The sequence below is a fragment of the Aplidium turbinatum genome, chromosome 7 (genome assembly GCF_918807975.1).
Source record: "Aplidium turbinatum chromosome 7, kaAplTurb1.1, whole genome shotgun sequence".
NCBI classification, from domain to species: Eukaryota; Metazoa; Chordata; class Ascidiacea; order Aplousobranchia; family Polyclinidae; genus Aplidium; species Aplidium turbinatum.
Genome location: NC_137478.1, coordinates 6,978,714 through 7,039,661, shown reverse-complemented (window position 1 = coordinate 7,039,661; position 60,948 = coordinate 6,978,714). Strand labels below are relative to the sequence as shown.

General features: G+C 37.2%; 3 protein-coding genes across 5 annotated transcripts; 2 read left to right on the top strand and 1 right to left on the bottom strand.

Moving 5' to 3' along the window:
• The first annotated feature begins 2,487 nt into the window (after positions 1 to 2,487).
• LOC145774724 (protein Niban 2-like) lies at positions 2,488 to 29,036 on the top strand. 2 transcript variants are annotated; one of them, XM_082586021.1, is made up of 16 exons: positions 2,488 to 2,661; positions 3,326 to 3,459; positions 3,895 to 4,026; positions 4,264 to 4,378; positions 4,686 to 4,862; positions 5,530 to 5,645; positions 6,648 to 6,782; positions 13,021 to 13,153; positions 14,669 to 14,754; positions 17,562 to 17,698; positions 18,580 to 18,712; positions 19,037 to 19,150; positions 24,081 to 24,188; positions 24,911 to 25,022; positions 25,504 to 25,615; positions 26,510 to 29,036. In XM_082586021.1, the coding sequence occupies exons 1-16, from the start codon at positions 2,598 to 2,600 to the stop codon at positions 27,060 to 27,062; spliced, it is 2,361 nt and encodes a 786-aa protein (XP_082442147.1). In that variant the 5' UTR covers positions 2,488 to 2,597; the 3' UTR covers positions 27,063 to 29,036. The 2 variants fall into 2 exon arrangements, with proteins under 2 accessions (XP_082442147.1, XP_082442146.1); XM_082586020.1 differs by having other exon boundaries at positions 4,671 to 4,862.
• Positions 29,037 to 32,714: 3,678 nt separating this feature from the next.
• LOC145774651 (FIGNL1-interacting regulator of recombination and mitosis-like) lies at positions 32,715 to 54,007 on the bottom strand. 2 transcript variants are annotated; one of them, XM_082585944.1, is made up of 18 exons: positions 53,870 to 54,007; positions 53,342 to 53,514; positions 47,293 to 47,344; positions 46,593 to 46,745; positions 46,057 to 46,225; positions 45,883 to 45,976; positions 45,466 to 45,605; positions 45,076 to 45,248; positions 43,523 to 43,658; positions 43,027 to 43,191; positions 42,376 to 42,586; positions 41,679 to 41,890; positions 41,284 to 41,405; positions 34,974 to 35,048; positions 34,215 to 34,382; positions 33,963 to 34,082; positions 33,362 to 33,568; positions 32,715 to 32,980 (listed from the first exon to the last, which is right to left on the bottom strand). In XM_082585944.1, exons 1-18 carry the CDS (start codon positions 53,939 to 53,941, stop codon positions 32,726 to 32,728), a joined length of 2,697 nt encoding a protein of 898 aa, XP_082442070.1. In that variant the 5' UTR covers positions 53,942 to 54,007; the 3' UTR covers positions 32,715 to 32,725. The 2 variants fall into 2 exon arrangements, with proteins under 2 accessions (XP_082442070.1, XP_082442071.1); XM_082585945.1 differs by having other exon boundaries at positions 53,342 to 53,510; positions 53,870 to 53,977.
• Positions 37,125 to 39,858, top strand: LOC145774410 (uncharacterized). The gene is made up of 5 exons (XM_082585663.1): positions 37,125 to 37,310; positions 37,689 to 37,842; positions 38,167 to 38,383; positions 39,314 to 39,547; positions 39,699 to 39,858. Exons 1-5 carry the CDS (start codon positions 37,173 to 37,175, stop codon positions 39,856 to 39,858), a joined length of 903 nt encoding a protein of 300 aa, XP_082441789.1. The 5' UTR covers positions 37,125 to 37,172.
• Positions 54,008 to 60,948: the final 6,941 nt, after the last annotated feature.

Below are 60,948 nucleotides of genomic sequence, written 5' to 3'. Positions count from 1 at the left end.
TTGTTTTGTTTTTTTGTTCTTCCTTTTTCTTCTTTATTGTGTCAATTTGTTATTTAAAAATGCAATACTTGCTTTCGTATAACTATTTGAATGAGAGAGTGCAGACTAGACGACCTCCTACGCACTGTGATCCCATAACCACTGTGATCAGGCCCAATATAATAGCGTTTCTTGTTTATTGTCAGCTTTCTTTACTTAAGATATGTTCAATAGAATTATCTTCCACAGTGTAACACCAACTTACATGGGCATCAAATTGTATTAGTATGGTATAGTACATTATGTGTAAATAAAGTAGGCTATATAATATATACTGTATGTATTAAATTTGAATAAGTATGCGCCTGATGATTGTACCTTGCAGTACATGAAACCAATGGTAGCGCAAACTTTTTATAGTTGATTAAATAATGGTTTACATTAGCTCTGTCTTTTAAACATTGAGCACTTTTATTTGCAACTGCTGCAATCAATTTCTGGGTACTGTATGTATTATATATACTTGATTAATTGCAATAACTCCATAAAACTATTGGATATATGTTGGACTGTTGCCAGAATAAACAACAACAAATAACTTGGTACAATATCGCAATATATTAACAAATGCAACACTGTAGACAAAAACATAATTAAGGCTATAGGCTCCTGCAGTGTTGCCAGATTTTTTGAAAAAAAAGAGCCCAAAAATAAGCCAAAGCGATTTAAAAGTAGCCCAATTTGTCGTCGCGACTTCGACGATCGAGCGACGAAGGCGCAAGCTTTCTAGGGGGGTTTTGGGGCATGCCCCCAAGAGTCATGGACAAAGCAACATCTTTGTCCATCATGCTGATTGTGTAGATACAAAATGCATACACTGTTACAACATATAAGAAGTAGAATGTTCAATATTGAATCAAGCATTGTTCAATAGAAAAAAACTTAGACGGGACAATGCTATATATACAGACTTCCTACAAATTCCTATTTTCAAATTCAAGATACAAATGGTTCTATAGTAGATGCTAACGCATAGCATAAGCCCTTCAACTCAGATGAACTACTAAGAACCAAGACCCGACAACATTCTATCATCAACTGCTGAAGCTTCATTTTCATAAATAGAGCTGTCATACTTCAGCTCTGATGACCGAGGATCAAACGGCATTTTTCCAATTGTTGCAGCAGAGTTCTGATCCTCAAAATCACTGACAAAAGTTGAAGTCCCATACGATTTCGCAGTTTGGTTTTGATTGCAGAAACTCTCGAAAAGGCTCGCTCAACCAATGCATTGCTGATTGGTAGCCTATACATTGTCAGTGCCAATTGAGTGACTTCTCTAAATTTATACTCCCCTGCACTGCAGCATTTCTAAACTCGTACACCTTGGTACAAAAAGTAGCCTACAACAATTTATCATTGTTTTTTCATCATACAAGGAAGACGAGTTTACATACAGTAAATTTCTCCACTGACATTCAATTTTTCCAACTTTAATTTATAGCTTAGACACCAATAAAAGCTTCAAACATTATGGCACTAAACCAAGATCATAACTATAATTTCCGATATTCGATACAAGTGCAATTTCGCTTTCGCCACTCGCCAGTCAGTCCTTCCATTTTCCCGGATGAAAATGAATACAGCATTAATGTAACAACAGTCAAAGCTGCTCATGGTCAGCGGTAAAATCAATCCTCATGCCAAATCATAAAAATAACGTCATTTTTTTCGTAATAAACCGAAAATTTACCAACATTTTCAAAGGCTCGTCGGATTCTACCAATTATTCAATTTTGCCAACTCAAAATTCATTGCCAAACAACTTAAAATTCTGCCAAATTTAAGCGCCGTATCGCGCCAAATAAGAGACTGAAAGTAGCCCAAAAAAGCGCAAGTCGCAAACCAACATTTTTTGGCGCCAAGCCCAACTAAAAGTAGCCCAATTGCAGATAAATCGCCCAATCTGACAACACTGGGCTCCTGGTGTTGATTTAGCGACTTCCATGTTGGTGTACTTTTAAGTAGCCTATCTTGCTGAGACACAAACTTTGTGTGTTGACAATGGGAATTAAATTAACCACTTTCTAAGCATTGATCGGATTTCTTCAGTACAATATACTCGTCAGAACAATTTGTTGCTGGTCTATTTTGTAAATGCTCTGTCTGTTCTTTTTCTGTCTTTTGTCTATTTGAAAACAATGATGATATGAAGTTTAGACATTTTCAGATTGTCGATATGCCAGTGAAATGGTAAATACATTTTGATTTATTTTAATGTTTTTTCGGGTTATTATTTTAAAACAAAAATACTTTCCCAGTATTTTTTTGAAGCTATGAATGGCTAAAAGAATGTATATATGTATATATTGATTTTTTCACATGGAGGTAGTATAGTCACATGGCTGTGGTTAATCATTTATGCAGTAGTGAGTACTCTAGTTTACTTGGACACTTGACGTAATTGTGTATGTTTTTCTTAATAACAACAACAGGTGATTAGGAAAAATAGGTATTGTGGTAGTTTTGTTGTAAAAAAAGATGTTTTCTTAACATTTATATACTTGTGAAGAACAGTACTTTTACCTTTTCTGTTTTGCAAACATTGACTTGGCAAAATGGGCATGATAACTTCTTTACCACTGAAGCCCATCAGGGGACATTCATACTCTCATGTGATGGGTGAGAATCACTTTGAATTTTGCATGTATTGTATAATGTTTTATTTTTACCTTAGTTAGGCTTTTGTGCATAGAAATAATTTAACATCGATACCTTGCAATCATTGCTTGGAGTGCTGTAAAAGCAACCAATTCCTCAATATATTTTAATGGCATTTCACTAGCAAGGTAACTAAACGTCCGAGTATGTTTGTATAATTGTCTAACAAAACCTTTCTGTTCTGTGAACCAACCCAGTAAACTGTCTTCTTGAAGCGGTTGACTGTCTTGTATACCATTAGTATAATCTTTGATTATATTAATCACTTAAAAAACAGTTTACCAGCCTCATTTTTAATCATAAATTGATTTTGCCATCACAGCATCCTCAGTTTGATCATGTTAAGAATTTCACAGAAAAGGTCTTGACATGATCAAACTGAGGCTGCTGTGATAACGAAATCGATTTATGATTAAAGAATGAGGCTGGTAAAATGTTTTTTAAGTGACATATAAGCCTAACAAGGCTTAAATGTTTGTGTTTTAGTGTCACATTAGTAATTTTAGTGTCACATTTTATTTTTATTGTGATTTTAAGCTTTTGTTGAAGGAAACATTACCTTGTATTATGTCACTATAGAAAATTGATCAAGGTTTCAACATAAGTACTAACATATATGTTACAGGAAACATCAGAACATACGAGAAACAGTTTTCAGCCCGGTATGAAGCTTCGTATATGTGGTACTTTGTACAAAATATTAAAAAGGAGGTTGATGGGGAAGTAATGCCAAATAAATGGCGTCTTAATCAAAGAAATGTGAGTGAGCTCCACTGAAGCATTCAAGATAGTTAGATACTGGGTTAATCCATTTATATCATACAAAGCTATTTTATTTTGAACTCAAGGTTTAAAAGAAATGTTAACACAACATTCGTTTTTTAAACACAGTTACCAGTAATGAATCTTTGCTGCTTTTAAGCAGCCAATGTATCTCAACATATTTATAGTCAAGATGTGGCATAAGATATTGAAATGCTGGTAGATGGGTATTCAAATTTATTTCAACTTTTTTTTAGTAGGATTCAGTTCATAAACTTGTTTTTGGCAAGTATTTATTCACTGTTGTCTATCTTTCGAATATGACTTTGAAGTGAGATGTAAGACTATTACTATTAACAAATATATATATAGTCAGTGTTTGTTATAGGTCTATTCAATTAAATTTTTGACAATGTTTTCTTCTTGTACTAGTGGGAATGTTTCAACAAACCACTGAAGCAAGGGGAACTCTATGTTTTGTCCAAGCGTGGAGGCAAGAAGTGGAAAAAAAGATTCTGCATTCTCTTATCAGATTATACCTTTCAGATTTATAAAACCAAAGAGGTATTCAAATTTTTTCACTCTGTTTTTAGATTAACTGATGGCAATTGTTGCTTTTGTCTTGTAGAGTGCAGATGATTCAACCAGTGTGAAGAGTAACTTAGTATTCATTAAGTAGATAAACCGCCAACATTTTTGCATTGATTCAATGTCTGCAGACAATTTTGCTGTGTAGGTTACTGTGATTAGCCCACTTGCATGCACTTGAGCCAATAGAGTTTTTTTTGCTATTTGCTTAAGGATTATGAGAATGGTGTGAAGCCAAAAGCGTCAACAAAGTACAGTGGCTATATGGTCACGGGAGATGTTGATGGACATTTGCAGGAGAAACTCACGATTGCTGGCCGTGACTTCGGTATGTTAACACTTCTACGTATTTATGACATTTCCATAAACTAGATTTACTTTAAGTGTTGTCTGAGTAGTTTCATTCAAAAGAGCAATTACCTTTACATGTTGTAAATATTTATGTTTTTAAATGAGTTGTAAAATTTCAGGAAGGATTATCAGACTAACACAAATTGTAGCTACAGTAAATGAGATATGCAATTATGCATGCAATACTGTGATCTCATCATTTTTAATTTTTGTCATTGCTGCAGTGCTTCATCATTTCATCAATCAGGTGACAATTTAAATATTTACAGGTTATGTGAACCCAGATATCAATTCGCTTGGTAAGAAAGTCACGTTGATTGGATTGGCTGGTCCTCGCCCTACCCAGCATGTGTTTCTTGTTGACCACCCCTGGCGAGGAATGGTATATTTTGCCGCAGAAACTGCCATCGAAAAAGATCAGTGGTTAAAATTTCTTCGAGACAGCGTGCTTCGTTTAGAAGGTAAAGTAATCAAGTAAAACACGGCCTGTGGAAATGCTTCAAAAATATAATAAAACTTGCCCCCTCGTATAGGCAGTAGGCACTCGATGTATTTGAGCAAGAGAACTCATAATTGCTTTGATGCTGATCATTTAAACTTTTCTTCACTTAACGATTCTTTGTCTTTCCTGCAATGGGTGCTTCTCACATCTATTACTTTTCTATTTTAGCAAGTGCATTTCAATAATGGATGTTGCGTTGTTTCAATACTAATTTTAGCACTAATGTTGGTTTTGGACAAAGAATATTCAGTTTCTGTTTTTTTGTTTATATTGTGTTGTGCTGTCAGGAGTTGGCAATGTTGTTCGCTTTAGGGCCCCAGTTTATCATAGACGTAAATTTTACCGAACGGCCATCAAAGTGTTCAGATAATAACGCAAAAAATGAAACAACAAACGTTATTATTACCCATAATTTCAATGCAGTACTTTCCATAATATTTGTAAAAGAATAATTCATAGTTTTATATCTCCAAAGTTGCAATTTATGCGTAATGGTGATGGTTGTCGAACGCCGACCCCTGTGTGGAGTGATATAGACAGACATTACATTTGTTTATATCAAAAACTAACAAATTGTGATCAATGAAAGAGATCTAAATGCTTTCAATGAACCATACATTCCCTAGGTTGCCAGTGTGCGGACAAAGTTGGGAAAGAAGCGTTTTCCTTCGCAGTAGAGCAATCGGTCCGTTTGCAAGAATTTTTTGTTGATCGCTCCATGCTATCTGGCACTCAACAAGAGGTTGGTTACTTTGCTAACATTGAGTGCATTTTTTTTAAGCTAAGGATTTTTCTTAAACTGAGGTGTAAAAACAGCGTCACGTCTGAATTACAGACGTTGTAACTATAGAGGTAGGCAGAGTCATTGTATTAACAGGGTGAAGTTCGTACTTGTGCTTTAATGATAATACTCCACAGGACTACACCTTATGTTATAGTATGCAGTGTTTTTGAGCGTCTTTTTTTCCTTTAAATGAAATTAAAGTGACTGCTGTTTTCGTGTACTGGTGTGCCTTTTTGAGTCGCTCTATTTTACCGGATCATTTTCTTGCAACAATTTGACAACGAAGAAGGCTCATTAAACATGCCATTAAATGTGGAACCGGTGCTCTTTTGAGCGTTGTACCAAGGCTATCACTACATCGCTATGCAGCCGAGTTTGCAATACAACGCCATGCCGGTCTGTTACTATTCGGAGAATCCGATTCGGAGACAGCCTTTTCCGAAGATTTGTAAAATCTAACTGTGGCATCTGTTTATTCAAATTAATTAGCTTATAATAGAGGTTAATCAAATAAAGTCTCAGCGAAAAAGGAAAAGTTGTCAAACGTGGTTTCGTGATTAACAATAGTCAGTGGTTAATCAAATGAAGTCCCAGCGAAAATGTCTCAACAAAAGTTGCTAGATATCGCTATTGCCAATATCTGCAAGATATCAGCTAATTTACATCTACCTCACTGAAACAATATGATATCTGTCTCGTTTGCATGGGTATGGGAAGGTAAACACAAAAACCGCTTACCTGAATGATCCCTGCAAATTCTCTAATAGAAGCCGTCGCTGGATTTAAGAAATCACCGAATCGGTTTTCTCCGTAAAAGGTTGTCTCCGATTTGGGATTTATTTGAATCTGTCTCTCCGAATTGGATTCTCCGAAACGGGCCATTCCGACACTATGCAAAGCCACGCATCATTATCATTATGTTGCTGGGTATCCGAAACAGTTTCTATTTTCATCTTCTAGATTCTCACTGATCTCATATCCGCATTTCAATCCGTGGACTGCAGAGAGGTTCTTGTTCCTCGGATGACAGGAGGAATAGCCAACAAGTATAAAGCCTGGTGCTTTGTCCTCTCATCCATCCATAATCTTATTCACGTAAGTCATGATGCTTTGCTGCTAATTTTAGTTTGCTAGTACCAGCAGATAGTGCGTTCGAGTACTCGTCCACCCAGAGGAGAAATGGTCTTAATTATATACAAAATAAAGAGCCCAAAACGTAGATCCATCTTCAGCAAACGCTTTGTAAAGTGAACTATTTTCATCTTCAGTGCCATTGTATAATATTTGATAAAACTACCATTAAACGTTTTATAGGCAGAGAAAACTTTTTCTCGAACCGTTAAAAATTTGGGTCTGCTACTATTCGGTGAGTCCGATTCGGTGAGTCCGATTCGGTGAGTTCCTAACCTCTAACCCCTAACCCTAAAACAGCAATGATAATTAGGCTACGGTACCCAATAATTTAAAAAAAAAAATTAAAAAAATCCCCCATTAAGAGATCGGACTCATTGAAACGGGCCATTCCGTAAAAATTTCATGATCAGATCACCGCTTCAATGCGTGATGGAAATCTACAAGTAGATTTGCAAAACAGATTTAAACTGAAATCATATTGAATTGATATTAATAACAATACCGTCTATTAATTTTTATTGCTTATCTAAGTACTGTAAATTAGTAAACTTCGGTAGTTGTTCATTGTGATGGCTGTTTTTGCTTTAAGTCTGTTCTAACAATTAAGTCTGTTTAGTCTGTTTTAGTCTGCTATTAAGTCTGTTTTAACAATCACGCATTGAAGCGGTGATCTGATCATGAAATTTTCAACGGTTTGAGAAAAAGTTTTCTCTGCCTATAAAACGTTGAATGGTAGTTTTATCAAATATTTCTGGAAACTTCCTTGGTTTCGTATTATTGTATAATGTATATACACTGTAGGGTGGGCTGAAAAACACTTATTTTTGAATTTCAAAAAAAAGGTGTTCTAAAAAGCTGCCAAATCGACCTAGAAATCATTTCCCAAAATTTTGGGGGGTGGCCCCCTCAATCGGCCGTGCCACCAGGCCCCAAAGGTCAATTAAGGGTCAAATCGCCATATCTCGAAAACTACTTGGGCTGGAAGGGTCAAACCAAGCTCAAAAAAAGCAGAAACATAAAGTTTCTATCTATTCCAAGAGAACTTTTTAGTATAGTTCCACTACAAATTGAGATATTTAGAAAAAACACATATTTTACTAAACCGAGTGGTTTAAGTCTTGGAAAAATTGTAGAAATTTTCACTTTGGTGACGCATTCGGTCTGAAATGTAGCAAAAACATGTATATAACGTTCAAATTAAATCACTAGTAATTGTATCCAAAAGACCTTAAGAGCCTGTTTCATCCTATGATGGGATTCAGAAGGTTCTTATTCAAGAACTATATGAATATCCCATCACAGGGTGAAACTGGCTGTTACGGTTTTTGGTACCGGTACTAGTAATTGTATTTGATTATATTACTCTGCTTGGCCATGTGTTTGGTATTGAGCAGTTGAGCACTCCTTTTGTAGAGTTAATAGTTCAGTTTTTGTATATATAATAACATTCAATGGTTTTACTTGATGTAATGTATATAATATTTTGCAAAGCATGCGAAAACAACATAGAATTTAAAGCAGTTATTTTCTCCTCTGATGTGTTACAAGTACAAAGTCATCAAATATACAATTAATCTAGCATTGCCTTTTCAGTTACATACTTGCAAAGTCGACTGATTTGACATGATTATTGATCCATAATCAATGCTATCATCAAATTATGAGTAATGGGCAACAACTATATCAACTATATATACTTTCTACAACCAGTGAGCAAATTGGACATAAATTAGCAAGAAAACATAGCATAATATACATTTCCGTTTTTCTCTGAAATTGGAAGGTTCATTTATGATAGCTGTCAATAATTTATGGGGCACATTGACTACTTAATTGCATGCATCCCAACCCATAGGCCTATGTATGTTGTATGAACCACATTTAACTGCACCTTGCATCAGCACATTTCAATCCTGCATCACACATCTATTATATATAATAGATAAATATTATTCAATCTGTTGTTAATTTACATGGTGAATTGTTTTTTTGTCAAACATTTTCATCAGTTTTCGTGAACAGATTCTTTGTCGTATCATCCCATCCCTTCTTTCAAATGTTGCAACTGAACTGGATGCTTCAGATACAAGTTTGACATGTCTTTCCACAGTTTGGTTATGGCAAGGATGTTCAAGTTGCAATGAACTTTGCCTGATCTGTTCAATTTCACTATCATTGAGGTGTCTTGTTAGAGGAGGTTCTTGCTGGCCAGGAAAATCCAGGTTCACCATTTTGTGAAATGCCTTTGCTTTCACATTGATTTTCGGAATTAAAAACTTACGAACTGAACTTGTTGCCCTCTGGCTCTGCCTGTCTTGATCTTCTAGTTCCAGAAACCATCCTTCAAAGTTGTGGTTGCCTAATTTGAATTCAGGGATCCTTCCACGCAGGGACAACACTTTGTTTACAGCTTGCCTGTGGATACTTTCATCCACGTGTCCAAGCATCCCCAAAATAACTTGTTCAGGATGTGCATAAAAGCCATTTCTTTCCACAACTTCAAAGGGAATATCGGCAATTTGTTTGTTTGGAAATTTTATGATCCTTTGTAGCATATTATAGAAGTTTTCTGATCCATGTGTAATTTTGTGATTTTGCTTTATTTCAAACCATGATGGCAAATATATCAGCATGCAAAATTTTGCTAGCAACACCTAATTGGTTGAGGGATTTTCTGTTGCAGTATAAAAACGTAGGATGCGACAAGCCAGAGTTAGCCACCTTGAGTGCATAATTGGACCAACCTCGATCAGCTTCAAGTCTATGTCAACAGATCCAACCATCACTGCCAAACAAACATTGTAAGCGTAATTTTGATCTGCACTGGGATTATAAATAACATTGTTAGGCAAAAAAGAAAAAGTTTGGTTGAGAATAGAAGAAAAAGTGACCACAGGCCAATCAGAAACACAAGAGTCAATGGCTTTTCCAATAGGCCCAGTAAAACTATCTGGACTATTGGTAATGCCATCGAGAGTTGTAAAGACATGGCACGGATGGAGTTCATTTGCATGTAAAAGGCACACCGACCACTGCAAAGGTCTCTTAAGAAGTACTTCCAGGCATTTTATGTATCCAGAATGGGGTCCAGCCATTGCAGGAGTCCCATCCGTTCCTACCATTGCAAGTTTTGTTTTCAATGCAGTGCCTTCCATAGCTTCATGTACACAATTTGCAATAGTTTTTGCTTTTCCATTTTCAGGTGAGAAATGTGTTAACTAAACCAAGCCTGGTTCACCAACAACTACATAATGTTCTTCCAAGACAGTGGCTTGATAGTGCCTGCCATTATCTGCTTCAAGAAGTGAGAGTACTGACCTCATTATTTCGTATTTCTGCTCTGCTCTGAATCAGCACAGGAATTAATCTCGCAGTACTGATATACTTAATAATTTACAGTTTGTGTGATTTTGCCCCTCAAGTTTAGCATAAAAAGCGTTTTTTTGAAATAACATAATTTGTAGTGCAACTACGATAAAAACATCTTTTAGGACAGATAGAAACTTTGTGTTTCTGCTTCATTTGAGCTTTGTTTGACCCTTCCAGCCCAAGTAGTTTTCGAGATATGGCGATTTGACCTTTATTTGACCTTTTGGGCTGGGTGGCACGGCCGATTGAGGGGACCACCCCCCAAAATTTTGGGAAATGATTTCTAGGTCGATTTGGCAGCTTTTTAGAACACCTTTTTTTTGAAATTCAAAAATAAGTGTTTTTCAGCCCACCCTAATATACAGTAATACAGTATGTGTAGTAACAGTTTAGTTTTCCAAACGTTTTCTGAACGTGAGTTTAGCATCTACATTCTAAGTTTTTATTTTGTGATTAAATTGATCCAGCATTCCAGCCATTTTGCTCCAAAGAAAAGATTGTGAACTACAGTTTAAAGCTCAATCACCAGCTGGTGTTCGTTTGAAGTGAATGCATTTGAGTTTATATATAGCCGGCGATACAGTTGTAAGCACAGCTTTAAAAAATCACAAAAAGTTTCTGTAACAGCTGATGGACTTCACGGTGTGGTCGCTTTGCTTGAAGAATTTTTGTCATTACAAGACACACTAAACATTTTTTTTCTTTTATGTTGGTTTAACGTTGCCACACGTTTTAAATGTGTCAAATGAACTGCATAAAAAAGTAAATGACTCTAGTTGGTTTTCAGGCGGTCTAAAGAATTTTCCATTGATTTTTTAATTACGTTATGAAGAGATAAAAGTTGTTTCTTTCTAATTTTCAATGATAAGTTGTATTGCTATAATGCTATAGTTACTACTATCATATGATGTTCCCATTCTTAAGACCCACTTTTTATGTGTGGAGTAGAGTCCTCGATTAGTTCAACATGGGTTAACAATCAAAATCGTGAGTTGTTAAACCTACATGAAAACGGTTGATTCTTGTCAATTCTTTGAAATAAAAACGCAATCCTCTTTTCTCCTCACAAGCAAACAATTCAAAATGGCGAAGTATTTATTTAGCTTTCCAACTGAACAGGCTCCAGGCTCTGACCACAATGAGGTTAGACAAAAACTCTAGCACTCGTCATATATTCTATAATCTATTTTAAATGCTTTGTGTTTTGCTATTAAGGGGACACTCCTGATGGAATATTAATTTCAGCCCTTAATAAATTGGTCGAAAAATGTGTTTAACTTGTAGAGCGACCTACAGTCCTACATATTATATGTCTTTGGAAAGAGTATTAAAATTGCAATCAAAATGTGGCACTTAAATAGAAGAAAAACGTTTCCAGAAAAAAAGTCAAAAAAATGCAAAAGTTCTTCCATTTTTTTAAATTTTTTTATCACTGGTAAAAAATTTAGTAAGTTACAAGGAAGAAGTTATATCATTCCTAACTTTTTGCTGGCATTGTCGCCTTCTCTTACCCATATATAGTGATGAAAGATTTTCTTCCACAGGTGTATATTTCAAAAATAAATGAATTTTGAATTTATGTACCAGAATAACTTGATATATTTGCAACTGTTTTTTTAAATTTAAGTGAAATACACAGAGACAGAAATAGCAAAAATCATTTCATAGATCACTTTTCCAGTATATATTGGTTATGCCTTCAAAATTTCATGCTATTCTGACAAGAAATAAATGAGTAGTTAGTTGAAAACATCAAAAAATGACTTTCGAAGAAAACTTATTTATTCGAAGAAAACTATTAGAAAAATTATTTCTATCAGGAGTGTTCCCTTAACATCAAGTTGAGCGTGCAATGAAAGATATTGCTGCAATGTGGTGGACCAATAGCAATAAGATGCATAAAATTTGTTGAAATGAAATACACTACAGCATATTCAATCAATTTTAAGTTTTTTTTGTAATTATATCGGTTGAAGAACATGCTGTAAATAGCGTGAGTTTGTTATATATTATTTCAAAAGATGATTAATTTGGTGTCAACTGTGCTTATTGCTGCAGTATGCACATCAGTGTGATATAACGGTACAATACATGTGTCTCTCAATTGGTATTATGCAAATGACACACGAGAATAGCCTGTATTTATTGAATTGCCATTTTATCATGACAGAATATGCGCACTTTAATGAATGTCATGTGCAGAAATGCATCACTCATTGTATTTTTGTTTGAGATGAACTATACTTCTCTTGACAATATTCTATTGAACAATCGAGTGTATTTCTTGCACTATACACTGATGAACTATACTTCTATGTATAGTGCAAGAAATGTGTTCTATATGTCTTGCACTATACATGAAAAGCGGACAACGCTATGATGTTTTCTTCATGCTTGAATATGTGCAAGTGCGGCGTGGTTGACAATTTTCAACTCAAACGAGACTTTAAGTCTACAAATTAAATGATATCAGTTGTTTTGTTATCAGGGTTATCTGACAACCCGTCTTCAAAAATGTCAGAATAAAGTTCTTGTAGCCTCAATATATATTTTTTTTAATTTTGTGCTTGTTTCTGAGACCATGGCTTACTTAGGGCACTGAAGTCAGAATGAGTTTGGCGACTGTTTTTAGACATCTCAAATTTCAAAATGTAGGTCGGACTCTCAGTCCTTCCAACTCTTTTTCCCTTCGTTTTAAGTAGAGATGAATAAAACGAGGCCGAATGTTGAAAACCACCTTCAGCATCATTGGCTGTCAAACTGAAGTTGAGCAGTTAATAGCAGCCACTCTATCACTCGTGTATTAATGTAAGAAATTGTTTACTCGCAGGGTGTTGTGGCAAAGCAATACATCACTTGGAGGAAGGTTTGCGAAGAGAGATGCCACGAAAAGCGGGAACATATTGTTTCTAATCTTCCAGAAATAAACTCCGCTTATAACAAAGCTGCCAAGTCTATCAGAGGTGTGTGTGGTGTTGTGTGTTGCTAGTTTCTCCGTCGTGCCCAGGTTTATCTCTGAAACATCAGATTAAGTACACGGGAATGTGGTGACCTACACCCACTTATTTACATCTGTCGCTTTGGCTATGAATGCTGCTATTTGCATGACACTGTAATGTCTTTACATAACTTATTACGTAAGAATCAATACCACTATAGCAATAGCCTCTTCAGCAAGCTCACGTAAAAGTATAAATTAAGCTAATTTTCTTGTCCACTTTCAGGCATTTAATTAGATATCTCGCTTAGGTATAGTTTTTTGTGGGCGACAAACCGACAAGTTTTTACTATTTCGTCGTAAAGACATTTCTTGGTAAAGACATCGATTCTTAGTAATTCAACGGTATTTCAATGATTTAACATTTTATTTATTTTTAACGTTTCGGAGAAAAAGCATTGTAGTATTAGTTGCAGATGGGATATGAGGTATCTGTAAAACTCATAATCAGCAAAACCTCCAACACAAAAAACACTTTCCTTTCAGATTCACTTTCACCCGATAGTGCATTGTACAAAACTTGCCGGATTTTACCATTAATTTCTATTTACTGATAATTTTAAACATTTAACTTTGAGTTTCGTTCATTGGGGGCCTTCTGAGCTTCGGCTCGAAACGACCATAAAACGGCTCCCCAGGCCTTTTTTTTACAGAAATACCTACACTGTGAAATGTGAATCAGCCATTTTGTTTGGTTCACTACAATGGTTTGTGCAAACACACTTGAGACAAAAACATGTCAGTTCGGTAGTATAGCAAAAAATGAAAACTGTTGTATTTTGCTTGGTATTTCATTTTTTTGTAGTCAACGTTCAGATGAATTTTGTAATTGCGCTCGGTGTAGGTAAGAGCGCAGCTATGACGAACTAATAGATATAACCGGCTTTTCAGCGTACGAATTGTATATATAGACTATCCCCTCTTTTGCTAACATGTAGCGGCAAACATGTATTTTCAGATAGTTTGCTTTTGGCACAAACGTGAAGTTGTTCCACCGTCTGCAGAAAATTATAACTTTTATTCCCAGAGCAACTGTTTGCCGATCAGCAAATCAGTCTATCTTTATAGTGATTCAACGTCAAAAGACGGGGAATCAATGTAAAAAAGGACTAAAATGCTGACTGAGTGATGCCCATTTTTGACTGAGCAACCCCTGACAGCAAAATCTGACATTTTTGCATTGGCCGTCTGCATTGATTGCAGTCTGTAGACGTTGAATCAAAGTAAAAAAAATGACAGATTTTGCTGTCTACGACGTTTTGCCGTCTTCTGTTATTTGTGTGCTGGAATATCGCATGTAACTATTAAGTGAAGTTTCCTTTCTCTCCCGGACATCACGTTATTGGCGACAAGTGTAGTGAAATCAGCAACTTACTAAAAATATCGCTATCCGGCTTCATTGGTGCCGATTAGCCTGCAAAGTACTAGTCACGATCTTTCACTGAAACTTCCATTGCGTCAACTCTCATTACAATTCCAGCGACGCTTGCACAGTGCTTCGACCCCGTTCTCCGGGAGAAGGTCCTGCCATTGCTTCCTAAAGTGGTCAACACAATGTCAGATTCTGTAAGTTAATATCTTTATATAGTTAGGACATGTAAATTATTGTGTTCATAACATGCCAAGAATAAATGGTTGTTAAGAAATAATAAGCTTAAGTCAAAATCTACAAGCACTTGCGTCTCTAACTATTTTAGGAATGAAGTAAGTGATGTGAATAGTGCGACAGAAAACGTGCTCAGTGTATTACATCAATATAATAATACAGTTGTCTTCATAGCACCACTTTTTCACAGGTGTGCCTGACCATGAGTGCATCAGCAAACGATTGTCACATGTTCTGCTTTTGAATCATTTTGCTTGCTAGTGGTAACAATAACATTTTTTGATTTGTTTGTGTCGTTTCTGGAGCTTCCTTTATGCCAACTCTTCCAGCCCACTTCCCTTGCTCCCCGCATTAGTGCATCACACTCTTTATGAATCCGCTGCTTTTGTGGCATGGCCAAAGTGTGTCTTCGCTTTTTCAAAAACCTCGTCTATTCCCGCCAGCAAAATTGTTCTTTTTTATATTGCCTTGTAGGGTTGCAAAATGTATTGCTTAGAAGAATTTACCAACTTTATTTTAACTTTTGTTTTACATTCTTCCACCAGACATACGATTCTCATCATGCATGGTTTGCAACCATGGATTGCATTTTTGTGACATGTATTTTTGTTCTAATAGGTCTAAAGCAGTCTAGATTTTGAAGCGATTTAAATCTCAACTTCTGAAGTTGAATTGGTTGAACCGTAGAATCTACTTTTGCGTATTAATAGCCATTGTTTTGTAGTAGCATTCCAAAATGTTTCTTGGGTGATTAAAATATCCATTTTGGAACTGTGATATTTTTGTATAGCTTTGGTAGAGAGATACTTTTTGAAAACCATAGACAGATAATCGAGAACAGCTTAATAAGATTGAATTGCATAATACAAAAAATAATACATAAAATAAAATAGAATAGAATATTTGTTTTGTTCAGATGAATTAAGGTATTTTCCTGACGAGGGCATGAAGTTTTGCCGAAAACGTTTGAAGTTATGTAGCTATTTTATTTTATGTATTATTTTTTGAATTATGCAATTCAATCTTATTGAGCTGTTATCGATTATTATCTGTCTGATATTTTTGTGTCTATCACATGTAGAACTATAGAAGACATGCAGCGGTAGACAGCACTGTTTCAGCTTATTGTGCTCATCAGTACTGAACTTGTTCTGAGACATAGAACGCGATGTTCACCGAGGACACAAAGGTTACTGTAGTTCTGATGAGGTCCAGAAGCCGATGAGGTTGCTGCAGCTCTGATGAGGTCTGGAAGACGATGCAGCGCGTTTATTAATTCATTCTTTTGTCGTTCGACTTCCAATTTGCGTTATTAATTTGTTGTGTAGTGTTTGTACAATGGTTCATTTTTATAGGTGGGTCTCACGCCATGCACTTAGTTTTGTGCTTATGGCTAGAAAGAGTCATATGGAACAGAAAGTGCCCCTTGTTGACTCAATTTCATAGTTTGGCGTTTCTCTACCGGTGGAACTGGTATTCATGTCAGGGGTGCCGTAAAGTGCTAAATACGTGGAAGTGGTCGATGAATTGATTGGTGTATTTTGTAGTAAAGGATATTGGCCAAAATCTCCACCATTATATAACAAGATACACTGTCGGATGTTAATAATAGCAAAGGGGTGATAGCTGGGTCTGCTACTATTCGGCGAATCCCATTCGGCGAGTTCCCTATTCGGCGACAGCCTTTTTCGGCGAGTTTCCTATTCGGCGATTTTTTGAAAATCCAACGACGCCTTCTGTAAATCCAACGATTGAATATTATTCAATATTCAGACATTGAATCAATGTAAATACGAACTGTTAAGCTAATTGGGTTCTTTGAACAAATCGAATGGTTTTTGAAACTTTTTGTAAATGTTTCTCAGGTACAACCTATAAAGTTCCCTTTTTTACACGATTTCAACGTCTGGCGACGTTAAAACGATGTAATTACCTGTATATTACAAAAGTTTTGTTGACATCAAAAGTTCTATGACTGGTATGAGTTACAGCACTGGTGTCAGAGGCGGAAAAGGTTATGAAACGCTGATATATTGCAACTTTTTAGGCACTCTATCAGCTTAACTGCTCTCTTTCCACACCACTTACACTCATCCAGCGCATGCTGAGAAGTGTTTTTGGCTTGGCGCCAATTTTCTAAAACTTCCTGTTGACTTACGTTGTGCTCTTTCAATAGAAGACAAAAGGAAAGTTGTTATCATCATGAAAATGACTGCTTTTGTTAATTGTGAAGTTATTGGCTTTTTGACTGTTTGTTTTTTGCAACCTCTTTTCAAACTCATTTAACGTGGTGTGAACAAAATACATATCCCAATCAGAAAATCAGTCCTTTTTTATATTGATTGAACGTCTGTAGACGGTACATCAACGTATCAGCTGATACTGGCTGACTGGTTGTCTGCTACAAAATTGGTCAAAACAACTTTGTCACGTGGTCAGGCCTAGCTTGTTAATAATTAAACAACCCCAGACGCGGCTGCTACTAGTTTGCTTAATGACACAATCGTTCGTGCTGTTCGTAGTCTTTAATAATTTCTCCTTTGATTTTACGCAGGGTGAAAAATGGTTGTTCATCCAGCGTGTAAGTTCGTTAATAAAAAGCATGGATAATGTTTAGGCAATTTTCCAGACAGCAAAATCCGTCATTTTCACAATGATTCAACGTCTGATGTGAATTTGATGCATATGCTTGTTCAGTCAATGAAACGTCTACATTTTTGCGTTATAATAACGTTTGGCCACGTTAAAATAAATCTTTACATTGCAGCTTGTGTCTCCCATCCGCGCCACTCGCGAGATGTTCAAAGCTCTCGTTGGGGGGGTGGTCAAGCAAGTATCAGAATCCAGTCAATTTGCCAACAACCTAGACCAGCATTTTGTGAACGAGCTTGATTTCGCCCCAAGGTTTGTAGTTGATTGAAATCTATTTTTAAACGCGTGTACTTTATTTTAAGATTGCATGCTGTCACGAGCTAAACCGCGTCACACTAGCTTACAAAATAGGACAAGCACAGAAGCAGAAGGATCACATCGAGACAAACAAGTTAACTCTGTCATTTGCACATCTCTCTACAGTCCTTTCCGCATATGGCCTTCCTGGGAGACTTGTTTGTCGGTTGCGTCAGGACTGTGGAGTCGGGCGAAAAATACACGACTCTGGCTCATCGATTTATAACTGGTCGACTCCGATGCCGTTTCAGCATTGCCAGATTTTTTTTAAACTTTTGGATTATTTAAAAAGAGTTATCATTAGTTTTATGAAATGTTGTGCATTGAAGTTGTGTTGTTAGTAGTAGAGTTTTGGTGTTATTTATCACATTGTAAGCCGTTTAAAATTCAAGTAATGTTTTAGGCAAGCAGGTTTGTGTTTATTGTTCATCGTTTTGTATCGAATCAGAGTCGGCCATGTTTTAACGACTTCGGACATGCCAAAATCCTTCCAACTCCACATCCCTGGGTGCGTCGTCGATGAGTGAGATTGTCTTCTTGACGATCGAAAGGAGGTTGGTTAGACACCCATTGGGAGCACTTGGCTGTGTCTTAGCAGGACCCTTAATGATGTGCTCCTAGGTGGACACGAAGATTGGCTTCCTTGGTTACCCGTCCTTTTAATCGAAATCTACAACCATTAAGCCTCGTCACTTTTTGCATAGCTCTTAGTGGTTGGGATTGAAACGCATCAATTTCAACCCAGTGACGGGAGTCATCTGTTTTGAACCACCGGAAGCGAAAACTTGACTTCAAGATTGACAACATTGCCAGAAATCCGTTGTTTTTAATTTTAGAAATCCCGAGTTTACTCGTCCTAGTGGGGATATGTTGAACCATACGAGTGCCCAAGTTGACTTTTTGAAGTCGATTTTTCCACGTACCAACTTCGAGATCCACTTGAGAAAGGTTTACACCTATCAGCAGCAGGTGAGGCGGCTTGGTCACGTATGCTTGTGGTTTGACCCCCACGTCGATCAAGATAAGAGTACAATGTGCTATAAATAGCCAAGTAATTCAAAAATTCTTGCGAGTGGTCATTAGCTGTTGACCCGATAACTATCTGCAAAGTAAAGCGATTGTATGATTATGGTTTGCTTTTTGATAAAATCTGCTTAGCACCAGTAACTTTTTTGCTAATTTGAAGTACACGGGCCTATGAAATGTATAACAGCCTGGTGTGTTTACGCTTGCAACTGTATAGCGTAAAAATGTTATTTTTTTAATTTGAAGTGTTTTTTTCTTGATTACCAGTTGCTCGATTCCGCGGTGTGCGCTTTTGAGACTTTATGTGGCGACACAGTGCTTGAAAATGATGGAAAGCTCACTGAAGAAATTGTGATCACTATGCAAAACCAAGTCCTGAAGGTATTGTTATCTTAACCTGGTTAAAGTTAATTTGTATTTGTTTTTTAGAAATGCGCGTAAAGTGTGTAGTTTGTGGCGTACCTCCTGGTGTGATGATATCACCCAAGCAATAACACAATAACTATTTTTTACATTGGTTCAACATCAGCAAGCATTCAATCAATGTAGAACAGACTGTTTTTCTAGCTGGTTTATAACACACAACACAATACAGATTTGCATATTTTCTCTTTCACTTTTGAATAAAGTTAATTTAGTTTGATAAGTGGTTTTCGTTTGTAATTTTCTCCATTCATATTTCAAAAGAAGCGTCCCAACTAAAAAGTTTGACTATTTTTTGCATTGATTCAACGTTTACCGACGTTGCATCAACGTGAAAATGAGCTAATTGACTAGTTGACGTTTTTTCGTAATTCGTCGAAGTAGTTGGCACTCGCGTCTTGGTTAGTATTTATTTTCTTTTTATAATATTATGTATTTTGCATTGCTATAACATTTTTAACGGGCGTGTGATGACAGCGAATTCTCCCAAGTCCAATTGCTTAACAACAAACTCCGTCATTGACTGACATGCCCCTCTTGACCTCGTTGGTGAATGAGCGAGTGAACTTTTGACTGGTGTGATTTTTTTCACTGAAAGCTTCGTTGCGCAAACAACTTGTCGCAAACCCAATACAACTCAAGTTGGAGCTCATCGCAAATAAGCAAAAGTCACAGATTCGTAGAAAAGTGGCTTCCACAAATCGCATTGTTTGCATACCTATGTTTCTGAAGACAGATTTTATGAAAGATTAGCTTTTTACCAAAATTACGGTGTGCCAGATTTAAGGAAGTTTTACCCAAGACGAAACACCGGAAATTGACAGAGCTTGTAGAAATATTACGTCACAATTACTGTACTTAGTTTGACTGTTAAGATTGTTTATTTTTTTAACGATAAATGTAGTGATTTTTTGGTGAAGTAGAAAGTAAAACCAGAAACAATTACTTTAGGTTGTTTTAACATTTCGTTAATTTTCGCTTGTAGTGTAGGCCTATGCCTTCCGAATTGTGTTTTGTTTATTATTTACTTGGAGGATGCAGGCTACCAAGTTGTGTGAAACGTCAGTGAGGCATATTGACACACTTGATTTTTTGTGCCGTTTACTTTCAATTTCACCTGTAAACACAGCATCTACTGCTCGAAAAGCATTCCGCTGATAAAATTGTCGAAATTTGCATACTTGTGATGCAGTACGCGAGTTCCTCTCTATATCTATTGGTTTGTACAAAACCAGCCTGGCAAACTCGGTAGAAGAACAACGTAGCCTTAACTGCTCAGTGCAGTTTTGATTTCTTCTTCCTGTGACGTCACGCGCCACCTATAGCTTCCCAGACAGCAAAAACCGTCATTTTTACATTGATTTAACGTCTGCAAACGTTGATGTTGTCTCGGTTACTTGACACTTGTGCATAACATTTCAATTGAAGCGGACTCAGTTGCGCCTCCGCATACGCACATTGTGTACACTGTACAGCCGGTAAATTGTCATTTTTTACGTTGATTCAACGTCTGAAGACGTAACTGATGGCGCATGTCTCGACTTGCATAGACCCAGACAGCAAAATTCGATCACAAGTAAAAATGATGGATCTTCCTGTCTGCGTACTTCTTTATATTTACAACAGCTTGGCCTTCGTTTCCTTTATTTTCCAACCAAGAGAAAGCGCAAATTTTGCAATGAATTGATTGAAAAGTTTGTCTTGTCATAGAGGTCCCCCGCTCTGTTTGTTTTGTCATAAGGGTCCCCTGCTTTGTTTGTTTTGATATTTGCGTTGAAATCTGTCTTTTGTGATGCTACGCATTGAAACTTATCCTCGTTTATCCACCTGCTTGCAACGACTTTGCCGTTTTATCAACATAAAATAGTGCAGTAAAAATAAAAATCTTTTGTTGTTTTGCTTGAAATTTGGAGATTTTGCGTTCTTAAAACGCTGCGAAATATGTCGATAGAACGCCTAAAAATGAAACGGCAACCCTGTGGCTTTTTCGTCACTGAAAACTTAGATTTTGTCTACAGGTTCAGTGCAGTGAGAATGCAAATGTTTATTTACGCTTGTGATTATCAGCACATTGTACGTCATCGGGTGTCATGTAGCTTTCATTACGAGCGAGACAAAATAGATTTGACGCAACATGATTTATCACTCTAATTGCTCACACTGTCAAAAGCTAATGGCATCTCAAAATCACTGGCAGCACTATTTTACATTCGCGGTGCGGTCGCACTAGTTCTGTATTTTTTCTGTACGTTTCCACTAATCCTGCAAAAATCAAAAGTGTGGCCGCTGATAATTGAGATGATATTCATTGACTGTGTATTCTCTATGACTTTTGATTAGTTCAGTTTTTTTAAGCATGAAAAAGTAATTAGATCTTTCTATTGCTGGATGAGACTGCCTTTATTTTGTTCACTGATATTACAACATGAAATGACGAACAATCTCATATTGGTCAAAGTAGTTTTGACAGTGCATTTATTAGGAGCAGTGCAGTTATAATCAACTCACGTTTGAAAAAAAAAATCTTCTGTAAGTCAGAGACTGTAAACAGCTTTGACAAGCATATCTCTAACAAAACACGAAAAAGTTAAGTCTGCTGTTATTTCCTTTTATCCAATTAATCTGAGAGGCTTAAAAAATCACAAAACAAATTTAAGTCAAGGAAGCCAAGTTTTGCGCCTATCTTGCTGACAGTCTACCCGCCTAGCAGTATCTATCTTTTACCGGTGTAACTTGCCACATGTTACTTGTACCTACAAGTGTTATTTATCTTTTGAGTTGGGTAAAAAATCTCAATAAGAGTAAATTCCACGAATCGATTCTGTTGTTAAATTACTTTTTGCTACATAGCCTAGCTATGACCCAGCCTGCAAAAGTTTCAGCTATTTACATGATAATGTTTCTATTAAATAGCGGCAGAGCATGGTGTTTGTTCAAACATAATCACAGCTGTGAAAACGTTTTTGTTTTCTTGCAATACTTAAAATTCCAAGAGAAAGCCTGTTATTTTGTTTAAAATTTTTATGATTTTGGAGCACTGCAATAGTGTATCTTGTAATGGTCCATCAACCCAGGCTGTAAAATCCGTCATTTTTACATTGATTCAACATCTGCAGACGTTGAATCAAGGTAAAAATGGTGGATTTTGCTGTCTGGGTTGTGGAAGGAATCAGTTTTGTGTAAAACATTTGGATGTTCACTGTTCAGTCCAATCAATCAAGTGAAGCTTTGACGTGTTGGATTGTAATGCACTGCAGTTCCGGTATCGTGCGTTCTGAAACCGTCAAAGTTCTTCGTTGTATCAACACTAAAGCGATGTAATTGAGTTTCCAGAATAGTTTTTTCAATACGCGTTTTTATCCGATGTGTCTCATCCTAACCACAAAATCAATTCGTTTCACATTAATTCAACGTTTACAAACGTTGGATCAGTGCAAAAAAGTTTTGGTTTAGTGGTTGGGCTCGTTCCATAGTATAAGACTCGAAGGTCCTTTGTTCGCCACCCGCTCATAGCACGCAGTATGTCTTGGAAGACACTTAATGTTGTTCTTGAAGACGGAAACCAAGACTGGCTTTTTTGTCCTCAATCCATTTATAACTTTACTGAAAAGCTATTAAGTATGCATCAGATTGGAAAAAGCACTCGACAATTTTGGTATAAGCCGCGTTTTTGTGAAGTTCAAAACCAAATTAACTTTAGCACTTGCAATATCTGGGTTCCACCGGCAATTAAACAAACATTTCGTTTTGGAGGAAAAATGATAATCAGTTATTACTTGCCACCCAGACAGCAATCAACGTCATTTTTTCATCGATGCAACGTCTGCAGACGTTGAATCAATAAATCAATACAAAAATGATGGTTTTGTTTTAGACAGCAACTCTGTCTTATTTACATTTTGCAGTGCGTTTTAATACAACATATCCCGACGTTCAACCGCCGTAAAAAAGGCTGATTCCTCAGTTAGGTTTTTATTGTTGTTTTGACTGCCATGGTTAGACCAATCTCATTTCATATGATTTGAACCAAGCATCACTTAGTAAAAGCGCTTACAGCCGAAAATTTGACAATTCTGAGGCTTAACGACGATGAAATTACAACTGTAAAAAGAACCATAATCTTACATGTCCATACCATTGAAAACCGAATTCCAGCACCATTTTGAAATCTTTATTTGGAACCACAATAGCCCTGGAGCTACCTCGCCCACTTGTGGAAAAATTTTCACATTGTCAGCTCTGATGACGACAGCCACGATATATGACGTCAATTTCTATAAAACCCAAACCGTCGCTTCGGGCCAGTGAATGCTGAAATACGGCCGCAGGCCATCAGCTTAAATTAATGACCAAATCGTAGTCCCGTCTAAGGCATTCACCTTTTGCTCTGCATGATTATACCTTGTATAGCAGTGTTGCCAACACGGGTATTTCGTGGTCAGGTTTTTCTTTTTGGTCATTTGTTGGGCTAGTTTTATGTCTTTATTTGGCCAGTTGATTTATGTTGTTTTTAATCGTTTTTGAATTGTTAAAAAACATCTGTTAAGAATAATTTCAAGTTTATCTTTCAATTGATTCTTGAACAGGAATATTTAAAATAAAAACGCTTCAAAAGTATTTAAAAATCTTGAAAGCGTTGTTGTGTATTTGCATTAGGTCTAGCAATGTTTCAACGTTTCTAGCATTTTTTTTCGCGACGATCTGGCAACCCTGTTATATAACACTTGATGTAAATCAATACCACCTTCTCCAGGCTGGTATATGGGACATAAAATTTTACCTACACCTTGTAATTACATTAATGTCATAAATCAAGTTGACATCAAAAGACGTTTATAAACCTCCACCAAGACATAAATTAACGGTAAATCGAAATACATGTTTACAGAAATTGGACCATGACATTGTGTTGGCACAGAAAAGATTTTTCCGAGACATTCTACTATGTGCAACTATGGAGTGTGCGAGAAAGTCAATTGAACAGCATTGTAAACCGGTATGTTGGCCCATTGGTTTCAGCTGAAACAATTAAGACAGGAAATCAGTCATTTTTAACATTGATTCAGCGTCTGCTGACGTTGAATCAATGTAAAAGATGACTGATTTGCTGCCTTGCGGTTACGTTTAACGAAGTTTCCGCGACGTTAAAATGACAATTGTCAACTGGGTTTATTTATGCTTCACTAATACTTTATAAAATACTGATAATAATTAATGATACTACTTTAAAGAATAACTAATTCGTCATGAAATACCGATGGTTTAAGTTAGTTGAATTTGTTCTGCTAGGTGTTACTCTTAGCATTGAACACTCTTTGGTGGTATTAACATCATTTATCGTATTTTCCAGCAAAAATTGCCGTTTTTACATCGTTTCAACGTCGTCAGACGATGTAAAACAGTAAACTTGTTAGCTGGGCTGTGTACTCGATATTCAGCGTTTGTTAGATTTATTACTTTTGGTTCTGTGGCAACCCTTTGATGTTTGTTGAATCAAACAATAAATCTCAACGTCATAATGGTTTATTTGGAAAGTAGAAAATTGCTGTCCTTACGATCAGTCATATGCAAATTGTTCTTTGTTATTTTTATATTGGAACGACGTTTCAAGTGTTTTGCGTGGATCTTTTACCAAAGCTCAAACAAATAGAATTCGGTTATGCTTTGCATAGCGCTTCCTTGTAGGTCTCATTGCAATCGGTTTAATATTCTTTTCAGAAAATGCTCGGTTTTGAGGCCACCATCCCTGAGGACCTGCGATGTTACCTCCCCATAAACAACCTCTTCACCGAAGTTCTGACAAACCGATTTATCGAGCTAGTTGATCCAGGTACGTAGCCAGATATTAGAATATAGGCTAGTATGGTTAGGATTGTTTTACTGTACTATACTGATTAGAATAAGATGAGAAAAACATATGATGACAGTTTGCGGATAAGTTCCAATTTGGTGTCAGATGTAGACAGTGGAATAGCCTCTAGATTTTTTGTAGCAAAAAAACAAAACATGACACATGGTTTATCATTTTTATTGCGGTGTTATGTTTTATTCTTTTAACAAAGTCTCTGTTCTAATAAACTGCTTTTGAGAGTTGCTCAAACAAAAAACATTGCTCTGAAAAGTTTTCTTGCAGAACGTTTTTGTCAGCAACAAATTGAGAAAACTCATGTTTCATGTAGGGCATTCTTCCATCTACATTCTACATGCCAAGAATGTAAAACTCTCAAAGTAATTTTTTTAACAGTCGCTTTTGTTTTTTGATTCAAATGGCAGCAGCAATAAGTCTTTGTCATTTTTATACTTTTTGCCAGTGCTTACTTCTTGCATGAGACAAATACATGACGACGCTACGTTCCTTTCATCTGACATCTTCGGGTCTGAAGCTTCTTTGGCAACAATTGGAAGCTTTACAAACAAATGCGGGTATGTTTCATATAGTTTTGCTCTTCACTTTGAACCAGACAGTAAACTCTGTCGTTTTTACATTAATTCAACGTCTGCAGACGTTGAATTAATGTAAAAATGACAGATTTTGCTGTCTGGTTGGCTAATCCCAGCTAGCCAACGGAGGAGTTCGACGTTGAATCAATGTAAAAAGGACTGATTTGCTGGCTGGGTTACCTTTGAAACCTCTGCTGTTTGGCATGTGTTGTTTTTGTTGTGATGATTAAAAATAAAAACTGAATCTAGCTGAAAGGTGATTCCCCGACACTTTTTCAAATGTAAATCTACTTGAATCACTGGCTAAGGTCTCTTATCCCTTTCTCATCATTCTGTTGGTTCAAGCACAGCGAGTGGTATATGCTGCCCTGGCTATATCGCGTCAATGCCGAGTGAATTTGAAACTGCACAATACGTGACTTTGCTTGCTAAGAATATTGAACTCATATCGCTTAAATTGTTCTACAAATGTCATTAAGATTAATATCAATTATCAAGGTCTGCTGTTGAAAAAATGTCATGAGTTATGAACGATGGCTCAACTGTTGACGTGAACTGCTGTCATAGTACTCTAGTTTATTTTAACGACACTTAGTGGATGAAATAGGCCTAGTTTTCAGGAAACACCACAAAAACTTCAGAAGAAGTTTTCTCACTCCAAAGGTTTAAGTCCTCTCAATCATTGAGGTTAATGCATTGCTTTGACTCACCAAGCCAGTAGTCACAGCTGAATGTCATATTGATGCTTAGGGAAATTGTGCGTTTTTTGATTTTAGCTCAACTGAATGTGTTTTTTTATATCGAGTACAGTATAAAATTCTTTTTTTAAAAAGGAGTGTTTTTCTTAAAGATTGACTTTTTCGATCTTATTTTTAGCAACGTGGAAGAATCCCCGTTCATTGGTAAACGCAACTCACTGGGCGAGCCCGAATATGACACCAGTGAGATCACGCTGCTTACTCTCACAGCGGTTGATCCCAGCGACGTTGCATCATCGTCAACTGACGCACGGATGCGTGTTGACGCTGAGGATGGAGTTCCTAGAATGTGCAGAGACTCTGAGAGTGGCGAGTGCGGAGACATGGACGGAGAAACCGGGGAGTGGTTTCCTCAAAACTGTGAGATAATAGAAGAAAGAAAAGAAGAGGAGGAAAGAGAAGAGAAATCAGCAGACCGTGACACCTACTCGAAAGAAAACGGGGAAGAGCCAATCTTGAACACGTTTCCCGGACCAGCGGGGGTGAACGGCGAAGCTTCTTTTTATCACAACACACCGACTACGAATTTTACAGTCGCTTCACAAAACTCATCATCTGGAAATCTGCATCCTAACTTTGTGTCGACAACAGGTGGTAGTTGCCGGGCGAACTTTTCATCAGAGAGCGGAGAACCGGAAGATACTATGAACAGATGCATCATGTCTTCATAGGGGCTGGACCCGGCGAGCAAAAGGTGTCATTTTTACATCGTTTTAACGTTTGGAGACGTTTATCTGCGTTTGGAGACGTTAAAACGATGTCAAAAGAGAACTTTTTGCGAGCTGGGAAGTCACTTCGGTTGCCATCAAAACCAAACCCCATCATTAAAGAAAGCATTGCTTTTCCAAGGGAAAAGGGTCATTTCAGAGTTGAAGGTGCAGAAATGTAGTGGAAGAGAAAGGAAAAGTTTGTGATGAGATTAAAACTTGCTTGATAATTCGTCCTCACTCGAGTAATTCACTTTCCATGCATTGCATTCCAAATCACAAAGTTTCTTGTCACAATGTTGAATTGTTTGGCATCTGTCTGTCACTGCCCTTTGAGAGTCGCTGGAGAAACTCTTTGCTTTTATCAAGACAAAATGGAAGTCTTTTTATTTTGCAAGTTTTGTATTATCAGATGTCTTTTAACAAACTGCATTTTATCTTTTCCAATTTTTGTCCAATGATGTGATGTGCAGTCTTTTTACTTCGTATATTACGTTGATTCAATGTCAAGTCAGAGGCTGCTGAAGCTTTATATGACGTTTTTGGGCGGGGCATCAAAACTGTCCTTTATATAGTTTGGTGGTAGGATGACGCAGCGGGTAAGGCGCTTGCTTTCTAATCACGCAATCCTGGTTCGACTCCCGGCTTAAACTGGTTGTTGAAAAACACCGCTCACCTCTACCCAGGGTGTAATAAATTGGGTGAGCGTAGTTGCTGCAGGAAAGGCGGCTGAGAAAGGAATTGGCCGCTCTACTCTTCTTAATGCCGAAGGCTTAGTGTAATGAGAACCTGATCTTCTCATACCCGACACTTGAATCAAGTGTGGGACTCACCTTTACTTAGTTTGGAGAAGTTAAAGAAATTATGGTGATACATCTGAACAGCCCCTAAGTTTTAAGATGTTTAATTTTCCTTTATCTTCTACTGCATGCTTAGTGCTTACTGGTATGAACTAGTTAAAACCGCCATTGCATCAATTCAAAGCACGTGTGCTAATTCGATTCACAAGCGCAAGCAAAGTGATGTTTTCTGTGATATAAAACCGATCATAAATATCTAATTGTGATAGCACCAAAAAGCAGTTCATTCGGCCTTCAGTGGATGCAGAGCCGTTAAAACAATCTCATATCTATCAGCACCGTGATACAATGAGCTGAATGGCACCTTCGCGTTGTTTTTCTGTTTGTCTACGACTTGAACGTTCTTCATTTTGAGCTTTCAAGAGGGGAAACCTTTGAGACAATGTTGTATATAAACCGAGAGCTGCATGTTGCTATATTTTAGATTTTGGCAAGGACATTCATATTTTGTTCACTTTAAATTTCTCGCCTTAGGGCCAATCTAATGACGTGGATTATGACGAATCGTGACAGTTCAAAGTACGGATGGATTTTTTTTGCTGTTTGTCACATGAAACAACCAATTTAACGTCAGTAGATGTCGATGTGCTGCAATGACTTCTGCCACAACTTTTAACTTACCAGCGTTTCTTTTGTTTTTCTGTCGGAGTTTTTGTGGTTACCACAAGCAAAAACTTACCGGTGAAATACTCATTGATGAAACATTCCCTGAACAGGTTCGGTGAAACAAACTGAGCAATATATAGAACATGTTTGTGCAATATTGAAACCAAATAGTTCACAAAGAATTGCAGGAAAGGTTTTCATTGGTCTGCCTTTCTGTATGAGATTATCTTTTTATTTGTTCCTTGTTTTCGTTTCTGCACTAAACAATCAGTAGCAATTATGTCTCCATGGATTGTAAATCTGCTATTGCTTGTTGTTTTTATATATATGTTTTAACGCTTGTTAAACGCAAATGTAAATGTGCAGTCTTGGAATTGAGAATAGAATAATGCATTAAAGTACCTACCGTCAAAAAGATATCGTTTTAAAAATGAAAATACAATAGTTTGTTAGTTAAATTAAAGGGAGGAAATCTGAAGCGAAAAGACAAAGCTATACTAAACCGTTTTGCCATTCCATGCACTTCGGGGCTAAAATCATTCGATCGCAAGGTTTAAACTGTAAAAAATAAGTTTTTTTTAACTTGACGGAGTGAGAAATTTAGTGCTGTGACTGAGAAAGGGTGTGCTGAACATTGTGAACAAGTACTCAGCTAAACAATTTGTTTGGAAAAGAAATGTCTGTTCGCTCTTTGATGCTACATCAAAAAGAACCAAAAGATGCCACAACAGGTTTCAGTGTAGCTAATGATGTGCTGTTGAGCTTGCACACCGTATTTATAGAGTACAATTTTGGTAAAGAGGTTACTTTCTTCAGCCACAGACACATACAACCAAGCAACCACACGGCATTTAACATAATGGATTAAAATTGAACATAAACTATAAGCTACAAACGTTTTCGGCCATACACACGTTAGCCCTTATCAAGTAACAAAAAATAACTGCTTATCATATCTACAATGAAAATGAATGACTGATCTAAACACTGAATTGAAAAACGAAATGCAAAATGAAACGGCAGAACAGAAAAAAGGCACATCACGTGGCGTTTAAATTACACCAGGCAAAGACGCAACATATGACGTATCAAGAAAAGACGTTGAGTAGATAAGAAGCACCTGAGGCAAACAACTGTGTATTGAGGCGAGGATTGTATGATTTTATTAGCAAAGCCTCGTGGATTTTAGTGTCGAATTCGGTGAAACATTTACGCATAATTCTAAAGGACTCCAAGGATGGTTTGTTATTTGAACATGTTTGACAATCGAATATGTGATCTTTAATGGCACTTTGCTTGTTCAAATTAGTTAAATCCAAGTGCTCCCTCACTCTCGTGGCCAAATGCCGCGTAGACATACCGATGTATGTACTATTCGCGTCATGCGAACATGTGAACTTGTACACGACATTTGAACACAAGTAGGAGGGAGTCCTAGATTTAAGCTGAAAATAATAGCCAACTTTGAACGTTTTATACACAGGAACAATATCCACGTTGAACTTCATTTTGATAAAACTTGACATATTACTGACAAAGCGTCTCGATGCTTTACCCACAAAGGGAACTGTAAGGCAGTTTTTCCATTCACGTTCGTCCGCTTGAGAGTGCGTAGAACGTGAATCCAAAAACCCCCTCAGCACCTTATTGAAAAACCATGTGGGGTAGTTGTTCGCAATAAAACAAGACCGTAAACGATTGACTTCAACATTAAAATTATCAAAATTAGAGCAAATATCTTGTGCTCGCTTGAGCAGGCATTTAATTAATCCAGATTTGTAAGTTGAAGGACATACAGCATTAAAATTGAGAAGGAGGTTGGTATTGGTTGGTTTTCGCCAAACCCAAGTGTCAAATTTGTTTTTATTAATTTTAATTTCGACATCGAGAAAGGGAATGGTCTGGTTGGCTTTTTCTACCGTGAAAGTTATATTAGGATGTTGCGAGTTGAGAAACTGCATACAAGATTTATCATCATTAAATATAGCAAAAACGTCGTCAACATAACGTAGGTACAATTTAGGATGGCAGTTCACATCAGTTTCAGAAAAAATCTTTTGTTCAATATGTGCCAAAAAGAAATTAGCAAGCGTTGGACCCAGAGGCGAGCCCATTGCCACACCATCAATTTGTTTATATAATTTGTCTTTGTATAAAAACATACCTTCGGTGGCTATGTGCAACAGTTTTATAAAAATTTCTTTTTTGATAGGTGGTTGGTTGGGTTGATCTTGCGAAAAAATACAATTGGCGATAATGTTTATAGTTTATTTTAAAGGAACATTGATGTGTTGACGACGTTTTTGCTATATTTAATGATGATAAATCTTGTATGCAGTTTCTCAACATTCTCAACTCGCAACATCCTAATATAACTTTCACGGTAAAAAAAGCCAACCAGACCATTCCCTTTCTCGATGTCGAAATTAAAATTAATAAAAACAAATTTGACACTTGGGTTTGGCGAAAACCAACCAATACCAACCTCCTTCTCAATTTTAATGCTGTATGTCCTTCAACCTACAAATCTGGATTAATTAAATGCCTGCTCAAGCGAGCACAAGATATTTGCTCTAATTTTGATAATTTTAATGTTGAAGTCAATCGTTTACGGTCTTGTTTTATTGCGAACAACTACCCTACATGGTTTTTCAATAAGGTGCTGAGGGGGTTTTTGGATTCACGTTCTACGCACTCTCAAGCGGACGAACGTGAATGGAAAAACTGCCTTACAGTTCCCTTTGTGGGTAAAGCATCGAGACGCTTTGTCAGTAATATGTCAAGTTTTATCAAAATGAAGTTCAACGTGGATATTGTTCCTGTGTATAAAACGTTCAAAGTTGGCTATTATTTTCAGCTTAAATCTAGGACTCCCTCCTACTTGTGTTCAAATGTCGTGTACAAGTTCACATGTTCGCATGACGCGAATAGTACATACATCGGTATGTCTACGCGGCATTTGGCCACGAGAGTGAGGGAGCACTTGGATTTAACTAATTTGAACAAGCAAAGTGCCATTAAAGATCACATATTCGATTGTCAAACATGTTCAAATAACAAACCATCCTTGGAGTCCTTTAGAATTATGCGTAAATGTTTCACAGAATTCGACACTAAAATCCACGAGGCTTTGCTAATAAAATCATACAATCCTCGCCTCAATACACAGTTGTTTGCCTCAGGTGCTTCTTATCTACTCAACGTCTTTTCTTGATACGTCATATGTTGCGTCTTTGCCTGGTGTAATTTAAACGCCACGTGATGTGCCTTTCTTCTGTTCTGCCGTTTCATTTTGCATTTCGTTTTTCAATTCAGTGTTTAGATCAGTCATTCATTTTCATTGTAGATATGATAAGCAGTTATTTTTTGTTACTTGATAAGGGCTAACGTGTGTATGGCCGAAAACGTTTGTAGCTTATAGTTTATGTTCAATTTTAATCCATTATGTTAAATGCCGTGTGGTTGCTTGGTTGTATATGTCTGTATTTATACAGAGCAGCAAAAAAGAAATGAGTTTCGAAATTTCCATAGGTGTTATAGCTTTGCGAACTCAACTATTATTCGAGATCTCAAAATATTTGTCAGCCCTGCCATGTTTAATTTTACAAGTCAGACTTGTTTTACTTTGAGTTAGTTTTTTTAGTTTCTTGATTGTCCATGATTTCAACTTCGTGCAGCAATATATGAAGTTTTCCTGAACAGCCTTGGAAACTTACGGCAATTAGGCTGCCAACACCAAAGTTTTAATACATATCCGTCATAGCACATGACTAGGGAACTGTATTCCGAAAGCTAGTGCAATTCGCTATTACCACAGCAAACTCGCTGCATCAGGGTAAAACAGGTCGTTAACATCCACTATTTTAATACATTGTTTTAAGTAAATTGTATGGGCAATACGTATTCACCCTTGAATATATACTATAGTCAAAAATGCTGCATTATCGTTTGTATAACGAGTATGCGCGACTATTTGTTGAACAAATTTTGTGTTATCTGTAGCTTAGTCTGGGTACAGCTCATGGAATGTACTTAGGTTCTCCGCCGTGCTTTAAGAGCTGCTACATCACCTTTTAACTCGATTACACGCTTCCTCAGCTACCTAGAGATCGTCAACAGCAATGGGACAGGTTGTGTACAAAAACGAAGTTAACAATGCATTTATTCATCACATAATATACTTTGTAATTTGTTCAAAGCGTCTTTCAAGGTTGTCGTCTGGTCCTGAGTGAAACTTATCGAAGGGATCTTTTGAAGAGTATCAACAGATTTATGAATATCGTCGATGATGCAATTTAGTTTTGACTTGCTATGATGGATCTCGAAGGAAGCATCAAGCGGTTTAGCAGATAAGTCCTTCTGTTGAGCAGCCAAGACATCGGAAATTGTCATGCCCTTTTCCAATGCCACAATATCCTAAAATATCATTGATCGTGTAAAGATATGTAATGTACGGTATTAAATTACGTATATGAATCTATACAAATAAAAGTAGTCTAAAACCAACCACAAAGTTAAAAGTCGTATCAACATGTAGGCAGCAGGAATGACATAGAATGTGACTTGGTCCATAATTCAAATTGTCGTGGAAAAAGATGAGATGGAGAAACGTCGCTGACAGTCAGTCGCTAAGACAGTCGCTGTAAGGAAGGAATATGCCACCCTCGCTGGTGGAAACAAAACCTAATTTGGATGATGAAGATAACGGGATGGTCCAAATAGTCAAATCTAACATTCTCCCAAGAATATGAAATTAACAGCACCAAAGGATGAAAAAATCTAGACAAAAATACTCACGCGTTTCAGATGCGCTTTGATCATGCTTCCCAAATTGTACGAAGCATTGCCCCGGCCTGGTGAGGGAGCACAGATGCGTGGCAATGCTTGAGGTTGTTTGGTTGCGCGAGAAAACCTTTCGAATTCGTCCAACGATTTATGACGCAGAAGCCAGTCAGAATCGCTGCAGCGAGATAAGACTTTTTGCCACAGCGCTATCACTTCTGTCTGAACAAAGTGACAGTTTGATGAAGAGTAAACAAAATAATCTATTTAACCCCAAATGCATCATAATGAAATAACATTAATGTGAATGCGCACGACGTGACGACGACAAACATTAATTATGAAAAGGGCTTTGGTAAGGCATCGAACCCAAAAGGACACGTGACTGTCTAGTGTTTGCAAAGCATAGCAAAACATTCAAAACACCTCTTCATAAAACAAGTTGCTCATATTGTCAAAATTTCTTAACTTCCATACAATATTCTGTCGTGTTTAGAAAAAGAAATAAAATAAACTGGAGACATGCAATTTAACAAATATTTGAACGCATGTGCATCAGCTAAAATCGTCTCAGGAATTTTTTAAGTCTTCTAGTTAAACATAAAAGACCACTTACCAGAGTGTCTTGAGGTAAAACGGAATGTCGCAAAGCAGCCAGCAACTTTGACAAACTAAAGAGTAATTTTTGTGGGACAGTCTTCTGACTTGTCAACAACTTGTTCGCACTGATGAGTACCTGCAACACAGAACGTCAAAAAATAATTAACTATTACTGAAAACCTTTGCTCGATGACATGGTGGAAATATGTTTACTTTAGCTTTTTTAATCACTCAAAAAGAGGTTGGAAGCAGCAAAAATGAGACTTACACTTAAAACCCCGGTTTCTGTGATGTGAGACTCAATTAAGAAAGACGTGACCAATGCAAGGTTAGCATACAAAGTTAGAAGGGCGCTGGAAGCAGCAGAACTGTGCGATAGATTCCCCCACAGAGAAACCAAAAGGGACCCAACAGATGATAAAACTTGCACATCTTCCTGGGAAAAATGAAGTTTATGTTAATTCATGATAAGTACGATCAGCTTGGTATAATCCACATAAAAATACAAACTAAGATTATGTGGCACCAAGAACGAAGCACCATCTGCTGGTGTGGTTGTTAATCGCAAGCGATTGTAAAATAAGCTATTTTGTTGAACACCTAACCGATAGCGCTATGCGAAAAACCTCTATGGTGAGATGTGAAGGATTCAATTTCTTTAAACAAACCTCATGGTAGGAGTTTCAAAGCGAGTTATCTCGCGTGTCGCAGACACCATAATGCTTCAGAAAAGTATCAGAGAAAAAAAAAAGGAAAACAATATCGATCTTTACAAAATGCAATCAATATCTCCAACTCAGTGACTATTTTTTCCTTAGTTTATCCGTTAAAATAAAGTTTTTGCTTATACTTGCAACGTTTGTGCAGAAGCAATAGTCGTGATATGACTGTAGGTAACACTTCAACTATTCAATCCTCTTCCATCAACGTTTCGCGGGTCCATTATAGGAATAGTCTTTTAACTACGATGTTACGAAAATATAAAACTGAAAACAAAACATGGCTGTCTGTAAAATGATGACGTCACCTTTGAGATGCCGGTAGTGTTGTGTTCATCGAAGACGCCTTTCAATGCACGAGCAGCCATTCGTAAGCGAGCCACCTGAACAACGCATTGAATGAACAAAGAGTTTCACAAATTAACTAAAAGTAAAAACAAAATGAAAAGCTTTCTAAAGAGATCAGGATCTTAGCTCACTCCACTTGACTGCATTATTTGAAAGGCGACAGAATCCGAGTAAAAATATATTTCCTCCTTTTTAAAGCAAAGTTCTCAATCGGGTAAGTTCACACTATGGGGTCTAATTTTTATCCCTCAAAGAGTTAAATTGACTAAATTAAAGGGATAGTAAAGGAAAAACCTGACTTGACGATTTTCCACGTTCTTTGTGTTTAACATACCTACCATAAAACGATTTTCAATAAAATTTTGCCCCATTGCGGTCTGACCACCATTGTGCGCGTGCTTTTGTCAGAGCTTTCAAAGCGAGATTGGACCTGAGCAACGAAGCGTGCGACTGTACAGTCTACGTCATAAAGGCTAGCAATCAACCGATCACGCAATAATTGTTACTGCGGGCGATTTGACTGTAGGCTATGTATGTATGTACATCAAAACATCAGATTTCAACATCAAAACAGCAGACAGTTTGCTCAAAACATCAGATGCGGTAACGTGGCTTTTGTTATTGCTGCCTTCTATTACGTATTCTCGAGCAGTGTTTGCACGTTTTGGTCATTTTGAAAAAAATGAAACACTGGACTTTGGGCCTTGCCAGCGCCAATGAAAACAATTTTTTTTCGTAATTGTTTTTGAAATGTATTCTTGAATGTTAAGTTTATTCATTTTAAAGGCATACTAAAGGAAAATTTCAAACCGGAATTAAGCATTAAAATATGTAAACTGAACATTCAAGAATACATTTTTAAAAAAATTACAGAAAAAAAAAATGTTTTCAAGGGCGCTGGCAAGGCCCAAAGTCCAATGTTTCATTTATTTTTTTCAAAATGACCAAAAAGTGGAAACACTGCTCGAGGACACGTCATAAAAGACGAGAGCTCCAGCAATATCAAAAGTCTTTTCGCGCGGTGGGTTGCAAAGTTCGGACGTGTTGCGTTCAAAGGAGTTTTGCAGGATAGTTTTACACGTTTTTAAAGTTTCTAGGATATTTCGTTGAGTAATAGTAGCAATGTTACGAGAAAGGTGAGGTACGGTAGTATAAATGTAGTAGCATTGCTAAAACTTAAATGTCCATGATATCAATATTGCAGCATAGGCTGACTATTGTAGAAACAATATTGCATCATAGCAAATACTATGCCTAACTTTTGTGTTGTGTTTGGCTGTGACACGACAGCATTGCATAGCCCTAAAGTTGGTATGTTTGAGTTTCCCCAAGACAGTACGCAAAAAAGGAAATGGAATAAATTTGTCAACACCACAAGTCAGTGGAGTGGACCAAAATCACACCACAGAATTTGTGGTCTGCATTTTCAAGAAGCAGACTTCAAAAATCTTCTTCAATTCGAAATGGGATATGCCAAAAGACTTTACTTGAAACCTGGTGCATGTCCATCAATCTTTCCTTCACCAGGAACTAGTGCAACAGCTGAAAGACCACACTTGACTTCTTCCTGGCGACCAGCTTATAAAAGACGTCAAGTTAATGAAGTAATGTTGATTTTATAGTTTATTGTATTTAGTTAGAATTGCAGTATTAGGTTTTGATAACCTGTACCCCAGGGCCTAATTTACAACAAGGCCATTAACCTAGTGCTAGTTGTCTTTGGGGTAAAAGGGGTGCAACCTAATTCGTACCCTGAAAAGATTGAGAGAAAAAATTTAAAAAAGCCGATGTCGCTGATCGGAGTTTCTGCAAACAAACTGATAAGCAATTGATTGAGTTTGATAAGTGATACTGATAAGATCGAGAGAAAAAATAGAACATAGCCGAAATCACGGTTTCCATTTTTCCACAGTTTCCGCAAACATTTAAAAATTTCCGGTAATGATCCTGAGAGTTTTTGTTTGTTTGCGCAAACTCCGATCAGCGTCTTCAGCTTTTTTTAATTTTTTCTTTCGATCTTTTCAGGGTACGAGTTAAGGTCATGAATTGTTCAGGGTACGAATTTGGGTGCATCCGGGTAAGCAAGCATGTTGAGAATCACTGGCCTTGGGCCTACCAATACCTAGCACACTACCATGTAGCAACTATTTTCCTATTACATGATATTTTTGCTTCAGTGGATAGCTGAAGACACTGCTGCTCACAAGAATAGTGATACTGCTGTGAGTACAGATGGTGACAGTGAAGCACATGATTCTGTGAGAATGGACGATGACCTAGATACACATGAAACATTGGTACGTTGTTGATGGATGACGTAATGCTGATTTCTTATGAACATAGACATAGCATAATCTACACCAGGGATAACGAACCTTTTTGCGGTCGCGGGCCACTTTGTCACACAACTTTTTAACCTACTATGAAATAGTAGCTCTTAACCTACTCGTAACCTACTATGAAATTTTTTAGAAGCGCCTCAAGATATTATTCATGAATACTGTAGTAACAAACGGCAGATGAAAGTAATAAAACCCACACAGTTGAAATTTGTCAAAATGCTTGAAGCTCAGCATTTCATTATGGCTTACTAATTGGTGGAAGAGAAATGCAGTTTTTGGCATTCTACACATTCTTGCAGAATGTTAACTGTTGCACTATTACTACTGTATTAGGTTTTCCTTCATTCTGACGTATCCTGTCAAACTGAGAAGTGTGCTGCAACCAAAGTGACTTGTGATGTAGCAACACAATATGACACATCGGATTTTGGTGTTCCACTGTCAAAAGGATGCGAAGCTAGAATTAAGCCCAAAAAAGCTTCAAAAAGTAAGGAATGTTTAATACTAATTTGTTGTACAAAAAGTTTATAAAGTGCACATTTGTTGGTTTGTAAAATAGAATTGTTGTGAAACAGCGTATTACTGCCAAACGGTAGTCCAAAATCTACAACACTGCAATCTGTTGAGACATGCTTATTAGAATTTTAAGCTCTGCAGACTAAATCTGAGGAGTTAAAACCTTAAAGGGAACACTGAAACCTTGTGAAAATGAAAAATTATATGTACACTTTGCACGTCATGGTAATCACACGTATATTTATAGCAACTTTATTATAGAAGAGGTTATTATTTAACAAAAAAATTTTCACAGAAATTCAGTGTACCATGTCAATAAATAGTGTCGGGGTGACTTGCAACCTACAAGAAAAAAAGCGAAGGCCATTGGTTTTTATGGCTTCCACTCCGAAAAAAGCACGACTGGGTACCCAAAACATTTCGTTTGAAGACAACGAAAAAGCGGACCCAGATTTTTCCTTAAACCATCTCACTGAGATATCTGTCGATGAAAGTATGGAAAAACAACCGAGGTCTGTATAAAACATATTGTTATATAAAACAAAAACAATATTCATATTTTTTTGGTGTAGCTCTTGATAAAACTAAACCATGCTTATCTTTCTGACAAAGTGTTTTATTTTAATACAGCCCTAATAAAGCAGGGATAAGCAATATTTTCAGTGCAAAGGCCGCATTACATAACTAAACTGTATGCTGCATGTGTTCAGCTTTACTTAATACAAAAGAAGTAAATCACCGACCGTAGCGGGATAAGTGCTCAGTTTTACATTGCATCCCCTATAGGTTTATAAGGCCTTACACCTGCAACACGTCTAGCTTGGGTTTGTGTTATCTATCAAAAATATGCAATTGATTGAGTTTCGCTTTTAGCAGCATGATCGTTGCTTACTTCACAGTGTAGATTCTAACGATTTGTTTTTGCCTGATGATGCGAGTTCGTTGTTGCAATATCGAATTGCACTAGCTTTCGGAACACAGTTCCCTAGTCATGTGCATATGACGAAACAGGCTGAAACAGATCGTTAGAATCTACACTGTAAACTATCAAAAATAGTTTGGCTTCAATGAATCATCGATATGGTACTGATTTCTCAGCGAAAAGCAGGTCTGCTTACAAGCAGCTTTGAGAAAAATCTGTTGAAGCTGGCTATTCAATGAGTCTTTTAACCTTGATTCAAGGCCTAAACACGTTGAATCCATGTAAGAAACGCTGATTAGCCTGCTCTACGCCGCCTGAATTGCCCAGCTGAAATCATTTCAGATGAGTTCACATGGCTTTGTGAAGTCTCAAAAACTTGTTTGTTTACAACTGGTTTTTAAATAAGTCATTTTACATTGATTGAAGGCCTGAATACGTTGAATCTATGTAAAAGAGGCTGATTTACTGTTTATATTTCTTGAGTTGCATTTTTCCGACCGGTACTATTTTATATCAACAGGTGTTCGTGTTGTCACTGTGTGCCAATGGATAAGCAAGATCAAGCTTTGTGCTGCTGTGATGTAGATGCTGCACGGATGAAAGATATGCTAGATGGCACACCAGGCATATCTTGCATCACAGAACACCCAGGCTTTGAAGCAGTGTGCTTGAATCCGTGGGTGCTGGAGACCGCACACTTGGCATACATGCAGCATTATAACAGAACGGGACCAGAGCATGGACCACAACATAGGTATGTAACTGAGTTTGATAGGTTGTGTTAACGCCATGGTCAAAAATCGGCATGCCGAGTTACTATACCGTGTTAAGGTTGCTCACTGTAAAATTTTCACGATTGTTGATGTAATTCAGACAGTAACAACGTTCGTCGTTCATGTATGCAGGCGTTATAGGCACATAGCTTATCGACAATTTGTACGGTGGGTGTGGGGCCACCTTGGTCGTTCAATTCGTGTGCCTCTGCCAGCATGTGTGGTCAACAAAGTGAGGGAGAAGTTTCCGAGTGAAGGTTATGTTGGATTCAAGTATCCGGATCTTCAATAAGGTACCTATTATTGTATGAAATGTATTTCATTTACGTTAAAATAGTAGCTTGAAGTACGAATTGGTATACAGCAAATGAGCCTAAAAAATGTTTCTAAGTTCCCAAATAAAAAAAATTTCTGCGTACCCTACCTGCATTTCAATTATTGCCAAAACTTTTTTGTTTGATTCAACGTTCATCTTTGTACTATGGGGTTATAACGGTTATTTTTTTCCTAAGGTTATGTCGAAGATTTACTGGAGTTGGCAGTGGCACTAACCCGCCATCAGAGCAGTTTGACTTCCTACCGCGCTGATTGGGTTTCACAGTTTTCCGCTCCAACAACATGCATGATTACATTTACTCTGCTTGTTTGTTTAATATATGGCGTTGTTGAAACAAAATAAATTGACTTGACTTGCTATCAGCTTGTTTGTCTCCAAGTTAGCAATTCCGATCAGCAAAAATAAAGTAAAAAGGAATATTTTTAAGTTACATTAAAATGGCCTTAGTAATAAGTAAGTCTGCACCGAGTGAAAAATGCACTAGACTATGAAAAGCAATTCAATGCCCTGTTAAATCTACATAAAATTGCTTACTTTGTTGGTCGAAGAATTGTATTTGATCAGACGAGCGTGAAATGACACCGTAGCCTATGTAAAGTTGGTTAGCTGTGTAATGGTTGTAGAAGATGTGTATGCCATTTCTTTGAAAGCAGTATTTGAAATACGCAACATTATTTCATTATACAAGTATAAAAATTACGGATTGTAATTATAGAAACTCTGGTTAATGAGAAAATACAGTTAAATCGCCCGCAGTAACAACTATTGCGCGATCAGTTCATTGCTCGTCTTTTATTACGTAGACTGTAAAATCGCACGCTTCACTGCTCACGCGCACTCTCTTTTGAAAGCTCTGACAAAAGCACGCGCGGAATGGTGGTCAGCCCGCAATGGGGCAAAATTTTATTGAAAATTGTTTTATGGTAGCATGTTAAACACAAAGAACGTGGAAAATCGTCAAGTCAGGTTTTTTCCTTTAGTACCGTATCCCTTTAATGCTTAATTCCGGTTTGAAATTTTCATTTAGTATGCCTTTAAGGGAGATTTGACTGCATGGTGATACTCCCAACCAGATGAGAGTAAATATATTTTTAAACAGTCTGCAAGGGCTTGGGGAGAGAAAAAAGTTAAGAAAGTCTGTGCTAGAACAGCGATGTACATAGTAAAGGTATACACTATACAGACTATGCTTTTGCAACTAAGATCGGCTTTTTTATCACATAATGAAATAAATGTTGGTTAGTAATTAGTATCAGTATAAAAAAGGTCAATAATATGTCAAATATGGTAATAGCTATATCAAGTACCCAACTGTTCGAGTTGAGCATGAAAATGTGTTTAAATTACTGTCATAGAAACTACTGCTTGTCCGACACTCACCAAGGTTGGAACACCGGATGCTAATCCACCCTTTTGAATCCAACCAGATATTGACTGGATGGTTTCGTTGCAAAGGTCGCTCAACTTCCGGGATTCTTTTCCGATTTTCAAAAACTCACACCCTGAAATGAACAACGACGAAAAGGGGATACGTAATAAGTGTTTAACGCAACACAGATCTGATCTGTCGTGATGAGCACTTTAAATTGCACTTGCATTAAATTTAGGTAGTAAAATTTGCTTTAAGGTTCAATAAATACGCATTCCTACTAACTACCGAAAAAAAGGATTGATTTATGAATTCTTTCCACATACCATTCAAAAAATTCTACAGAATGAGTGAAACAAAATGGTGAACTTAAATTTTGGATTGATAGAAAGTTTAACAAACTGACCTAAGAAATGCCAAATAATAATATTTCTTTCGTCGGCGATGGGGTAAGAACTCAGCAGCGCTGCTTGGTGTTCAGGTAATAAAAAAACAAAGAGCCTGTTCAGCAGCGCCCCCAGGCGGCTTTGACGAGCGGTTAAGCCAACAACCTTGAATGAATGCACGATAGATGCCAAGACTTTAACATGATGACAACACAAATCCGCTGAGCTGAACCTAAAAAAAAACAGGTTTTAAAGATGAGGTGGTTCAATGCTAGGTTCTTAAGCATATGAGATAAGATAAGGTTCTCACTGTAAACTTGTTTTGAAGCACTGAAGAGCGATAATTGTCCTTTCGCTCGGTCGCCTCTATGCATTCACTCAATTTCACATCGGTAAAAGTGTTTTTCAACATCTAGCTTGTTTAGCTTAACCGGGCATTGAACTGGAATCGTAGAGTTGAAAATTAAGCTCCTATCCACTCGGCCCGTCAAAAAGGAGATATGGTAATTTTAAAGCAAAATGATCCACGTAGATTTTGTGATAGTTCAGCTTAGTTTGCACCAGTAGAATATATCACGTTATTTAACTAAATATCTGGTGAACAGCTTCATTCAATTTTTAACATAATTGGACATTAATGGCTCACAGCAATTCGAAGGTTTTATTGGCCGTTTGGGTTAACATTGCCAGCCAAGTATGTTATTGATTAAGCCTTACCTTGCGAGAAAGCACCACGCATCAGAAGCTAGTAGGTATGCATACGGCCCACCGTCGATTACAGTGTCTAAAAGTATGCGCTCTAAAGAACAAAAACTTGTACGTGGGACTGCTACAACAGCTGCACAAACGTGGGAGGCTATTGCTTCGTAAAGGGAAGATGGTTGCTCATCCAAATAGACAAAGGAAGAAAGCATGAAGTTGGGGTAAGCTGAAAAATAATTTGGCAAGTTTAAATTTTTCAGCAAATGATATTATGGTAATCATTTTAAGATGGTGCAGTGGCTGTTTATGTTTGCAAATAATTAAGTTGGTCTCAAGTTGAGAATCCATCACAAGAAAACGCAATAAGTTTGCAAGTTTGCCATTTTTATGACCCAACACTAAAAGCTCTATATGCATTCCAGAATATTCTGGAATGAAATGGCATTCTGGAATGTTCATTTCCAACTGATTGCACTGCATAAGGTTTAAAAAAGTTACCTTCTAACTTTGTCGAGGTATGGTAAGTCATTTTCCCATTGCGAGTGTATTAACCATGATTAACAAAAGTTAAATATAATGCACTCCATATCTCATGTCGTTAATACAAGTTGTTGAGAATGGAAAAAACTCATCTAAGATGAAAGGTAACCCAGGAGAGCATCGTACCAAGGTCAACAAGACGAAATAGTGCCGTGAACACGCAGGAACGGTTACCGTCCGTATTGCCTCTCTCACCAAACAATAAACCCAAATGAGATGTGTCAGTTCCGCAAAGTTTAACGAGACGAAGTAGAAGAATTAACTGAGGAAAAGCTTCCGTTTCGTTGGCGTCTGTATAAAAAAAAATGTTGCCAACAGCATTTGGAACTAGTAACTCACGCTTGAACCATTTTGAAATCTTAAACTAATAATAACAAACAGCTGAGCAGATGATTTGTTGCAATGAGGCAACATCGATGCATGACAAAAACTGCTCATGGAGATATAGCAAAGAGATGATGCATTCACAAAATGTATTACATCAGTACAAAATGTATAGTTGCTACGCACAGAATACGTAGCCTCGTAATTGCAATGTTGGACTTAAAATGGATGTGACTGCTGCTTGACTTGAAGATTTACCCAGGAAATTTTATCCACAACAAAATTAAAACAAATTTACCATCACTGAACAGGCGGCGTTGAAATGCCTGAGATGATAGCAGATACAATAACGACTTGTCAATTTCTTTCACAAAGTGACATGAGAATACTTTCTGCAACGCTGGAGGATATTTCTCGGTTAAGTCTCTAGACACCTGCAATAAGTTTGAAGTCTTGACACAACAAGTTAAGTGGCTGGTTAAGCATCTAATTGTATGCAGAAATCTACTTTACAAAGAACTATCTAGCCCTTCTGCTTGGAAAGAAACGCCCGAAGTTAACTGCAAAAAACTGCACTTAATTTGTGCAGGAATCGAGCAGTTTGTAAAATAAGTTTGGTATCGTCAATGCACTCGCTGCATGGGAAAGCATTTGATGGGCTTTAATCTAAATAGAGAAATGATCTGCACATTGGAATTTCTATGAAAACATAATGCACATTCTTGAGCTTGTTTTAATAAAAGATGGCATACATTTGCTCCCCTTCAGCAGGTAAAGAAATCCAAACGATATAGGAAATTCTACCATAATATAGAGCAGGGGTGACGAACCTTTTTGCGGTCGCGGGCCACTTTGTCAATTACACACGAGTTATCGGGCCACACAACTTTTTAATCGTAACCTACGATGAAATCTTTTAGAAGCGACTCAAGATATTATTCATGAAAAGTAACAAACGGCAGATGAAAGTAATAAAACCCACACAGTTGAAAGTATCTTACGCAGAATCGAAACATACAACAGTAAAAATAAAAACAAATCAACTTGAGCAAAAAGGATAGAGCAACAGTACTTGCATTGATAATGAAGACAGTTTAATATTCGAAGCGTTTGCTTTCATATGAGGATGATTTCTTTTTTTTTTGGCTCTATTCTTTTTGCTCATGTTGACTAATTCTTTCGATCATTATGCTCCGAAACAACAAATCAGTTAATGAAATTTCTTTTTCAAACAACAAACAAAAGCCCACGCGAATCATACAGCTGAAGCTATCTAATGCAGCATTGATTGATTGATTGAATCTTTATCCTCGGACTGGGAAAGCTTCTTGCAGAGCTTAATCCTGGCAGTTTAGCATACTTGTAGAGGCTTTGAATTACTGACGCAGGTCCGGTCACCGAGATTGACAGAGTGAAGTTTCCGATTGTTGAAGTGTTGTTGACGGGGAATTTTTCCATCCATTAGATGCCGCTGAATGGATTGGAGAGCAGTCCTTAACGTGCGTTGCTCAAGCGCACACCCCGAGAGTCGAACCAGCGCCGCTTGATCTTGAAGTTTCTTCGTTCCAGAAGTCACGCTCTAACCAACTGAGCTATCGGGGCGGACGTGAAAGCATAAACATTGAAGCATAAAATATTAAAAAATAGCATTGAAGCATTGAAATTTTTTGCTCAGTGAGATTATTGGAAAGTTTTTTGCTTGACTAAGCGGGCCGCACAAAATTCTTTGACGGGCCGCAGGTTTGTCACCTCTGATATAGGGATTAGAGATGGATAGGTGACTAGGTGTACAGTACAAAGTAATTTCAAAGAAAACTTGCAAAAAGATAAATAACAAATATAGCAATTTACCAGTAAAAAAGGTTTCATAATTTGAAGAACTGAATAAATATAATTTCCGACATCAATTTCCATATTTTCTGTTACACAAGAAGAATACTCGGCCAATAAATTGATCAAAACACCGTTGAAAAATGAAGACATCCGGGCATTGACAGCCACCATCTTGATAATATCAGCATCACCTATGAGAAGGATGGTGTATTAGCCCGTTTAACCTGACTTTACTTAGTCATAAATATTAACGTTTATTGAGATAAAGTCGAATAAAATCTAAAATATCGCAAGTTACTTTTGGATGAATGAGCACTTAGATCAAAATTTATTAAAAGGCTAAGTTTTACAATAACGTTCATGGAAAACTACATCAAAATCAAACTCATTTCAGTTAATTCCAACTACCGTTACACGTCTCCTTCACAGTGTTGCCAGTCGTACTTGCGCACCGTTGAGCATAACAAGTGGCATAATAAACAAGTTGTTCTACATATGGTGTCAAATCAATGTTTCTTTCAAAGATAGGTTTGCATTTCAACAGGAAGCTGCATAAATTAAAGCATTTTAGGAAGTTAGTACCGTACAGTTTTAATAAAAAAAAAACATTCAAAAATGCACCATTTTCTGAATTTTTCAAGAGCGTGCTTACTTACCACATATTCTGGCGAGTAGTTCACTTACATCTACAATACAGTACATTTAATGACAAAACTAGCAAAAATGGAAATAACTTAAAAAACTACTAAGTGGCTTTTGTTTTGCAAAACAAACTTTAAATTACCACGATATAAAGCAAAATGCACCAAAAATTGATTGCCATACCTGAGTAATAATTTCCATGTTGAGCCAAGTAAGGTATCCACTGCTGTGTCCATGTCTCCAACAATGGAACAAATCTCCAATAAATGCTGACAAACTGCAGAAGTTATGGAAGTCATGAAAGAACCAAAATGAGTTTCTTAAATATTATTCAAAACAGCAAAATACATACTGCACCTTTAAGATGGCAACTCTTGTCGTTTTCATTCAACTCAGAAGCGTCTGCAATTTCAGCTTTGTTCAGAATGACTGTAAAAACTTTTTGCAAAGCAAAGGTTTTTCGAAATAAATCTCCAAGCAATAAAGCAGCTTGTGAAAAATTGGTTCCATATATTTTCTTGCTCAACTACACACAAAAAGGGTTAAATTGTACTGTATTACGCTGTTTCACAATGGAACATAATATATATATTAGCCTAGTAGCCTACTGTTGTGATAATAAAATGCTTTTTTGTGTACCTCACATGTGGAAAAAACGGAAAAGCGTCTTTTAAATTAGTTTTGCAAATACCAGGATTATGATAATTTTAGTGTAGAAAAAAATGCACACAATGTAAGAACGAAAAAACAAGATACCGTACTAATTTAAACAATCAATACATTGACAATTTTGTATTAACAATTAACATAAAAGCAAAATCTTCAAGATGTCAATAAGAATTTGCAGACTGATGACAAAAACTAACTAACAAGTAACATCATTGCTTGCCTACCTTACAATGTTTGTAGGATTGGTGAATGATATCAACAGTGGAAACTGTTATTGAACAGTCATCATAGATTGCATTTAATGCCTGCTGATTGGTCAAACTCTGGATCATGTGATCAAAGGTTCCAGTGACGATTTCAATGATATGAAAGGCATTCTTAAAACAGTTTTAAGATATTATGTGATCATGTATTAGTGATAGAATGTGTTTTTATATAGGACTGTTCCCATTGCTGATATAACCCACTTTTCTTTAAGCTGTTTTCAAGCAGGTACATAAAGGCATTTAACCAAGCACTATGATGAATTTACAAGTTCAACAAAACTTTAAAATTGGAAGAAAGCTTTTACACATATGATATCGTTACAGACAGGGATATTCCCTTTGGTAGCTGCGGCATGAGTATAATAAGTGTGAGGAGTGTCCTATTGCATGCAAGTGAGACCTGGCCCATTACTGCCTAAGAGCAAAATCGCCTATGTTGCAATGACAATGCCATGGGATGATGGATCTGTTCCAAATGCCTTTTTGATCACGTGACAATGGAATAGTTGAGATCCAGGCTTGGCATACAGAAATACTGTATTTTTAAGTGATGACAGTAATTGGCTTAGCTTTCATAAAAATTTTTAAAAAAATGCTATAAAGCTGATAAAAAGTGTGTAAGATTATATATTCATAATGTCCAAAAAAATTCTGTTACCTGTAAAAATATAATGTCACACTGTTTTTCTTTCTTGATACCTTCCGAAATTCTGTAAATTTAAGCAATTGTGTTATAGCTACATTTATATGCATCACTAGTAAGCTGAAGCTGCTGCTCTAAATGCCACCAAGCTTCTGCGACTACGGTATTTAAGTTGAATCTAAACATCATCAAAAGTATGTACCGTCAATTAATAAATATTTTAAAGAATAAAGTTGTTGCTAGAAGTGGTTAAACAAGCAGACAAAAATAAACAATATCTTATTTGCTTGAAAAGGCATAACTGCCCAAAATGTCAATGTCAAACTCTGCACATTCTCTACATTAAATCGACTTAAAACTAAGACTAAATATATATATGATTAAAATAAGTGGTTGTCAAAGCATTACCTGTCGATCGTTACATTATATTGTCATGAGTTGCAGGAATATTATGTATACAATCATAGTTTCAGCAATCAGTATATATAATAAAGTAATTGTCCCCTGCACAAAGTTTACAATTAAACAAATGTTGTATATAAAGAAAGAGTAGTAATTCAAAAATAAATGGCAAGTCAACAAGTATATAGGGTGTCTCAAAAAATGTATATACACAAAAGTAATCTGAAAAAAGAGTTCCAAAAACATTTTTTCTGGGAAATAACATTGTTAACATCCTCTGCCCTGGCGCCTGCTGGTTTTGTTGGCTCTTTCTTTGTTTCCACAAAGATAAGAGTTAAACTGACTGGTAAAGCGGTGGTCGAATATCATTGTGGCAGAATTAGTGGTGCGATACTGACGAGCCCAGCCTCATGGGCGAAACACGGTGTCTATCGCTGTCAATTCTTGCTACAAATCGGCTGCCGAGAAACATTGTTTTTCTCATTTCAGAAAGCCTAAAGTTTGTGTTGCGATAAATGAAAAGTTAGGAAAATGCCGCAGTTAACCCTTATTCAAAGAACAAAAATCAGTGAGTTTTGGCACCAATCTAAATCAGTGGTCCAGGTCCAACGAAGGTATCGTGGTATTTTCAACACAGCAGCTGCACCAAATCGAAGAACAATTAGCAGAACAGTTGCTAAATTTTCCACCGTGGGGACTGTGTGTAATTTGAACAAAGGACACAGTGGTAGAAGAAGAAGTGCTCGTTCAGTGGAACATGTGGATGCTGTAAGGCACACCATTGCGCGGAGCCCACGAAAATCCATTCGCCGTCTCTCTGCAGAAACTGACATTCATCGTTGTTCTGTGCAACGCACCCTAAGGGCTGACTTGCATCTCTTTCCCTACAAAATTCAGTCACAGAGCGAACTAACACCCCAACAAAAGGCAAAGAGATTTGAATTTGCTAGGTGGTTTTCAGGAAAATTGGAGACAGATGATTTGTTTCTTAGGAAACTTCACATGTCAGATGAATGTCATGCTCATCTTTCGGAAAAAGTGAACACACAGAACTTTCGATACTGGGGGACAGAGAATACAGGCGATGAACTGATAGATGAAAGTCCTAGATCTGTACTCAAAGTGACAATGTGGGCACTGGGCAGCAAGTGGCTGGTAGGCCCTACGGTATCATTGGACCTTACTTTTTCAAGGAAGACGATGGCAGAACAGCCACAGTGAACCAGGACAAGTATCATCAAATGATTCAGGAGTTCTACCTGCCAGAGTTACGTTGGCAAGCTCGGAGACGGAACAACAAGATTCGAATGATGACACAGTGGTTTCAACAAGATGGAGCTCCACCACACACAGCAAGAGCTACACGAGAATTCCTACGAACAAAGTTTCCTGGACGTCTGATCTCTCTGCATGAAGACACTGAATGGCTTCCTTATTCACCAGATTTGACGCCCCCAGATTTCTTCTTTGGGGCTTCTTGAAGGACCGTATTTATTCGAATCCCAAGCCAAGAGACCTCAAACAACTTAAGGCAAACATTCGACAAGAAATGCAGAACATTCCAGTGGAAACATTCCCAAATGTGATAAACATTGAACAATGTAGCAGCAAGGATGCAGCCTGTCATTGGGAAACGAGGAGGTTACATTGATCATGTGGTGTAAAAGAGACTGAACTAACAACTGTGCATTGGGAAAAAAACTTACATGCTTCAGCTGCATGGTCCAGCAGAAAAAGTCCGAAAATATTGATTGGTTTATCTGTGTCATTGATATACTTTTGTGTACATTTTTTGACACACCCCGTATAGCCTATATTTTGCAAGAATACATGAAACAATAAGCGCTATTTTTATCTTTTTCTTCGAATTTGCTGTTCAAAATAGTACAAGGATAAGTCACAGACAATTCCAAAAAACTTACTCTTTTTATCTTTTTGCATGGCAACGAATTATGTTATACTTTCAGCTTAAGAAAAAAAAAGATTCATCTTTCAGTTTATGCACCCACATAGGCGTCGATTTTTTCTTAGAAGAGAGGTATTCTGGGTGGGCGAGAGTTTTCAAACAGATTTCATTGAATGTGTATGTTCGCAAATTCGCAATGGTTAGTCTTTCTCACAAAGACTGCGTTTAGCGTTACTGCAGTAATTAAGTTTTAATAGGTTTGATGTTTCTTTCTTGCGCCTTGCGATCTTATGAGCGCTGCTAAACTAAACAAACTTCTTTTATGTTTTTCTTTGCGACCTAAAAAGCGCGTGACTCGTGACCTGTTATCTTTAAAGTGGCACTTTCGGATTTGCCGCAAAATGTTCGGACAGGTGACTGCGGATATTGCTGCTGTATAACTTTCGTTAGTCTGCGGCAGATAACCGATTGTTTTCCGAGGCCCACAAACAGCAGCTACAGTAACAAGTAGGCTACCATCAGGGTTAAGATGCATCCACTGCAATTCGGGAAAAAGCTTCCTTTGCAACACACGACCTTCCCGAGCCGGAAGCTGATCCGGCAGCATGCTAACGTCAAATGGAGCGGGTAGAGATCCATGGCTCATGCTCATACGCGCCTACTTCCGGGAGAGCCGGGGGTGGCGCCCCCCGTAAATTTATGGTAGAGGGCCAACAAAAATGGTTATTACAAGTGGTGTTTCAAAGATAAAACACTTCGCGAAAGACATTTAGATCATTTATTTTAAACCATGGTGTTTTAAACGGACTTAAAGATTGCCAAAAGCGAAAAACAGCCTACGTTGCTCTTCGGAATGGCCCGATTCGGTGAGTCCGATTCGGTGAGTTCCCTATTCGGTGAGAGCCTTTTTCAATGAGAGCCCTATTCGGTGAGTTTTTTTTAAATTATTGCGCGCCTAAGAGACAATTATTGCGCGCCTAATTGCAGCGCTAAGAGACATAGTGTAAAACAAGAAGTTGCGCTGCAGTTGATTGGCTAATTCAGCATTTAACAAAGACAGAAATAATTGTAACGAACACTTCATAAGTGTCATGAAAACAGGGTGGGCGAAACATATTTTGCCCACCTTCGTTTCACGGCAGGGTGGGCGCTGTTGTTGATCATTGAAGACCGAACTTTTGTCTGAGCTGAGGGAACGATGTCGATGACATATGTACCACCAAGAACTGTGTCTACAAGATCGCATGCAAGAAATGCAGGGAAAGCTACATAGGCAGCACGATTCGACCACTCCACTCCCGCATCAAAGAACACCTCAGCTCAGACAAAAGTTCGGTCTTTAATCATCAACAACAGTGTCACACCGACTTTGAATTTACAATAATTGCCCGAGAAAATGACGCAGTGAAATTACGTTTCAAAGAGGCCATATTCATCAGCAGACAAAATCCTAAAATCAACAACCGTGCCGAAAGGGAAGAACTACGTCATCTAATCTACTAATCAACTGAAAACAAATTTTGCAACATAAAACGCCTAACAACACAGAAACTCAAGAACCAGCAGCCTCAAGCTAAACGAAAGAACCACACTCAAGAACCACTCACTGACTTCAACACCATTCATCATAGCACATGACTAGGGAACTGTGTTCCGAAAGCTTGCGCAACTTACTATTGCCACAGCAAACTCGCAGCATCAGGCTAAGACAGATCGTTTAAATCTACCTTGTGAAGTATGTATTCTAATTTTAACAATGAGGATTATTGCGTTACATTGATCGTTTGTTAAAAAAAAAACGTCACAGAAAAGCAAGTCTCAGCTGGATTCCGTATGTGCTCAGGCGAATGTGGCGACCTTATTCACGCTGATACTGATAGAAATAGAATTTCTGCACAGAAGGGAGGGTGTTAGACTAACACTATTGTGTTAGTTAGTTAACACTAACACTATTGAGGGCTAACACTATTGAGTCACTAATGCGCATTTGTCTGGACGGTCCTGAGCTGGAGATTTACGACCCCGCGCCGGCAGTAATCGCTTGGCACAATGATTCTATAACGCGAAAACCACGGAATAAGTGATCGTAGTTGCTTTTGTAATAAGAAAATTTGGATTGTTGTTTTCAATTGTGTTTATGGCGTCATTACTAGGGCAACCAAAAGTCAATAAAGTCAAAATTTTTCTGCCTTGTTCAAAGTTTATAAAACGTCCACAAACTAAATTTCAGGCTGACACGAAGAGAGGTTTCAAAGTTATTAAGTAAAAAAAAAGTCAAAATTCATGGTTAGGTCAAAATTTTCTTTTAACGTAGTTTTTCTTCTCTCTATTGATATTTTATTAAATCTACACAGATACTGATTTTTTGTTGCAATTTCTGTTGCTATTCTGACGTAATAATCGATTTGATGCAATTTCTGAGGTAATAATCTTGTTTCGCCCACTACTGACGATTGAATATTAGCCAGCTACCCTGCTGTTGATGAGTTGGTTGCCAGGGTTAAAGCAGTGACCATTTATAACAGGTCAAGAAGAGCTAGTTTAACTTCCATTGGCCAACCTCCACAGCCAAATGTAACTAGATGGGCTTTTGGTTGAAAGCTGCTTTCTATTATTCAAAAAGTCTACCAAAAGTAAGAAATATCGTGGAAGGCTTCCATGATGGTGGATTGGTGGTGTCTTGCTGCGGCGTGCTCAAGATGCTGTAAAAGCTCCCAATTTAGCTACTCACCTTGTAGAAATAGAGGAGCAGTATAGTGCACTGTTTGATATAATTCAGAAGATGGAAAACAGCCGTTACACCATTCAAGAAGCTTACCAGAAAATGAGGTCTCTTAAATTTGGTGTTGATGGCTGCCAAATTGGAAAATATATTCAAGCAAGAATCTTAAGGAATGGCATCAAGTGCATTGTGAAAATGGGACGAGATGATATTTCACCACATTTTACCACATTTCACCACATTTTCACCATATTTTACCACATTTTCACCACATTTCACCACATTTTCACCACATTTTAGGAAAAATTTTGGCGAGAGACAGAAACTTCAAAGGCGATAATGTGAAACGTTACTTGATGTTGAAGTATAATAGTGCAGAACCCCCTCAGTAATTTCGGGATATTTAGACACTCCATATTTATCTTTTGCAGTTTTTTGAGTGACTTTCATTACCTGTTCGTTAGCTGTGGTGTCGTTGAGTCTTCCACATTTTTCTCATACTTCAATAGAAAAGAAGCTATCCTTACCTAACGCTTTGATTTCTAAATTTCACGTTTGAGTTGCAAACGAAGAAAGTTGTTGGTCAAAATTAGGTCAAAATTTGTAAATTATAAAGTCAAAATTTCAAGTTTTTAGGTCAAAAAATTGGTTGCCCTAGTCATTACACGACTGTCATTAACACACTGATTTATTTGCAAGCAATCTGCTCCTGTATACTTCAGGGTCGGTTAATTAAGCTATCAACCATTGCAGAGTTATTCTGTTGTAGAAAATCTTCTACAAACACGACTACACATACAATACTGTAGTGTGATTTTGTGCAAAATCTACATGCCAAAAATATGTCCGGTTGAGATATTAAATGTCCGCTGAAAGGGCCAGTCCGGTAGGACATGCTTGACCGCCGGAAAAAAGTACAAATTTCGAGGCCTGCCTATCTTTTGTTTCTAAGATGGACAAATTAAGTGGAGACTACTTTAATTTAAAACAATGCCTTACAATATCATGAAACAATAAATTGCAAATCTACTTACCTGCGTAAAATGGAGCTAAAAAGCATTTTAAATTGTCCAAAAACAACAGAAAAAGCCGAAACTTTAATATCAGAAAGGAGCTGATTGTGTAAAGTTGCTTGAGAATTATTCAAGAAGTCATCCGTTTTTCTTTTAATGTCAGTTTGATTACCATGCAATAACTTGAATTCTTTCTGTAAATACAACATGATTTATTGTTGAAACAGACCAGTCGGTCAAATGCAACACAAAAATAGCAAGTGAACATATAGGATGGTTATATATGCAGCTTTTTTGTTATTGAAAAAAAGTTAAAAGTAAAAGATACATTATGCTTGAGCGAACAGGTGAATATAGCCTTAGAGGCTATGTAATGTTTACATTGTATGGTACACATGGCCACATCTACATTTTTTTTTAAATTGTGCATGTGTGGTAGTTATGCATTTAGAAGAGCATTCTTTCTTTGGTAAGTATAGTTACCGTACTGCTAAATCGTTTTATTCACTTTGTTTTATCAAAATACAAAATCTAAAATCATCATCTTACCAGTAACGCTGAAAACTTGTTTTCTTCTGTTTCATTTAAATTAGCAATGTCACATTGAGAGCTTTGAGACATAGCAGTTCTAAGTATTTACAATGTAGCCTAACATGCGCAATAACCAAACATTTGACAGCTAAGACTGGAAAAAAGGAAATTTCATTTTTTGTTTTGATTTTTTGCAATAGCTTCATCTATTTAGCCTAATAATTCAAAGTAAAAATCGTTTCAACATTGCCAGCAATGAGATTAAAAAAGGCAGTGGCTATTTGACCGGCTCCGGTCTTTGAATCTGAAACACTATTTGACCGGTCATGACGTCACTGCATAAGCGCTTTTTTCTTTTTCTCTTTCAAAGCAACAGACGAGATGCGCCGATATAAGTTCTAACTTCAACACGTATTCTTCAACTCAGTCCGTGGCGCGTGCGATACGTCTCCGGCTGCCAATCTAGAGGGGATGAGTTCGATACCATCCGGAAGCATTCTTTTTTTCATTTTTTTTTTATCTAAATTTTGATTGACCCGAAGCGCATTTATGTGGTCAATTTTTAATTTGAGTAGCCTACAGTCCAAGTTAGTTAATAGTTCTCAAGTATAGTTCTCAAGTTAGTTATATACAATACTTCTTTTAAAAGAAATGATAATGGTAAAACCATTTTTTAAAGAAGTATTGTATATAACTAACTTGAGAGAAAAATGTAGGGTCGTTCGGCAACACACGTTCACTTATGACGATCGGAAAATTACCAAGAGAAATTCTCAAATTCCAGCAAATTAAAAAAACTCTAACAGTATTACTCACATTTGAAAAGACATAAAAAATGGGCTGTAGGCTACTCAAATTAAAAATTGACCACAAAAATGCGCTTCGGGTCAAAATTTAGATAAAAAAAAATGAAAAAAAAATAATGCTTCCGGATGGTATCGAACTCATCCCCTCTAGATTGGCAGCCGGAGACGTATCGCACGCGCCACGGACTGAGTTGGAGAATACGTGTTGTAGTTAGAACTTATATCGGCGCTTTTCGTCTGTTGCTTTGAAAGAGAAAAAAAAAAGCGCTTATGTAGTGACGTCATGACCGGTCAAATAGTGTTTCAGATTCAAAGACCGGAGCCGGTCAAATAGCCACTGCCAATAAAAAACGAAGCATACAAAAATGGCAACTTTTTTGGTTTGCTTTTGCTGGCTGTGGCTGAGATCAATGTTGCCACTCTCTTGTCATGGAAAACTACTAGATTTGACTGAAAAAAACACTAGATTTACAAAAAAACACTAGTATCATAAATACACAATCATTTACATGCATAACGTACAAAAATGACAGCCAATGGCGTTAGTGAGTGTTAAAAGTCTTTAAAATCTCAAAATATAATTGAATTTCCTTGAAAGTGAGAGCCCTGAAGTCATAGCCGTAGGAGAGTAAAACATTTTTGGGGGTGAACAAAATTTGCCCAAATTTTCCCCAAATTTGGCCTTTGCAAATATATATTGTCAAAAACGCAATATTACAATCTTTGAGGTAGTGTAGTCTAAGAACTCCACACTCATCAACTTGGCAATGTATGATATTAAGAGTACCGTAGACTCTTTGATTAGGCTATACTGTAATAAACAAGTGTAAACTGGTGCCTCGTCTTCTACCACCATAATCCACAGCTGAAACCTAAGCGACTAATGTAAGCCTGGGTCTGCTACTATTCGGTGAGTCCGATTCGGTGAGTTCCTAACTTCTAACCCCTAACCCTAAAACGGCAATGATAATTAGGCTACGGACTACGGTACCCGATAATTAAAAAAAAAAATTGAAAAAATCCCCCGTTAAGGGATCGGACTCACCGAATCGGACTCACCGAAACGGGCCATTCCGTGTAAGCCTTTTATGTAAGCCGACGGATTGAAAGCCTACCACAAGGTGGGTCACGCAACCTACTTTAGTCTACTTTGAACACTTTTCACAGTTATTCGTGTGTATTTTTTAAAGTATTTATGCTAAATATCTCAAATTTGGTCATCATTGCATGTAACCAGACAAAAAACTCGCTGTCCACTTTGAAAAGCACTACAAACACATTGATGCAGCCAAACAAAAAATAGGTGGGCTACTTTGAACACTGTCCAAACTTATGCACACCAACATAATGCTAAATCGCTAAAAAAACACTAGATTGCAAAAAAAAAACACAAGAACACTAGATGCAACATAAAAACAGATAGACAAGGGGTTCGCGCGATAAAACTCAAAATAAGGTAATGGTTTGCACATAATCACTGATTTAACAAAGAAGAAAGTGATGCATAAGCTGTGAGGACAAAAAAAAAGTGTGTGTTTTTTTCTTGCTGGTTATTTTTGTCGTTTTAAAATATTAGTCTCTCGTTTTATTTAACCGTTTTTGTAAACTACACTCTTGCTTCCTCACAACTTATGCTTCTCTTTCTACTTTGTTAAATCTATGGTCATGTGGAAGCCGCTATTGTGCTGCAGAGGTGTACACAATCAATCAATCAATCAATCAATGTTTTATTTGTCAGTAACAGGAACATAGGTACATGTTTGAAATATGCAATATACACAGTACAAAAGTTACACAGGTTCCCATACCGACAGGGAGACAACGAGACGACCATACGGTCTACTAGTCAATTGCCACCCTACGGAAATTACGATTTTGCCATTTAAAATAAGCTTACAAGAGAAAAATAATAATTGAAACGTTCCCGCGCTTCAATAACAGCATACGCACAAAAAAAACAACATATTGATGATAACGTAGGCCAAAACACCAAATTCCATGAAGCAAGCAGAGAATAATAAAGTTTTCGAAGCAACTGACAAGTTGGTTTCCATAACATATCACTTACGATGCACTGTAGCTTTGTAAAATTAACGTTTTGATCTCTTTTTTGAAACAATGAAATGATAAGTTTTTTAGCCTACTTGGAACCTCTGACCAGAGCATTGGTCCCAATACCTGCATGGACTTCTTGCCAAATTCTGTGTTTGATCTGTTTATAAAATAATTGTTGCCTGTTTGATATCTTGTGTTATGCTGATGAATAGATGAAGCATTTGTAAATAAATCACAATACGTAGACGGATACTCATTCATATGAACTTTGTACATATGTTTTTTTATTTCAATGTTATGTATGTCTTTTAGTTTCAAGATGTTCATTTTGAAAAATAAAAAATTAGTGTGAGCATAGTAATTTTGTTTCGTAATTATTCTTATAACCTTTTTTTTGTAATTTTATTAATGGATCCAGTGCACTGTCACAGGCCTTTCCCCAGCTTGAAATACAATATTGCAAATGACAGTAAATCAAAGCGTGATACACATCTTTTAAAGTGTCTGTGTTGACATAATTTCTGAGTTTAAGCAACGCCCATGAACCTTTTGCTACTTTTCCGCAAATTTTATCTATGTGATATTTCCATGTTAATTTGTTATCTATGTAAACGCCAAGGTATTTTATTTGATCTTTTTGTTGAATGCTTGTGTTACCAATGTTAATGTTAAAATTTTTTATGTGTTTTTTATTTGTTATTAGCATGTATTCAGTTTTTGAGAAATTTAATGATAATCTATTAAGCTTCAACCAGTTGTAAACTTTTTGCATTTCGGCATTCACATTGTTCTGCAAATTTATTTCACATTTGTCGCTCATCATAAGATTGGTGTCGTCAGCAAATAGTTTAACATTCATGTTTGTTGAATTTGGTAAGTCATTTATATAGAGTAAGAAAAGAAGGGGTCCCAATGTCGATCCTTGGGGCACACCGCAGGTAACCTGTCTTGAGTTTGAAGAGATTCCATTGACGACCGTGTGCTGTAGACGATTGCTGATATAGCTTTTTAACAATTGTAATGGAAGGCCCCGAAAACCGTATGTTTGCAGTTTCTGTATGAGAATAGTGTGATCAACTGTGTCGAAGGCTTTAGCTAAATCAAGAAATACAGAGCAAGTTGTATCTTTATTATCTAGGTTAGTTAAGATGTTATCACAAACGTTTGACACAGCTAACGAAGTGGAATATTGAGGTCTAAATCCATACTGATGTGGTGTGATCAGGTCTTTTTTTGTTAGATAATTGTACATTTGTTCATACAGGCATTTTTCGAATATTTTGGTGAAGGGGGACAATAGTGATATGGGCCTATAGTTGGAACAATTTTTCCTGGAGCCACTTTTGAAGATTGGGGTAACTTGAGCGACCTTTAGTACATCAGGATATACACCTTTATCGATACACTCATTGAATAAGTTGGTGAGGAAAGGGGCGATTATTGGTGAGGATAGTTTGACAAATCTTATAGGTATTCCATCATGTCCCGTACTTTTAGAGACAGAAAGATTATTAAGATGTTTTAATACTTCTTCTTGATTGACAGGTTTTAGGAAAAAGGAGAATGGGACACTTTGCAATTTCAATAATGAGCCAGGAGACGGTAGAGGGATTTTAGATGCCATAGAAGGACCAATTTCTGTGAAATAATCATTAAAACAGTTACTTCCCGCACAACAACGTGTCGTTGGCCCAACGTTGGACCATCGGAAGCGTTCCGTGGGCCCTCCGTTGGTTTCCGACGTTGGCGCGTAAGATATTTGGCCAGCGGTCCAACGTGGGCGAATCGTCAGTCACAAAAATCGGTTGGCTAAACGTCGATCCCACGGTGGCGCACTGGTGGCCAACCCTTTCCCAACCATTTGCCACCTGCGACCAACCTGACGACCAAACGCTTTCGTTGGTTCGACGTGGGATCCACGACGCAATTTACAACTATCCTCACTGTGGCGAAACAAGGCTTGGCTAATCGTAGACCCAACGTTGATGCACTGTTGGCCAACCCTTTCCCGACCATTTGCCACCTGCGACTAAACGCTTTCGTTGGTTCGACGTGGGATCCACGACGCAATTTACAACTATCCTCACTGTGGCAAAAAAGAGTTGTTTAATCGTGGAATCAACGTTGCTGCACTGTTGGCCAACCTACGACCAAACGCTTTCGTTGGATCGACGTGGAATCAATGACGCAATTTACAATCATCTCCTCTGTGGCGAAAACGATTTGGTTACTCGTGGGCCTAGCGTTGGCCATCCATTTGTTAATCTACGATTAAACGCTCACATTCTACTTTGACAAAGGATAGACAGAACGACTTTACCAAATCGAAAAAGTTTCTAAACTTTGACCACATGGTGGCGTGTAGTTAACTCACTTTTTTCGGGTTAATCTGTGCTGATAATGATGACCACGAAGACGTGGGATCGAGGCCTCAATTCGCAGTAAACCTTATCACCTATCATACTAGCATTCCACTCGGTACAACATTGCTAGAAAAGGCATTCATACAAGCAAAAAGTAGGACAGATGGCAGTTAAGTTTGTTTTTATTTCTAACCATCACAGCAAAAACAAAAAACATGTTAAATATAACAGCGGTCCAGAAAAGGGCATAAGAGGCAAATTGAAATCAAATTTCCTGTCTTCCTCTTCTCAAACGCCCACTATCCCAATCTCTTGCGTATTTCCACCAGTCTGAAATAGCGGCATCGATATTTGAATTTGTTGCTGTGGACAAGTTGTGGGTTCTTCGTAATCCATCTAAAAATAATAATGTCATTCGGATAATTTGCAAATAGCTGGTCCAAACCAATATGTATTGTGGAAAAGGTCGGTTGCTGAAGCCACGTAACAAGCAACTTTTTCCCGTAAAGTAATGAACTAATCGCATTGAAAAAAGCTCTGAAAGCATCTTCCATGCTTGATAAACTCAGAGTTAAGTTGATTACAACAGTCTGGAAAAGAAAATGGGAATTATCCTGCTACAAATAAACTTTGAAATCATTTCTTCAAAGTTTTTGCGTATTACTTCTGTTACAAATACAAAATTGTGATTTTTTTCGTCACTGTAATAAAAACCTTTTTCATGCAATATTGCATTAAATCTCCTCACCCTGGATCATTTCGAGAAGGCTTAATTTTCGAAACGAACGCTTAAAATTTCTTCCAGTCATGTTGAACTCTCTTGCCAATGTATTCGTCATGACATGGCTCATGAGCCTCTGAACAGTGCTGAAGACATCTTTTCCTCCAATGCATCCAAAGAACATAACCTGTAAAATATTATAATTTTAGATGTTGCCTATTTTAAACAAGACGATCTTAACAACTACAAAAACAGACAAAATGGCCTTCTGCAGCTGGAACTTAATATTTTAGAAGTAACTCACCAACTGTTTTCTTATATCTTTATCTTCTAGAAATGTTTCTATGTTTTGCACAGCACATCATCCTGGCTGTTGAGTGGAAGCACAAGATCACTAGGAGGCTCGCTTAGACCCTGCTGATGATCATCTTGTGCTTTCACCAGAGAATCAAGTAACATGTGGGTCTTGGCTTGCTGCATTTTTTGTACCTCGATGTCAGTCAATGCTTTTGTCGCAAACCTGAAATACATTTTACTGTAACTGAATGGTGTTTTTTTGCTAAATTTTAAAATAAAACTGAAAGCACTCAATAAAGAGTCATAACGGCACTGGTGAGGCCCAAAAGGCCGAAACAGAGGCTTATTCACTAAAAACTGAGAGTTTGTTGAAAAAGAAACATTAGGTAAAGGGGTAAAAGTAAAGGTGGTTCCATTCTCGATTCTAAGATTTGGGCAATATTGAGAAGAAAAGGTTCACATTAGGCTAACCCTTTAACTGCCACCCTTTCGTTGATGCATTTTTCAGAATTTAGCTTGAGCAAGGCTTTGATTTTGTACTGCCGTATTTTGAGAACGGTAATTGCCAGAAAAAAAAATCAAAACATTACAGTTGTTGCATTTTCAACAGTCTTTTACAATATGTTTACAAATTTTGTGTATTTCGTTTAAAAAGATGCCTCAAATGACTAAAATTTCTGACAAACTACAAAAATTTTGTGTTTTTTGACTTTTTTGTTTCCGTTTAGATATGTAAAAAAAAAAACATTTAAACTGCGGTAAACGTCACCGCTAAACGTCAGGCAAGTGTCAAGCTTTGCAGGCGACGTTGTCATGATAATGTTTATGTGTTATGCGAAGAAAGAGCCGCATAAA

Bases quoted from the DNA above. Each gene is read 5' to 3' on its own strand.
- LOC145774410 (XM_082585663.1), top strand. From the start codon at position 37,173: ATGATATTTTTGCTTCAGTGGATAGCTGAAGACACTGCTGCTCACAAG. The intron at 37,843-38,166 runs GTAAGGAATGTT...AAATTTTCACAG, and splicing joins GCCCAAAAAAGCTTCAAAAA to AAATTCAGTGTACCATGTCA. The intron at 38,384-39,313 runs GTCTGTATAAAA...TTATATCAACAG, and splicing joins AGTATGGAAAAACAACCGAG to GTGTTCGTGTTGTCACTGTG.
- LOC145774724 (XM_082586020.1), top strand. From the start codon at position 2,598: ATGGGCATGATAACTTCTTTACCACTGAAGCCCATCAGGGGACATTCA. The intron at 3,460-3,894 runs GTGAGTGAGCTC...TTCTTGTACTAG, and splicing joins GGCGTCTTAATCAAAGAAAT to TGGGAATGTTTCAACAAACC. The intron at 14,755-17,561 runs GTAAGTTAATAT...TTTACATTGCAG, and splicing joins TCAACACAATGTCAGATTCT to CTTGTGTCTCCCATCCGCGC.
- LOC145774651 (XM_082585944.1), bottom strand. From the start codon at position 53,941: ATGTCTCAAAGCTCTCAATGTGACATTGCTAATTTAAATGAAACAGAA. The intron at 45,249-45,465 runs GTAGTTGGAATT...TCCTTCTCATAG, and splicing joins TGTGAAGGAGACGTGTAACG to GTGATGCTGATATTATCAAG. The intron at 43,659-45,075 runs GTAAATTGCTAT...AACTTATTGCAG, and splicing joins TTATGAAACCTTTTTTACTG to GTGTCTAGAGACTTAACCGA.